This window comes from Chiloscyllium plagiosum, unplaced genomic scaffold (genome assembly GCF_037043375.1).
Source record: "Chiloscyllium plagiosum isolate Xiang-an unplaced genomic scaffold, Cpla_swu_hap1 HiC_scaffold_40, whole genome shotgun sequence".
Taxonomy (NCBI): Eukaryota; Metazoa; Chordata; class Chondrichthyes; order Orectolobiformes; family Hemiscylliidae; genus Chiloscyllium; species Chiloscyllium plagiosum.
In genome coordinates, this window is record NW_028270178.1 from 15285275 (window position 1) to 15347006 (window position 61732).

A 61732-nucleotide genomic window follows, 5' to 3' on the forward strand; every position below is an offset into this window, starting at 1 on the left:
CCTGTAATGCAGGATTGAAATGGACATCAGTTAATGTCGTCATTCAGAGGAAGACTACTGGAATCATCTATTCCTGTAGATTTGTGCAAAGTAAGTTTCACTGCTGTGAAAAGTTTTCTGCAGTGTTTTTGCATTATTGTGACTATGCATCGACTTGTTCTTGCAATAATGTTTATTTCCTCACCGGAATTAATTAAAATTTCTGAATTAAAAACTAGCGTTCACTTTACTCAACCTATTTATTCTATTCGACTGCAAGTTTCTTTTTATTTGTGCATTTTTCTGATGGGGTATAAAATAAATGATGGATTCTTTAATGTACAGTCATGGCTTTCCTTTGCGTATACAAGCCGACAGCCCTGTCACTTCATTTCCATGCACGGGATATCAGCAAATAATGTTTGAAAATGGGCAATGAAAAGACACAAGGCCAGGAGAGAAATCTTAAAGCTGCACCGAGCGTGTGTGCTTCACAAGTAACAGTGACATGATCCACTCTTTCCAACAAGTACTAACTCTGCAAACTGTTGAAAATGCTGAGGCTTCTTCTGCCCCATGATCACGGAGAAGTCTATCTCAGTAACTGCATTAGCTTCGTCCTTCAGTAATTTAAGTAATGTCGTTTTCAAAACAGAAGTCGTAGTGTCATAGAGTCACGGGGTTGCACAGCACAGAAACAGATGCTTCAGCCCAGCCCGTCCATGTCGATCAGTCAACTTAAATTCATATAATTTCATACACTAGCATTTGGTCGACATCTCTCTCAACCCTCTATTTTCACATGCACATCCAGATGTCTTTGAAATGTTGTAATTGCACCAGCCTCTCTCACGTGGTCTGGCAACTCTTTCCTTAGACGCACCACCCGCTAAATGAAAACCTTTCCCCTTCGGTCCCTTTTATATCCTTTCCTTCTCACCTGAAAGCTATGCCCTGCAGTTTTGGACTCCACTACTCTGGGAAAAATATTTTGGAAGACAGCCATATCAATGCTCCTCGTGATTTTATTAACGTTAACCTCCAATGCTCTCGGCCACATAGCCCCAGCAAACTCAGCCTTCTCCTTCCAACTCAAACTTTCCAACCTGGCAATATTCCTGTAAATCGCATCTGAAGCTCTTCTATTAAAACAAAACTTTCCATTGATATGAAGAACAGAATTGAATGCAACATTCTAAGAGGGACTTAATCAATCTCCTGCACCAACGCAACTTGAACTCCAACGCCTATACATCATAGAGTAGCAGTTAACACACGTTTTCCGAACGGCTTCTTGACTGGCTGTCTACCTGTGACTCCACCTGCAAGGAACAATGAATCTGCACTCTACCCTCTCTTTGATCAGCCACATTCCCCACACTCCTGAGCTTATTCACCTTCCGAAAATGCAACACATTAAAATTCAGCTAATTTCATCACTGTCTGCAACTGCTCGGGACAACGGTCAATCTGCACTCAAACAAAGTAGTTTTGGAACTACATTCAAATCACTGTTTGGAAGTTTAATGCACCACGAACTATTGCACTCAGTTTAAATTTGTGAAGCAATCAGATTCTTCCTTATCTATTTTAAACCAAAGTCACAGATCGAAATGAGAAAACGTAGGTTTTTCCAGGAATGCAATATTCAGTTTATTTAGGGCTATCCATGATTCCAGTCGCTTCAGTAACTTTATATTGGGCATGTGGCATGTCACAGAACATCACTTTCAAATTACATCAAAATTCTCATCGGTGAAAATTAGTCTAGAGATGCCTTTCTCACGGAAGCATTTGGTGAATAGAGCACTCATGTTGCATTTGTATTAATGCTATGCAGACGGGTCTCAAGGTTCACAGAGATGAACTGCATTGATGACCTGACTATTTGAAGGTCAATAGGCAGACCATATGCAGGTACATCTCTGTCACGTCGAAGTCATGCAAGTTTCCTTTTCGTCAGATTTGGAAAGTCCTTATCCTTGCTCCACAAACAACGAACCGCGCATTTTCTATGTACTTTCTAAGAACTTCTCGAGTGCAATTTCCTTTTTGTTTGCAAAGTCAATATTTTCAGGAGTTGCTCCTGAAAGTAGCAACGCAGGGAGATAGAGTAATGAAGAATGTACATGCCGTGCGAGATGTGATCCATCACAGTATTGAATACAGGAGTTGGCAAATCATGTTGCAGCCTTTTAGAACTTTAATTAAATCACATTTGTCGTATTGTGTGTTTTTCTGGTCACCACAAGAGGCATTGTTTAGAATGCAAGAGAGGTTTACCAGAATGTTGCCTGTATCAGGGTGCATGAGCTATACGGAACGATTAGCCAAATTTGAGTTGTTTATCGAGCGTATTGGAGGGTACGGAAACATCGGACAGAGGATGTGTACTCTTCTAAACTCGAGTGATTAATTTCCAAACATTTTTAGTTTATTTTTCTCTTTGTCCACACATGCCAGCAAACCGGCTAAGAGTCTCCAGGATTTTCTGTGACAATGTCAGATTTCCAGCATCTGAAGTTCTTTTTTCAGCATAAACAATGTGGAGCAGGGTCGTCTATAACAATATGTTGTGGGAGTGATGCAAATGTTGAAAGCTACATGTGGAAGATATCAGAGGACAATATTATGTGAATGGGTGATGATTATTTCAAAATATGCATTGTGTCTAAAACGCAACTCTTGATGAAGTGATCATACTACCAAAAAGGAGCAACTGTCAAACTAAAACATAGAATCACATTGCTTACTTCATGATTTCGAGCAGGGTACTTACCATTTAGAACATTGATTTAGCATTATGAGTGTTTTATCTTCAACAGTATTGTTTAAAGGTTGAACTTAAACGCACAGGATCAGGATGATGCATTCAGAGCTCACAGTAACATTCAGTCTGACCATGAAATGTCCCCTTTCTCATTGCCAGTATTTTCCATGATACATAAGATTTTATCTGAGATAGGAAAGGTGATCCTCAGCAGAAACTTTTGATTTCTGTGCATATGTAAATACGGGATTGGTCTTTCTTCTCCCAAAGTATTTTTCTTTTCAATGTTAGAATAGCAGCATATTTCAGCTCGCCTCTGTCACCATTGTGGCCTTCCAGTGTTAGAACTTGAAATTTTGCGTGCATAACTGTCATACTGCTGTGAGATCTGGAACTACGTGGAAGCATTTACTTCGCTGAGATCCAACACAACTTAGTTCTCCTTTGAATATGACTTACTTTGAACGAGACAGACAAAGGAATGCAATTGTGGGTACAGCAGACAACTCTGCAATCACAGCTCATATCTGAAGACTGGTGAGGTTCTCGTCTGCCTTCTGAGTCATGGGACAAGTTATGGAAACGATGACATTTACACTGATGGTCGTTTGTAAGTGGAAGGATATTTTCAACTTGTTGGATTCTCAAGAGCTAGCTCTTAGGGTCAGTTCATGCAAGACAGAGTTGAGAATGCTAATTTTCTTCACAGAGTTAATTAGTCTATTATACTCTCTTGCTGGAAAGACACTAAAAGGAGAGGAATTCAGTCTTTTAGAGGTACAGTTAGATTGATTCTGCTTTCTAACTGAGTGAAAGACGATCAGGGCTAGAACAGATTGTGGAATAGTTCGACCCGCCATGGACATAACTTAGGGTCAAATGGCTGGACCTCCTACTCCTCCTTCCAATTTCGTGAGCTCATACAATCATTCACACCGGTAATGGATGGAGACACATGATTGACAAAATAAAACAGACCTCTTACTTTGAAAGAACGGCAGAAACATTCCATTCAGAGAAAGCATCTGATTCCGAGTAGTGTAAGAAATATAGAGAAGTGTGACGCATGACTGGGAGCTAATGCTAGGATAAGTGTTTTTCAGTTTCTGATCAAGGGGAGAAAGCTTAATTCCCTGAGGAGTCCGTGAAGAACTTCAGTATAAATGTGAACAAATTCCATCAGGATCACACTGATTAAGAGGTTCTGAATCTCGGAAAATTCAAATCATGACTCGAGTATAATGCCTGCACTCTCCCCACTCTCAGTCAGGCACTGATCCAGACAAGGCTCATGTATTTGAGGAATCAACACCTCTCCACTATCTGAAAACATTAGTTGGCGGGAAGAAAATTGAGTACACTTCATATAGGTCAGGATGGTCAACGTTGGAAATGTTCATTCTAGCGCAAGTGTGATTTTCACCTTTTCAGACGAGGTCTATATAATTTTGTTATTTATAAATGGATAAGAAGAGATAAAAGTTAGAGATTCTTCAGGAGTGAGTGGATTGCAAATAATTTTAAGTTCATTTGTAATAACAACTTCCCCTGCCTCTGCAATACTTTCTTTCAATCATAGATAAGATGTAGAGCTGGGTTGAGAGGTGGCAAATGGAGTTTAATGAGGACAAGTGTGAGGTGATTCACTTTGGTCGGAGTAACCGGAATGCAAAGTACTGGGCTAATGGTAAGATTCTTGGTAGTGTAGATGAGCAGAGAGATCTCGGTGTCCGGTACACAGATCCTTGAAATTTGCCACCCAGGTTGACAGGGCTGTTAAGAAGGCATACAGTTTTTTTAGCTTTTATTAATAAAGGGATCGAGTTCCGGAACCCTGAGGTTATGCTACACTTGTACAAAACCCTAGTGCGGCCGCACTTGGAGTATTGTGTACAGTTCTGGTCACGGGATTATAAGAAAGATGTGGAAGCTTTGGAAATGGTGCAGAGGAGATTTACTAGGATATTGCCTGGTGTGGAGGGAAGGTATTACGAGGAAAGGCTAAGGGACTTGAGGTTATTTTCGTTAAAGAGAAGAAGGTTGAGAGGTGACTTAATAGAGACATATAAGATAACCAGAGGGTTAGATAGGTTGGACAGGGAGAGACTTTTTCCAAGAATGGCGATGGCGAGCACGAGGGGGCATAGCTTAAAATTGAGGGGTGATAGATACAGGACAGATGTCAGAGGTAGTTTCTTTTACTCAGAGAATAGTAAGGGTATGGAATGCTTTGCCTGCAATGGTATTAGATGCGCCAACTTTAAGTGCATTTAAGTCGTCATTGTACAGGCATATGGACGTACATGGAATAGTGTAGGTGGGATGGGCTTCAGATTGGTATGACAGGTCGGCGCAACATCGAGGGCCGAAGGGCCTGTACTGCGCTGTGATGTTCTTTGTTCTGTGTAATCCGATGTCCTTGAACATTTTTACAATCCTATGCCTGAAGTGATGCAAGCCAGCCATCATCCAATACAACGTTCTATCACCAACAAATCACACATGTAGTACTCTGTTGAGATCCTTCATTTCCGTCTCCAGCTCTGCCTGTACATCATCCAGCTCTGGTGTAACAATTGTACAGAAAGCAGTCTTTCACATTCTTCACAACCTGATCCCCCTGTTCTTACACTCTGTCGATCTGTCTCCTTAAGATTGGTTCAGTCAACTACACTGCAAGAACATTGAATAGTCGGGAATATTTTAACGTACAACTAATTGCAAAATACAATTAACATTGAAAATAAATATGCACATGCAAATCGCATTTCGTACTAGTCAGAAATGGCTTTGGATTGTTTTGTTGAGTTGCTAACTTTCTCTTGCACAACATACTAACTTTCTCTTTGCTTTCAATCAAGTCATGTTTTCATCTTCACTGTTACTTATATTTCCCTCTCAGTTTACCATTGGGGCATGTTGAAGACTGTTTTCATTATTTTGTATTGTTTTTTCAATATTAAGATGATAATGTACGATTAAAAAGTACGATGGGCCAAAGGCCCTCATTCTAATCTGCAACAATTTCAATGATTCTGTGAATTAACTGCCTCGAATTATTCACAGTTTCCTCTGGCAGATTGACATCAGTGAACATGAAGATGGCCCTGTGAGAATCCATCCAAAATGACAATATAAAAATTAAAGGGTCTCATTCATAGAAGGACCTGGGGACATCGATTGGTATAATCGTTCAGTCCGTGATGCTTGAGTTGATATAGCCACAGTATCGCTTTAATGAGTTATTTTTCTTTCAACATTGATTGGATTTGTGCTACCAAGGCTGAGTACCAATTATGGATTAAATGAAATGGAAATAATGTCAAGTTAATATTCTTAAAAAAAGATAAATTTGGACAACGTGATGTTTAATATCACCAATAAAGTCTCAACAAGGTATCAATCAGTGGCTCTAGGGTTTTATTGCCACCAAAGAAAGGATTACTTGCACAATTACGGGACATGTTATTAATATAGGAAGGATAGTTGGTATGGATGAATGCTGTAATTGTACTGCATGATCCTTGCTACATCTTGGCTGCTTTGCAAATCAATGTAAACATTTCAGATCTTTAATTTTTAAAACCTTCTCTGACGGTGTTACATGATCACTTCAGGCGCTCACTCGTTTGTTGAAATGTTCTTTTTTTTGTGAACCTTTGCTCCTCCTCTTAGATGATAATATACTGCTATGTGTTGTTCACGGACTTTCTGACAGTGACTTACCGCCGTGAGTGCAATGCCCTGTAGTGCTGAAATGGACAACAACTTGTGTAGAAATATTGAGGGGGTTAATTCTGGAAATGTCTCTTCATGTAGATCTGTAGAGCCCGTATCACAACTTGGAGCAGAAGTGTTTATTACAGTGTGCTTGTACTTTGTGAACATCCGACAGGGTTCAATCGTCCTGAGTGCAACTTATTAACTGTCATGAAATAAATGGTACTATTGAGAAATTGCGTTTTTTTTTCTGGTGTGCACCTCTGCATCTTTGACTTTATTTTTGTGAAGTAGAAACATCAGGGGATTCACATGTGTACGTGTGTGTATGCATATGTGTGTGTGTGCGTGCGCATGTATACATGTGTTCAGCATTCAACAAACTACAAGCAACTATACGATCAGAGTTCCTTTCAGAATGCCGGTGAGGTGACACTTACCGAGCTAATGGAGATGGAGTCAGATCCATTGCACATTGAAGTTACACACACACACACACACACACACACACACACACACACACACACACACACACACACACACACACACACACACACACACACACACACACACACACACACACACACACACACACACACACACACACACACACACCTGACCTGATTCTGGTTTCAGAGTCCTGGAATAACAAGGAATAACGACCTTCGAACTGAATGCAGTTTGTAAAAGGAAGGTGTTTCTCATCTTCTGTGAGGTTCAAGAGCTCCTGGTTTCTGTGTCGATTTAAGGGGAACACATGGAAGACAGAGCTGTGAATAACTATTTTCCTCCCTAAGTTCATGAGTCTGTTACAATCTGTTTCTGCAAAGTCAAAAAAAAACACAGATTTGTGACTTTTTAAGACAGAGTTGGAGGGGTTCTGCTTTATAAACAGGTGAAAGCTGGGAAGGGATGGAACGGAACGTGGGATCATTAGTATCATCACAGATTACGAAAGGAACAGAAGAAAGTGACATTGAGACAGATGATAGGTCGTGATATCATGGAATGGGAATTTGCCTCCACTTGCACTGAGAAGAACAGGCTCAAATTTAAGAAATCCTGCAAAAGAGGAAAAGGCACCACTGGAGAACAAAACGTCTTTGTGATGCATTGAGTAATTGTGTACTGGAATACGGTGCCTTGAAGTGTGATGGGAAGAGGATTCAGTTGTTGCAGCGATGCAAATTGCAGGTTTTATTTGAGCAGCAGAGGGCACCTGTGGCTCAGCCTGGAGGCCGTCAGCCTCTCATTGATCTCCATTCTCCAGCTCCATCTTACGGCTACTGTAGGGGTTGCAGCTTCCCTCCTTACTGTAACTCCTTGCATTTCTAACTTGTATTTTACGATTTAAGTAAACTCTGTCACAAGTTGCATCAAGGTTTCCAAATGCGCTTAGTGGGAGTCTTTGCACAATGAATATTTCACGCCCGGGTTCACAACGTGACGAAAAACAGGGCAAAGAAAAAACGAGAAGAAAATGTTTTCTCGTTCTGATAAAACTCGAACTCAGCAAATTCGCAGACCTCATGGGCTCATTGCAGTTTCATTCGCGTGTGCAACTATCTGGTGTTAAACAGTGGAATAAATCTGTGTACATTTGGGCAAAAAATGTTGGAAGAATTTGTACAATAACGTGTGCTACTTTGTGCAAACATCTTGTGTTAAGTTTCTGGAGAACATTACTGGGAATTTGTGTTGAGAGTCTGTGTCTGGCCTGCTTAGGGTTTGTACCTGCAGGTTTGTGCGTGTGCATGCATGTGTGTGTGCTTATGATTGTGTGCGTGTTTGTGTGCGTGTGTAAATGAACGACGAGGAGACTAGACATTTTCTGATCATTTTCTCTATCTTTCTTTCTCTCTATCTATCTCTCTGTCTCTCTCTCTCCCGCTACCTCTCTCTCTCTCTCTGTCTGGTTCCAGTTCTTCTCTGACGATTCCTCATGGGAGAAATTATTTAATTCTCTCTGTCTCTGCACAGGCCCGAGATTCAGCTCCAAGAACCGATCTCCTCCTCCGGGCATGTTTGGTGGGGGAGCAGACTGAGAAATTTAAAAAATAAATTTGAAATAAAATACAACAGTGGCGCCAAAAGCACAGCAAAATCCCACCGCTGTCTGCCTTCACAATCTCCTACTTTATCCTGTGAAACTGGTTCAGTTTAATTATTGCATGGCTAATGAATTGCTGAACATCACAGCAACATCAAAATGCAGAGATATCACCGTAGAACAGTTGACCAGAGGCGAGAAACATTAATAAGCAGCAGCCTCCATGGCACAGCAAGATCCCACAAGGGAGCAGTCTAACCACAGACACATCACACGTGTCCTTAAAGTGAGATGCTGGAGAAATCCCCATGTACAAGAAAGGTAGCAAGGATATTCCGGGTAACTACAGACCAGTGAGCCTGAAGTCAATGGTGGGAACGTTGCTAGAGAAGGTACTGAGAGATAGGATCTACTTATATTTAGAAAAGAACGGGCTTATCAATGATAGGCAACATGGTTTTGTGCGGGGGAGATCGTGCCTTATCAACAAGTTCATTGAGGAAGTGCCCTGTCAAAATCGGACAAGTCTAGCAAATGCCTTCTTCACTAACCTGTCTACCCGTGTCTCTAGCTTCAAGGAACTGTGAACCTGTATCCCAAGCTCTTTGATTGGCAAGATTCCCCAGCACTTTACTCTGATTTGCCTTATTAAAATGCAACACCTCCCATTTATTGCAATTAAACTCCATCTGCCTCCTTCTTCAGAGCTTCAGCCAAACTGTACTCAAACGGAAAGAAGTTGTCAATGACAATAAACCATTTTCACTGATTTTCTGATGTTATTACAGCTACAGTGAAATCCTGGGAGAAGTGTGCGAAGTAAAATCGATAAGCTGAGAGTAAATAGTATTAGAATCAAGTAGAACATGACAGGCAATAATAAATCTGAGTTCAATGAAAACGAATGCGAGCAGGTTCACTTGATGCAGAAATCAAATCCAAAGGAATGCATTCTCTCTTGTTCTACATAAATGGTAAGAATCCTGGCACCTCCTGAACGCATTCAGGATAAAAGCTTCCAGGCAAATATCTTTAGTTGCTTCATCATTGGAGCACCCCTGTTTATATCTTCAAAAGGGGAACTTGCAATTGTGGCTGTGAATTTTCTGCTCAATTTGAAATTATTGATATCGTGAAAGATTCAGTTCTATATGCAACAAGACACATTTAACAATCGTAACTGTGTGATATTTCGAAAGTACGATCAAAAACCCCAGTGGCAGGCAATGAGCCTTTGAAGCAAGAAAAAAATCTAATCATAACTTCATAATGATTGCCAAATTTGAGATCACCACATTAGCCTCGGTCAACCATCTGAGATCACCATCGTCCCAAAGCTGTGTTCGACGAGTCACAGGAATGCTAAGATTTCAAAGCTGTCGTAAAATTATTTCAGCTATCAATTAGCGCTCAAGGGTAAAAAATCATCTTTTTTTATAAATGTGTCCGCATTTAAAAAGAATTTCCTAGAAAGAAATCTTTACGCAGAACACCTGTGCTGATCACTCTGAGATTGTACATTAAATAAAAACCCACACTTCCAACAAACTGCTGAACCACTTCTTTCTGATTCAGCAAAAACTGTGAGATCACCCTTTGTGCAGAGTTTGCACATTCAGTTTCCTGATTCTTTCCACGAAGGTCTAGGACACTTCCCTGTAACCCAATGTTTTTAAAAATGTATTGATCCAAAAAGGGTTAGAAAAAGATTTTAAAAAAAACATACTGCAGACGTTGTGGACCCGAAACAGGTACAAGAAATGCTGGAGAAACTCCACGGATGTGGCAACAAATGAGAAGAACGAAGCTGTTCAATAAATAACCCTTACTCTTCTTCAGAACTGCTCCATTAACAGAACAATATCATGATCGATATTTTCTATTCTTAGTCAACGCTCTTTGCAGAGACTGACAACCTGTTGTTGGATGAAAAATTGAAACTTCGGAGCTTCGATTTTCCATAAGACATTGGCTGGCCGAAAGACGACAGTGAGTGGAATTGGATGCTGACCTGTGGTGTACCATGGGAATCTATTCCTGTGCCTCTGCTCTCTGTAACTTTTTATTAATGACTTGAATGAAGAAGTGGAAGGGTTGCTTCGTAAGTTCGGGATGACACAAAGGTCCGTGGTACGATAGATATTGCTGAGGACTGTTGCAGACTGCAACAAAACACTTAAAGAATGCAGAAATAGGTTAAGAAGTGGCAGATGGAGTTCAACCTGCATAAATGTGAAGTGATTCATTTTGGAAGGTCGAATTTGAATGCTGAATGCAGGGTGAAAGACAGGATTCTTGGCAGTATGGAGGTACAACGGGAAGTTGGTGTCTATGTACATGGATCCCTCGAAGTTGCCTCCAATACACCCTATCCATGCTGGTTTGTTACCCACACCCAAACACTTCATCTCCAAACTCCACTGTGACATAGGCCACCTCAACCTCTCCATCCCTCTCACCCACTCCAACCTCTCACACTCACAATGTGCAGCCCTCCGTTCCCTCCACTCCAACTGTAACGTCACCATCAACTCAGCGGAAAAGGCTGGGGGCACAGTGGTAGTTTGGCGCCCCAGGCCCTACATTACTAAAACCAGGCGCGAACGAAGACGCCTTCTCCTTCTGCCCCCTCGACCACACTTCACCTCCATCACCAAACCAACATCTCCCAGACTATCCACAACATCAACACTTCAGGGGATCTCCCACCGACAGATTCTAAACTCATCTTGCGTGAATCAACACTGCCCGGTTTTACTTCCTAAATATAGTCACATACCTGACTGCCCTGGTCAACCCATCTTGTCAGCCTGCTCCTGCCCTACTGAACTTATCTCTGCATACCTTGACACCACCCTGTCCGCCTTTGTCCAGTATATCCCCACATACATTCAGGACACTGCTGGCAACCTCCACCTCCTCCGTGACTTCCGTTTCCCCACATCATCTTCTCCATGGGCATCCTGCCTCGTACACACCCATCGACCAAGACAAAGGCCTCTATGCCCTTCATTTCTTCCTCTCCAGACGACCCAACCAGAACCCTTCTAGTGACACATACATTCGATTGGCTGAACTGACTCAACAATTTCTCCTTCGAATCCTCCCACCAAAAGTGGGTGAAAAGCACATGCTATAAAAGTCGCTTCTCCTGCTCCTTGGATGCTGCCTAAGCAGCTGTACTTTTCAAACACCACACGTTTCGACTCTGACGTCCAGCACCTGCAGTCCCCACATTCTCCTATGGCTTTATTCTGACAGAAACATTCTTCTCAACATTTAATGTCAATCCCCGTAAGAATCCTTTGTGCTTCAACAAGGTCACTTCCCATTCTTCTAAACTGAGGTGAGGCATTTCCCAACTCTGTCCATAAGTCAATTCCCCCACTTCAAGCAGTTTTCTTGGTCCTTGCCTTAACTGCACCCAATGAAGTGAATCATTTTTCAAATAATTTAACCAAAACTATTCACAACACTCTAGATGTGGCCTCACCCCAAAGAACAATTAATTTTCTCTGACGTGGCAGGGGTGGTGGTGGTTGGGTGTGGGGAGCGTCAGAATCAGAAGGCACAGTTTCAAGGTGAGAGGAGAAAGAATTAAAAGAGACCAAACGGGGATATCTTCATGCACAGGGTAGTGTTATTTGAATTGACACACCTACAGTGACAACACCTGAAAGACATCTAGATGCGTTCTATAAGCAGAGGTGTTTGGAGGGATATGGTCCAAGTGCTAGCAAATTGGACTAGTTTAATCTGGGATGTGTGATTGGTACGGACGAGTTGGACTGAAGGCTCTGTTTCCGTGTTGTACATCTCTATGTCTCTATATGAAAATTATGACGTTTACACGGAGGGTTGACTGTAAATGGAAGGAATTTTCTTCTTGTAGAATGTTCAAGGATTATGTGCGTGTGTTTTGTGCGGATATAAAACGCAGCATATGTGAAACCCAGTTGATATGGAAACGGCATCGGCAGTTCATCATATTTGCTGCCCTCATGAATTTCTAAAATCAGGCAATGCCATCCCGTGAGCTTCTATGTTCCAGTGTGACAAGTCCCAGTCTGTCCAGCATTTTCTCATAAATCAGAGCCACTATTCCTGGCAGCATCTTGTTAAACGTTTTCTGAACCCTCTCTTGCCAAATAATATACTTTGTGCAGCATGGCGAGCAATATTAGACATGGCTGGACAGAAGAGTCTCACCAACACTCTGGGGAAACACAACATGTGGTCTCAAGTCCTCTACTCAAAGATCTGTGCAATGAAGGGAAGTGTACTAAGGGTCCACTTCACCATCCTATCTGAATGAGACACAGAATTATGAACTTCCAACGCTAGGTTTTCTGTCTCTCCACACTACTGAAGGCCCTACCTTTAATTGCATAATTCACGTCCCTGTTTGCTTGACCAAAATGCAACATCTCACATTTATTCAAAATAAACTCCATCTGCAACTGCTCAAGACATTGAAACAATTGATCAAGGTTAAATCTTTTCATTGGAAAATCCAATGCGTGACTAAACAATGAGCCTATACATTTCCCAATCTCAGTCAGGTACCGGTCCAGGGAACAATCATGCATACTGTCCACTACAAACCTGGTAAGCCTGAATTTATTTTAAATACAATGTTAGAATTTTCAAATTCTACTGGAAATAAACCCTCTAATTGCCTCCAGCTTCTCATATCGGTGCTCCACTCCGCTACCCTGATTCCATCAGGTGCACAGCATGTTTTTCAGTAAATTTCAGCGTCTTCTGCTTTCTTTTTCACGCAGTTAATTTGCTGGAAATTATAATTATCTCTTGTGGACATTGTGGTATTTCAAAGTGCACGACGCTTTACCTGCTGGCTATGACAATGGCAGATCTTCTCGTCATAATTCTGAAGGTAATATTAAGAATGGTTGTTTATTATTATCAATCCCCACCGTTCTTCCTGAACATCACTCCAGTGTGTAGTGTTCATTATGCCATGTGTTATTGCAGCTATGGACAGCTCTGTCTGGTTCACAATCGCATTCTCTTTTGACCAATTTGTAGCTGTTTGTTGCCATAAACTGAGAGCATGATTGTGCACAGTGAAAATTGCAGTTTTCGTGCTTTCAACAGCCTGCATTCTGCTTTGCTTGAAAAACGTTCCCACCTACTTTACTTACGAACGTCGGATGATAATTGAAAATATACTATGGTTTTGCAACGTAAAACCGAACTTTTATACTGATCCTGGATGAGTGGGTTATAATAGCTTTCGTCAGGCTTTAATCCCACTGCTGCCATTCTCTCTAATTTTGCTGATCAACGCTTCGACTGTAAGACAAATTTTAACATCCAACCGAATATGTAAGGAACTGAAAACCCGCAGCAATGAGAGAAGCAGAGCGATCCAGAGATGGAGAGCAGGAGGAAGTCTGTCATTTTACTTTTCGCAATATCTGGTAGTTTTAAGACCATAAGATATAGGAGTTGAAGTAAGGCCATTCGGCCCATCGAGTCAACTCCGCCATTCAATCATGGATGATGGGCATTTCAACTCCACTTACCCGCATTCTCCCCGTAGCCCTTAATTCCTTGTGACATCAAGAATTTATCAATCTCTGCCTTGAAGATATTTAGCGTCCCGACCTCCACTGCATTCTGTGGTGATGAATTCCACAGGCCCACCACTCTCTGGATGAAGTTTCTATACTTCTCTGGCTGATGTTTGTCACAAATTTCTTTCGTTATACCATTGGAGGAAGAGATTGCAGCCAGTCTGAAGTGATATTTCAAGATTTTGGTTCCATGTTGCAGCATTTAAATTGTTGCACAAACAGATTTATTATTGCAGCGACTCAGCCCAAGTTCAGACAGAAAAGCAAGAACTCTTTTCAAGCTTTGGTCACTTAAGTTATGTAGTAAATCAATAACCTATAGACCTGAGAGTGCAGCTGACTGAGTTGTAGTGTTTTCAGGCCATGAATTCCGATTTGCCCTTGACCAACTTATGAGGTGCACTGAACTGTGTTGAAAATTGCGATGGCATTGCCAATAAATATTGCCGAGGTGATCATTTCGGGCTTTCATTTGTTTCTACAGATGCCTTGTTTTGTCACTAAAATATTGTTCCACCTCTTAGTTAACAATAAATTTATGTTTATCAAAATTCTGACTAAAGCTGCCAACCTTTATATTCCCAAGTAAATATCATAAGCTTTTAATCGGTCATCACGAAATTCATCGGATTTTATCATCACGAAACTCAAATATGATGAATTCATTGTACAACGATGAGACATGGTATTAACACAGTAATGACGCTTTATATCGAGGAACTCCACAAACTGCATCTTTTTTTTAGATATTACTTTTGGCAAGAGAGAAATGTTTTCAGAAGAGGTATGCTTCACTGGAGCCCTGACTCATGAAATAGTATCGTGGGGTTGCATTTCAACTTGTAAAGCAAGAGTCTGAGTTGTCTAATTGGCCACAAAATAGTGAGGGCAAATGAGCGGAGTTGGGAAGAGGGATAAGATATAAAGCATGGTTTAATTGTTGGCTGTGACCAAATGAATGGTTCCCTTCCAATTGGCAAGGAAGGGATGAGAGCAGCGTTAAATAGTATAGATGCAGATGCACAGCATATAGCGAATGAAACTTGATGTATGGAAACAGAAATTGCTCCAGGAGGATATATTGAAGCATTGACATAAATATGTTCTTGTCTTTGGGAATCCTCTTTATAATAAGCACCAATAGTTCAGTATTGGTGTGAACAAAAATCTCATCGAAAAGGCAAAACATGAGCTACAGCAGATGGATGGAATCATTCATATGCTAATAAATCTCTAGCATTGCCTCTTGCTTTGCATTCTCACGCAGCTATGGATGAGTTCCTTGCTTGAAAAATGTTCCCAGGAATCAGTTGACATTGCAGACTGACATGCCCAATAAGTTGAATTCATTCTTTCTCAAGTAAAATTCTTATCATCACCGCAAAAAAATTTAACAGAAGTATGAAATTGTACAAATATTATACAGAGATAATGGTTAAGTGTTAGTGGTAAGCATATTGTTCTGTGATCTATTCAGGCAAATAATACCATACATAAATACATTCGAGCAATAAAGCAAAATGCAGAATATAGTGTTGCAGTTACACACACGTTGGAGAGAGAAGTAAACTCGAAAATATGAAAAGACAATTCAAATGCCCATCCATAGTTTGGGAGAAGATACTCCTGTATCTGTTGGTATGTGTTACACCCCTTTGTATCTTCTGCCCGACAGAAAGGGCGGGAAGTAGAGTGGAAGTGGTCTTTGGTTAGTTTGGTTGTTTTTCCAAGGCACTGTGAGAACCCAATGCTCTACTAAACTGGGGAATTTTATTGTTGCTGCATAAGGCCATGTTACAGCACAGAAAGAGGCCATTCCACCCATTATGTCCGCAATCGCTAACAAAACAGCTCCCCAACGAGTCCGACTCTCGGATCCTATCTCAAACTTCAGTGCTGTCTAATATATATCCAGCTCTCTTGCGAAACCTCGAACAGATTCCGCCTCCACCAGTCTCTCAGATAGCACTTGCCAAATTCAATTAACTTACTGATTAAAGAAGTGGCTCTTCATCTCACTCTCCGCTTTCTTTCTGACAGTCTTGAAGTTGTGATCCCTCTACCAGCTAGTGGAACCAGAATATTCTTCTTTATCCATTCAAAATTACTCGCAATTTTGAATGCCTCAGTAAGATTATCTTTTAAACCTCTCTGCTCCAAAGATAATAAGCCCAATTTACCTCATATTTCCTTATGTCTAAAATCCCTCATCCCTGGCATTTTTCTGGTAAATTTCCTTAGAACTCTCTCCAGGACTAACATTCTACCTTAAATAAGATAAACATAATTGCAAAACATACTCCGCATGTGATCTGAGCAATCGTTTTTAAAAGTGTAGCATCACCTCCTTGCTTTTACAATTTATTTTAAAAAGAAGGAGCATCAAGTGAGCACAATCAACCCGTGAGGAAGTCATCTCAGGATCTACAGGGTAATTATAATTTGTTACCAAGGAGTACAGTCAGTAATAGTGTCAGATTCATATAGGCAGTCATTCCTAGAAACTTTGTTCACTTACACTGGAGGCAGAAGAAAAATAGTCACTAGCAAAGGTTGGTTAACACTAACAAGGTATGATAGATCTGCTTCGAGAAGGACATAACTCCAGTGCAAGGAATCATTCAGTTAACGGCAAAGACAATAATAGAATTTAGTGTAAAGTCATTTCAGTGGACAATAGGACAGACTTTGTCAGATTCTCGTTGAGCACTTTCGAGGAAGGTCAATAGGTTTTGCAGTGCAAGGTAATGAAGAATGCTTTAAAGGTCCTGAAGGACTTTGTCGCGGTTTCTGCTGGCCGTCAGCTTCGTAACAGAGACACTTCAGACATGGCGATAGCACATGATATACCCAACATAGGGCAATCTTTGCACCCTACATTGGGAAAGATAAGTGTATCACGTTGTGTGAGTGTGTGTACGCGCGCTTGTCAGCGTGGAAGTGAAATCATTTCAATCAAACTTGGTTTCGCATCAAGCTGCAGCCAGATGTGGTGAAACATTCCTGATTGCTATTGACTGATCCCTGCTAGCTAAACAATTCACTCCCGATTTACAAGATGGTAGAGAAGTGCGAAACAGTCAAACTCCCTTCGACAGAACCTTCCAAATTTCCACCAGCTCAAGGGACAAAGATAGCAAATACATTCAAACATCATCAAATTTCCCCTGCAAGCCACTCATCAGCCTGGCTTTTGTTTTCATTCATGGAATAAGTAATAACTCTTAATCAATTAATCATGGGTCAATAATTATTTCCCGTCAGTAGTCCCCCCCATAAAGTTGGTGGTGAGCTGATTCTTATTCCACTGCAGTCCATGTAATGTAGGTGGACTCCCATTGTTCTTAGGGAGGGAATTGCAGGAGTTTGATCAAGCGACACTGAAGGAACAATGATATATTTCCAAGTCAGGTTTGTGAGCGGTTGACCTGGGAACATGAAAGCGACACGTTCCCATGTACTTGGAGTTCCTGCCCTTCCAGAAGGAGGTGAATCTTGGTTTGGAAGGCTGTACATTCCAAATCCTAACAACTCTCTGAGTGAAGAAGATTCTTCTCATCTCAACACCAGCTCTCTTGCTGACATTCTTGAAATTGTGTTCCCTACTAACTAACATGCCAACTGTTGGAAACAGATTATACTTCTTTACTTTGTCAAAATTGCTCGTAATTTTGAACAACTCAGGAAGGTCTCTTCATAACCTTCTCTGCTCCAAGGAGAATAAGTCCAATCTCAGTAATCACTCCACGTATCTGAAATCTCTCATTCCTGACTTAAATCTATTGGATTTCATTTGAATTATCTTCAGTGCTTTAACGTGCGTCCTTAAATAAGCCTCCCAGAACTGAACACAACACTCTAAACGTGGTGTGGCCAATTATTTGTCGAAGTGTAGCATCACTTCCTTGCTTTTTAATCGCTATGCCTTTATTTATAAATTCAGCGAACGTAGAAGCAATTTTAATATGTTTTTTTTCCCTTTGTGAAATTGACCGAGCTTGGTCAGTGTCGCAGAATCATATATGTGAGCCCGAATTTCACTCTGCTCCTCAACTTTTTGCCATTCAATCTGCATTGTCTCTTCGAGTTACTTTTTCTAAGTATAATTCCTCCCATTTCTCTGCACTGAAATTCAAGTGTTAAGTTTTTGCCCATTTGACTAAATTGTTAGTGTCCCTCTGAAGTCGATCAGCATCATCCTCACAAATTACCATTTTCCCCAGCTTAGTGTTATATGCAAATTTCGAGATTTTACCCTCAATACTCATTTCCAAATAATTTACCAAAATCAGAAAAAAATGTCACAACACGGATTACTGGGGAACACCGCTTTTAACTCGTCTCCAGTCTGAGAAATCCCCATGTATATCAACGCTCTGTTGCCTATCCCCAGCCAACTTTTAATCCATGTGGGCTAAAAATCAAGAAGGATTTTTGTTTCACTTCATGTCTCTGCCATATTCTTCGCTGAATTGAGTACCTTATTATGCATGTTCATTATGTACTTCTCGCTCCCCTCATTAATATTTTGCTTTAAATTGTAAATATATTGTCATAATTGAACGCGGAGAAGTCATCATTTCCTGATGGATTTTACCCTCATGTTCAGTGATGTATTTGGGAGGACAGTGACAATGAGTATAAGGTCAGTGCGGTATCTGAATGAACAGTGACCATATGATGGAGGTCAGCGATGTGTCACAATGGAGAATGACAAAAGGAGTGAGTTCATTGTTTTTCCCAATGATGGATAACAGTAAGAGTGATATCAGGGATGTATGTGGATGGAAAATGGCAATAAGAGTGAGATCAGTGACGTCTCTGAATGAGGAGTGACAAGATGAGTGTGATTTGGAGATGCCGGTGTTGACTGGGTTGTACAAAGTTAAAAATCGCACAACACCAGGTTATAGTCCAACAGGTTTTATTAGAAGCCGGTGTGCTTTCAATTAAACCTGTTGGACTATAACCTGGTGTTGTGTGATTTTTAAAGATGAGTGTGCTCAGTGATTTTTCAGTTGCAATCATTTGCGATTTTGGCTTGTGGTCCTAGTGTGAGTTGACAGCGTTATTGCTAGCAGTTTACCGATTTTGTTTCTATGATGTCCCCACACACCCCCCCTCCCCACCTCCTCTCTCTCTCTCTCTCTCTCTCTCTCTCTCTCTCTCTCTCTCTCTCTCTCACTCACTTTTCGCACTTGCACTCACCCTGTCTCCTTTGAACCTTCATTCTCTCGCCCTTTTACTCTGTTCCGTGTGCTGAATTTTGTATGCAATGGTGACATAGGCAATGTTTCCACCGGGGTTTTGCCTGAATAGCACGACTTGTTAATTGAGTAATTAAGGACTAAATAATGCAAACTCGATTCCCGTTCCTCGTCCACTGAGCTACAAAAGAGAAGCCCTTGTGCATTTCCAATCCACTCACATTGAATAGACACAACGAGGGATAACGTGATTATTCTTCTAAAGAATTATGCGGTTGATAATTTTACAGGGAAGTTATATCTTCTACCCAATGCTCACACTCTTTGGTGTGCCAGGTATGCTTTGAAGAAAGATCACTGGAATAGAAACTTTAATTGTGTTTCTCCATTTCCTCACAGATATGGTCAGACCTACCGAGTTTCTCCAGCTATTTGTGTTTCCGTTTGTTTCATATCTTCAGCCTCCACAAACCTTCATTTTCTTTGATTAGTATATTCATTTGTCTAATGGTTGCAGTAGAACGCACTGTTAAATATTGCATAACAGCAAGCATAGGAACCCCCAACAAGAGGTTATTCAGGCCGCGAGCCTGTTCAACCGTTCAGTGATATCATGGCTGATCTGTGAATTAAGTCTATCTAATTGTCTCCGGCATATATCTCTGCATGCCCTTGTTTCATAAAATTTTGTATTTCTGATTTAAACTGAACAACCAATCGAGTAATACCTACACTTTGGGATGAGCAATGCAAATGTATCCCACACGTTGTGTGGCTACGTGCTTCCGAATGCCTGTTTGTCCTTTTTTAAAATATTGGATCTCCCTCTTTGAGATAGAGATTAGTGCTTTCTTTTCGGTCTCTCTCTGAGGGTAATATCCATTTGGATTTCACTTCCTCAGAAGGTGGTGGAAGCAGAATCCTTAGACATTTTCCAGAACAATGTTGAAAGTTTTTTGTTCAACCAGGGAATCGTGGGTTATTTGGAGTCGATAGGAATTTGCAATTCAAAATGCAAACAAAACATGATGTTCTTATTGAATGGCACAACAAGCTCAAGGGGCGAACGCACTGTTTGTGTTTCTCTTCTGTGAGATCATGCACATCAGCAAGATGTGTATTCGGCTGTGGAGCCTGTTTATTGATTCAGTGCGGGAAAATGATTGCCCAAGACAAGACTAGCTTTTCAGATAATATTTATCATTTCAATTTTTTTCCTTCTGGCTTCATGGGACGCGAGTCTTACTCTGGTGTTGAGAAGGTGGTTGTGAGTCAGTTTCTTGAACCATTGTCGTCATTCAAAGTAAGAGCACAAAAAATGAGTACCTTCTTAAGAATTACATTTGTTTTTTGTATATAGAAATAGATAGCCCCATGTTTGGTACACGTGACAATACATACATCAAATCAAACAAGCTACAACAATTTTCAATGCACGCAGGGCAGCATGTATATGCTGGCATGCAATAAATCAGATAAAATATTTATTTCTACGTTGAATGTCGGTATCGCTGGATGCAAATTGCACTCAGGACACAAACAGCGAATGTATGTTTTATAAGTTGGAGTTGATCATGATCAAGTGGATGTCAGTGCCTTTTCCTTTGGTCGTCAGTAACTGGACGACTGCAGACTGATCAAAATCATCTGGTGTGTGCGTCTTTCCCAAAAGACAGGCAGGGATGAAATGGTAAATCTGAAAGAGTGCAAATGCTGTAAATCAGAAAGAAAACCAAAAATTGATGGAAAATCTCAGCATGACAATGAAGAGAAATTCGAGTTAACGTTTCGGGTCCCATGATGTTTCCTCAGAACTGATCTTGGGACGGATTTCAGGAAGTGGTCAGTTAGTTTCAGTATGAGTTGGAATAAGTATGATCACAAGGAAATGATCTTAGATCGGAATCTACAGAATCATCGGGGTGGAAATAAGCGATTGCATGGGGACTGGGATACTGATGCAAGTGGCACAAAATAAGTCAGTAGAGAACTAGAGTGAGTGCAAAAAGCATGGTAGCTCAGTGGTTAGTCCTGCTGCCTCAGAATGCAAGGGATTTGCGTTCGATTGCAGCCTCAGGGGACTGTCTGTGTGAAGTACACACTTTCTCCCCATGTCTGCGTGGGTTTCATCAGGTTTTGTCTGTTTCCTCCAACACTCCAAAGATGCGCAGGTAATGTCATGTTAAATCAGTGCGCAGCAATGTGCAGGTAGGTGGATGGTCCAAGATGAGTGTGGGTTCCTGGGAACAGATTAGAGGGGATGGTTCCGATCAGAAGGCTCTGCCAAGGGTTTGTGCTGACTTGATTGGCCACATAGCCTCTTTCAGCAATGTAGTGTTTCTGTGAATGATTGTTGGATAGATTCGTCAGTATAATACCTCCAAGATATTTACAGGAAAAATGATAGGGTGCATAAAGATAAACTATGTCCACTGTTCGGCTATTCTACAATTAAGGGAGATATAGCCTGAGAATTCGTGCCAGTCTATTCAGGAGAGATATTGGGAAGCACTTCTGCACTCAAATGGTGCTGGAGATTACAAGCTATCTTCCTCAAATGGTAGTGGATGTCGCATCAGTTGCTAGTTTGAAAGCTAATAAAGATATATTTCTGCAAAACAAATATATTTGGGATGTGAGATAAAAGCAACTGTTTGTCTCTATAGGCTGAATGGCTTCCCTGTCTCCCTATCTTGGAAGCAATCTCTTGATATGTATATTTAATTCGATAGCAAACCTGGTTCGAATATTACGCTTCCATTTTTCCACTTTAGAGCAGTCACTGTTTATGCCTTGGTACAAACCAGACGAGGTGCTGTCTAAGGCTCTGTATGTCATAACAGAGACAAAATTAACAAGAGTCCCCAATGTGACATGAGAAATTTTGTTTTGGAAGTCAATATAAACTCTCGACAAGTTATGCATTTTTTCTTATGTTTATAGTGTTCTGACATGTAGGTGAAACCCACTGTTACTTTAAACTGAACATCCAGAAAAAGTAGTCTTGCCACGTAATGTGTTAAAATATGTCTGACAGAGAACACACAAATCCCTTTATTTAAACGAAAAAAGCTCAATTTAAATTTAACTCTCAAAGTGAACACGAAACAACAAGTATTCACAACTCACAGCACCCCCTTTCTCTTAAGTGCTTACCGTCTGCATCTATCTCCATGGCAATATTTCAATATTCTGTTCCATTAAGACACTTATTAAAATGTCATCAACTTAATTTCAAAACTACAGAGCGGATATTTTCTTCTGTCTACCCACTTCCGGCTGAGGATCTCCCTGTGTTTCTTTTTGCTATGAATATGCTTCATATGAAAAGGTAACTTTGGTGGAGACTGCTTCCTAATTTTATTTGGAGAGCAAGATGCCAGCACTCCATGCGTTTCTGTTTTCAATGGTAGTGGCTCTCTTACAGGTACAATACATGCCTTCAACTGCACAACATCGTCCCCTGAAGAAAAGGAATATGAATAACGCAAAGCTGGCTTTTGTTGTTAATTCTTAATCCTATTACGATTAAATACATTGATCATTAATCTAATTATACTTCCCAGGTTAATTTCTGCACACATAAATGTCATTGGAATCTGTCCAATCTTATGTTATGGACCAGGACAAACCCCTCAAAACATTTGAAGTAAATGGCCCAGACCGTAACTTTGCGAGTCATTTTAAGCAATGTAAAACGGATTTTCCAGGAGTTATGCAGCTGGCCAACCCAGTTAGTTTTAGCGAAACATAATTTATTAGCAAGATTACTGAATGAAACACAAACAAACGAGAATAGAATAGAGAATCACTTAACTTTTCCAAAAACCCAACATTATTCAACATTAATGATGCTGTTACAAATACTTGCAACAACCCCTAAATGCACTCCTTGACACAAAAGATAAAATGGAAAACACGCTCTTACAATAGACAATAGACTATAGATGCAGGAGTAGGCCATTCTGCCCTTCGAGTCTGCACCACCATTCATTATGATCATGGCTGATCAACCTCAATCAGTATCCTGTTCCTGCCTTATCTCCATAACCTTTGATTCCACCATCCTTGAGAGCTCTATCCAACTCTTTCTTAAACGAATCCAGAGACTGGGCCTCCACTGCCTTCTGGGGCAGAGCATTTCACACACCCACCACTCTCTGGATGAAGACGTTTCTCCTCATCTCTGTCCTAAATGGCCTACCCCTTATATTTAAGCTGTGTCCTCTGGTTCGGGACTCACCCATCAGCGGAAACATGTTTCTTGCTTCCAGAGTGTCCAATCCTTTAATAATCTTACACGTCTCAATCAGATCCCCTCTCAGTCTTCTAAACTCAAGGGTATACAAGCCCAGTCGCTCCAATCTTTCACCATAAGATAGTTCCACCATCTTGACCTCGAATTGACCTCGTGAACCTCCGCTGCACTCCAACAATAGCCAGACTGTCTGTCCTCACATTTGGAGACCAGAATTGCCCACAATATTCCAGGCACGGTCTCACCAGGGCCCTGTACAGCTGCAGAAGAGCCTCTTTGCTTCTATACTCAATCCCTCTTATTATGAAGGCCAGCATGCTATTAGCTTTCTTCACTACCTGCTGTACCTGCATATTCGCCTTCATTGACTGATGTACAAGAACACCGAGATCTCTTTGTACTGCCCCTTTACCTAACTTGACTCAATTTAGGTAGTAATCTGCCTTCCTGTTCTTGCCACCAAAGTGGTTAACCATACAATTATCCACATTAAACTGCATCAGCCATGCATTTATCCACTCACCTAACATGTCCAGGTCACCCTGTAATCTCCTAACATCCTCCTCACATTTCACCCTGCCACCCAGCTTTGTATCATCAGCAAATTTGCTAATTTTATTATTAATACCATATTCTATATCATTAATATTTATTGTAAAAAGCTGCAGGCCCAGTACTGATCCCTGCGGTACCCCACTTGTCACCACCTGCCATTCCGAAAGGGAACCGTTTATCACTACTCTTTGCTTCCTGTCAGGCAACAAATTTTCAATCCACGTCAGTACTTTGCCCCCAATACCATGCACCCTAATTTTGCTCACTAACCTCCTATTTAGGACTTTATCAAAGGCTTTCTGAAAGTCCTGGTATACGACATCCACTGGATCTCCCTTATCCATCTTCAGAGTTACATCCTCAAACATTTCCAGAAGATTAGTCAAGAATGATTTCCCCTTCATAAATCCATGCTGACTCAGACCTATCCTGTTACTGCTATCCAGATGTGTCGTAATTCCATCCTTTATAATTGACTCCAGCATCTTTCCCACCACTGAGGTAACACTAACGGGTCTATAATTTCCTGCTTTCTCTCTCGTTCCTTTCTTAAAAAGTGGTACAACATTAGCCACCCTCCAATCCGCAGGAATTGATCCTGGATCTATCGAACTCTGGAAAATAATCATCAATGCATCCACGATTTCTAGAGCCAGCTTCTTCAGTACACTGGGATGTAGACCATCAGGCACCGAGGACTTATCAACCTTCAGACCTAACAGTCTCTCCAACACCAATGCCTGGCAAATATAAATTCGCTTCAGTTCCGATCCTTCAGCCACTGTTAACCTCTGGGAGATTGCTTGTGTCTTCCCCAGTGAACACAGATCTGAAGTACCAATTCAACTTTTCTGTCATTTCTTTGTTCCCCGTAATATATTCCCCTGTTTCTGTCTTCAAGGGCTCAATTTTAGTCTTAACCATTTTTTTCCCTTTCACATACCTAAAATAGCTTTTACTATGTTCCTTGATATTTTTGGCCAGTTTACCCTCATACCTCATTTTTTTCTCTGTGTATTTCCTACTTAGTAATCCTCTGTTGTTCTTTAAAAGCTTCTCAGTCCTCCGTTTTCCCACTCATCTTTACTATGTTATATTTTTTCTCTTTTGACTTTATATGTTTCTTCACATCCCTCGTCAGCCATGGCCACCCCTGCCTCCTCATAGGATCTTTCTTACTTTTTGGAATGAACTGATCCTGCATCTCCTGCATTATACCCAGAGATATCTGCCATTGTTCCTCCACTGTCATTCCTGCCAACAAGGTTATGTTATTCTTGTTTTGTTTCCGGAGAGATCATAAACTTGAACTTTGTCCAGCTCCTCCCTCATAGATCCATAGTTCCCTTTATTTGACTGAAATATTGTCACTACCGATTGCACCCTCTCCCTTTCAAATTGCAGATTGAAGCTTATTGTATTATGGTCACTACCTCCTAATGGCTCCTTCACTTCGAGGTCCCTGATCAATTCTGGTTCGTTGCACAATACCAGATCCAGAATTGGTTTCTCCCTTGTACGCTCCAGCACCAGCTGTTCTAAGAATTCATCTCGGAGGCACTCCACAAAGACTCTTTGTTGAGCTCCAATACCATCCTGATTCTCCCAGTCTACCTGCATCTTGAAATTCCCCATAACAACTGTAGTAACATCTTTGCCACAGGCCAATTTCAGTTCCTTATTCAAGTTACACACTACATCCATACTTTGTTTGGGGGCCTGTAGATAACTCCCAGGAGGGTCTTTCTCCCCTTAGAATTTCTCAGCTCTATCCATACTGACTCTACATCCCCTGATTCCAGGTCACCCGCGCAAGGGACCGAATATCATCCCTTAACAAAAGGGCCACCCCACCCCATCTGCCCGTCAGTCTGTCCTTACGATAGCATGTATAGCATTGAATATTCATTTCCCAGGCCCTGTCCACTTGAAGCCACGTCTCAATTATCCCCACAATATCATAGCTGCCAATTTCCACAAGAGCCTCAAGCTCATCCATCTTATTTCTAATACTTCGTGCATTCATATATAGTATTTTTAATTTGTTACTGCCCTCACCTTTCCTATCAACCCCTATTTCACTCAACCGTACGGCATGATCCATTTTTTGAATGTTCTGCTTCATTGTTACCGTTGTCTTTCTTGACTTCCCTTGTTCTAATTTTCCCTTCAATTTCCTTCTTAAACATCCAGTTTGTCCCCTCCCCCCCCCCTTTCCCCCCCTCCCCCCCCCCCCCACCCCGATATTTAGTTTAAACGCAGCTGTGTTGCAGTAGCTAACCTGCCTGCCAGAATGCTGGTCCCCAACCTATTACACCCACTCAAATAACAATCACTCACCTTCCCAACCGGCTCTGCGCTCCGACTTCACTTCCGCCCAGCTCCCGCCGCTCTCTGCTGCAAAAAGAGATGTCAGAAAGAGTACCAGCATGGATCTGCTTCTTTGTGTCCAGCAGCGTCAAAACTGTATGATTGACGTCAGGGAATAACTGGACAGTCAAAACCAAATCATACCTAAGTGAAGCTCACCTGGGAGGACTGGCCATACCTCTTTCATTGTACATGTTTTCTAAGACGTAAAATCCTTTTGCCTGAGGCAGTATACGTCAGCTATAATTAACATTGCCCGAAAAGCTTTCAAACCCAGTCCTTTTGGCGTCTGTGTCTTTTATGATCTCTCCGGAAACAAAACAAGAATAAAATAACCTTGTTAAAGAAGCTGCATTATTACACTTATCCATACACTTTCCTTTAAATCCGTGATAATGCATCTGCTATCACATTTTTTCAACGTGAAACATGTAACATTTATACCTTAAAATCTGTAATACAAGATTCCACTGAAACTGTCTCATATTTTTGTCTTTAAATTTTTCCAAGAATGTAAGAGGATTTGACTCCGTGTATACAATCATCTCAACACATTGTTTGGCACATAAACAATGATCAGTACCAAAACTCAATTATGGGTTTTGAGTTCCTTTCAAAAGTAGTCCATTGACCATTCAATTCAATCATCATCTTTCTGTAGCAGTACATCTCTAACTTCGATATCACTAGCATATATTGAAACTTTGAAGTGTTTCGAACAGTTTTGGTACAGCTAAAACTGGTGTAGTGGTTAGTATTGCTTTTAAATTCTCAGGTGCCTCCTGGCATTGTTCACTCCATCTAAATGTTGTGTTCTTCTTTAGAATGTCTGTTAGCGATGTCGCTATGGTGCTGACACTTGGAACAAACTTCCAGTAGAATACGCTTATTCCCAAAACTCGAAGCATTTTTTTTTGAGTTGGTGGTGAAAATTCCTCGATGGACTTCGTCTTCGCTTTATGTGGAGTCAACTAAGAACATCATCTTTGCCTTCCCGAATTCATACACCTGTTTCAGGCTCAAGCCTCACCTCCCTCCGATACCGAGAGGCTCCTATACCACACTCCAGATTTGAATCAGAGGCTGCGTTTGGGAGCAGGACCTGACTCATGGGATTAGGATAAAAGGGGTAGCCATGGGCACACGTATGGGCCCCAGATATGCCTGTATCTTTGTTGGCTTCGTAGAACAGTTGATTACACCGGCACCACTCCCCACCTCTTCCTCCGCTACATTGATGTCTGCATTGGCGACTCGTGTTCCCGCGAGGAGGTTGAGCAATTCATCAACTTACCAACACATTCCACCCTGACCTTAAATTAACCTCGACCATCTCTGCCACCTCCCTCCCCTTCCTAGACCTCTCCATCTCCATTAAGGACGACCGACTTGACACTGACATTTTTTACAAACACACCGATTCCCACAGCTACCTGGATTACGCTTCTTCCCACCCTACCTCTTACAAAAATGCCATTCCATATTCCCAATTCTTCCGACTCTGCCGTATCTGCTCCCAGGAGGACCAGTTCTACCACAGAACACATCAGATGGCCTCCTTCTTTAGAGACAGCAATTTCCCTTCCCACGTGGTTAAAGTTGCCCTCCAACGCATCTCGTCCACATCCCGCATCTCCGCCCTCAGACCCCACCCCTCCAACCGTAACAAGGACAGAACGCCCCTGGTGCTCACCTTCCACCCTACCAACCTTCGCATACACCAAATCATCCTCCGACATTTCCACCACCTCCAAAAAGACCCCACCACCAGGGATGTATTCCCCTCCCCACCCCTTTCCACCTTCCGCAAAGACCGTTCCCTCCGTGACTACGTGGTCAGGTCCACGCCCCCCTACAACCCACTCTCCCATCCTGGCACCTTCCCCTGCCACCGCAGGAACTGTAAAGCTTGCGCGCACACCTCCTCCCTCACCTCTATCCAAGGCCCTAAAGGAGCCTTCCACATCCATCAAAGTTTTTCTTGCACATCCACTAATATCATTTATTATATCCGTTGCTCCCGATGCGGTCTCCTCTACATTGGGGAGACTGGGCGTCTCCTAGCAGAGCGCTTTAGGGAACATTTCCGGGACACCCGCACCAATCAACCATACCGCCCCGTGGCCCAACATTTCAACTGCCCCTCCCACTCTGCCGAGGACATGGAGGTCCTGGGCCTCCTTCACCGCCGCTCCCTCACCACCAGACGCCTGGAGGAAGAACACCTCATCTTCCGCCTCGGAACACTTCAACCCCAAGGCATCAATGTGGACTTTAACAGTTTCCTCATTTCCCCTTCCACACCTCACCCTACCTCCAAACTTCCAGCTCAGCACCGTCCCCATGACTTGTCCAGACCTGTCCTACCTGCCTATCTCCTTTTCCACCTGTCCACTCCACCCTCTCCTCCCTGACCTATCACTTTCATCCCCTCCCCCACTCACCTATTGTACTCTATGCTACTTTCTCTCCACCCCCACCCTCCTCTAGCTTAAATCTCCACGGTTCAGGCGCTCTGCCTTTATTCCTGATGAAGGGCTTTTGTCCAAAACGTCGATTTAGCTGCTCCTTGGATGCTGCCTGAACTGCTGTGCTCTTCCAGCACCACTAATCCAGAATCTGGTTTCCAGCATCTGCAGTTTTTACCGACATTTGGTCATGAACGACTTTATGGTGCATGATTTCGAAAATAAATCTGCTGCCGTCACAATTTTCTTTAAATTATGTCTTTGCTTTTGGAATTTTCACTTCCATGTGTCAGGATAAATTTCGCTACAACTTCATTTTGATTGTGGCTGCAAGAACTGAAGCAGTTTGATAGTGCAGTTGTTGAGGTTGACCCTCAGTTGAAAAATCTGCAGTAAATCTGACGATTCTGTTCAGAAGTGTGAAATTAGCAGCCAGTGTCAAACTCGATGAAGAGAAGAGAACAAAGAAAATTCCAGCACAGAATCAGGCCTTTCAGCCCTCCAAGCCTGCACCAATCCAGATCTTTTAACTAAACCTGTCACCAATTTTCTAAGGAACTGCATCCCTCTGCTCCTTGCCCATTCATATATCTGTCTAAATACACTTTAAATGAGACTATCGTGCCCGCCTTTACCACCTACACTGGTAACACTAGGCACCAGCACCCTCTGCGTAAAGAAATTTCCATGTATATCTTAAACTTTTCCTCTCTCACATTAAACTTGTGACCCCTCCTAATTGAATACCCACTCTGAAGAGAAAACACTTCTTGCTATCCACCCTGTTTATACCTCTCATAATTTTGTAAACCTCGGACTGGTCCCCCTTAATTACAGTCTATTTAATTAAAATGCTTCAAATCAACTCAGCCTCTCTCCATATCCTCTATACCAGGCAACATCCTAGTGAACCTCCTCTGCACTCACTCCAGAGCATCCACATCCCTTTGTTAATGTGGCGACTAGAACTGTACGCAGTATCACAAATGTGGTTGAACCAACTGTAACATGGCCTGCCAATGCTTGCACTCAATACCCCGTACGATGGAGGAAAGCGTCCCATATGCCTTATTGACTGCTCCATCAATCTGCGTTGCGACCGTCAGAGTACAATGGACCTGAACACACAGATTTTCCATTTCCCAGGGCTTTTCCAATTACCGTAGCATTCACTGATGAATTGCATCTTCCAAAATGCATCACTTCACATTTGCCCTGATTGAACTCCATCTACCATTTCTCTGTCCAACTCTCCAATCTATTTATATTCTGCTGCATTCTCTGACAGTCCCCTTCACTGTCTGCTACTCCACCGATGTTAGTGGCATCTGCAACCTTATTCAGCAGACCACCTTTACCTTCATCCAGATCATTATGTGTATCACTAACAGCAGTGGTCCCAGCATGGATCCTAGTGGAACATCATTCCATTTTAAGGTCACAGTTCTCCATTTTAAGGAACTCCCTTCCGCTACAACTCTCTGTCTCCCGCTGCCCAGCCAGTTCTCTATCCATCTAGCTCGTAAACCCTGGACCCCATGCGAATTCACTTTCTCCATCGGCCAACCACAGGGAGCATTATCAAACATCTTACTAAGATTCATGTATATGACATCTACTGCCCTTCCTTCATCAATCAACTTTGTCACTTCCGAATAGAATTCTAATAAGTTGGTAAGACATGATGTTCCTTGCTCAAAACCATGTTGTCTATCACTGATCACCCCGTTTTCTTCCATAATAAATCCTATCACTCAGTGTCTCCTCCAGCACCTTTCCTACCACTGACGTCAGATTCTCCAGCATATAATTACCTGCATTATTCCTGTTACCCTTCTTAAACAAAGAAGCAAGATTAGTGACTCTCCACTCCTCTGGGACCTCACCCGTGCTCAAGGGTGCAAAGATATCTGTCATTGTCACAGATATTTTCTCCATTGCTTCCCTCAGTAAACTGGGGTAGATCCCACCCGGACCTAGGGACATGTCCGCCATGATGTCTTTTAGAATACATAACACTTACTGCCACCTTATGAAGACTTGAGTAAGAGTCATCAAACGTTTAGCCCTAACTTTAGCATCTGCCATTTCCCTCTCCTCGGTGAATAACACCGCAATGTACTCATTAAGAATCTCACCCATTTTCTCTGAGTCGAAGCATAAATTTCCTCCTTTGTCCTTGAGTTGGCAAATGCTTTTTTATGTCACCCTCTTTCCATTTGTGTACAAATAGAGGGATTGGGATTTTCCTTAACCCTCTTTGCTGAAGGTAATTCATGACCCCTTTTATATATCATAATTTATCGTTTCAAATTAGTCCTCCTTTCCTGATATTCTTCCAAAGCTTCATCTCATCTCAATCGCCTAGACCTTATGCGTGTTTCCTTTTCCCTCTCAGCTAGTCTCACAATTTCACCTGTCATCTCTGATTCTCGAATCTTGCCATTTCTATCCCTCATTTTCAGAGGGACATATCTGTCCTGCACACAAATCAATTTCACTTTAAAAGCCTCCCACATATCAACTGTGAATTTACCTTCAAACAGCTATTCTCAATGCACATTTCCCAGCTCCTGCTGAATTTTGCGACAGTTGACCTTCCCCAATTTATCACTCTTCTTTCAGGACTACTCTCGTGTTTGTCCACGAGTATTCTAAAACTTATGTAATGGTGATCACTATTCCCAAAGTAATCCACTACTGAAACTTCAATGGCGTGGACGGGCTCTTTCCCCTACACCAGGTCGAGTGTGGCCTCGTCCTGAGAAAGACTATTTACATACTGCTTTATAAAACCCTCCTGCAGGCTCCTTACAAATTCTGCTCCATCGAGACCTGTAACACGAAATGAATCTGAGTCAATGTTGGGGTTATTAAAATCTTCTATTACCACCACACTGCTGCTCTTACATCTTTCCATAATCGGTTTACATACGTGTACCTCTATCACACGTTCACTATTGGGAGTATTGTAGCATCGCTGCAATATTGTTACAGCACGTTTCTATTTCTGAGATCTGCCCATATTGCCTCACTGCTCGAGTCCTCCATACTGTCCTGCTTCAGCTCAGCTGTGATATCCTCTCCGATCAGTAATGCAACTCCTCCACCACTTTTATCTCCCTCTCATCCCGCTTGAAACCTCTATATCCTGAGATTTTTAGTTGATGATCACGCCCTTCTCTCAACCAAATCCTAGTATTAGCAATAACATCATACTCCCAGGTACTAATCTTTGAAGAGAAAATGAGGTCTGCAGATGCTGGAGATCAGAGATGGAAATGTGTTGCTGGAGAAGCGCAGCAGGTAGGCAGCATCTAGGGAACAGGAGAATCGACGTTTCGGGCATTAGCCCTTCTTCAGAAGGGCTAATGCCCGAAACGTCGATTCTCTTGTTCCCTAGATGCTGCCTGACCTGCTGCGCTTCTCCAGCAACACATTTCCATCCCAGGTACTAATCTAAGCCATAGGTTCATCTGCCTTACCAACGACACTTCTCACATAAAAAACAAATACACCTCAGACCACCTGTCCCTTTGCTTTTATCATCTGCTCCCTGCCTACTCTTTACCTTAGTTACGCTGACTTCATTGCCGAGTTCCTTACACGCTTGACTTATTGCCTTCTTACTGTCTACTAACCTCCTCATTTGGTTCCCTAACCCTTGCCACATTAGATTAAACCGTTTATAATAGCGTTAGCAAAAACACCCCCTCAGCCATTGGTTCCAATCCGCACCTAGGTGCAGACCATCCAATTTATATTGGTCCTACCTCCGCCAGGACCGTTCCCAATATCCCAAAAGTCTGAACCCATCCCTCCTGCACCATCTCTCAAGCCACGCATTCATCCTGCCTATTCTTTAATTCCTAATCTGACTAGCACACGGCAGTGGTAGCAATCCTGAAATTACTACCTCTTAGATCCTACTTTTTATCATGGCTCCTAACTCCCTAAATTCTGCTTATCGGAACATACTCAGTTTTTAAACTGTATAATTGGTGCCTATTTGCACCACTACAGCTGGCTGTTCGCCCCCAACTTCAGAATGTTCTGCTGCCAATCTTAGACAACCCTGACCCGTGTACGTGGGAAAAACCATACCATTCATAAGGGTTGTTCTCTACCACAGGGCCGCCTATTTACTGCACTTACAATTAGAACCCCAATGACTGCAGCCATTCTACTTTTCTTCCCTCCCTTCTGCATTGCAGATTCAGCCACGGTGCCATGAACCAAGATACTGCTGCCTTCACCTGGTGAGCTACCTCCCCAACAGTATCCAAATCGGTGTTCCTGTTTTGGCGGGGGATGATCACAGTGGACATCTGCACTGCTTTCTTGCTCTTTCTTTACCTTTTGGTCACCCATTCCCTTTCTCTCTCAGCAATCCTAATCTGCAGTGTGTCCAGTTCGCTAAATGTGCTAACCACGAACTCCTCGGCATTGTGGAATATCCAAAGTTAGTCCATAGCCATCATGTAGTCTAACAAGAGCTACAGTTGGATACACTTGCTGCACGTGAAGGAGTCAGGAACATCAGTCGTGTCCCTGAGCTCCCACATTGAGTAAGAGGAGCATAACATGGATCTGAGATCAGCTCCAATTTTTGTCCTTTAGCTTATCTTAGTCTAACTATAATATCAAATAATAGGTAAACAACAAAAAGTGAAAAAAGAAAATAATTTAACAATTACATGATACAAAAACAGAATATCCTTAACTTATCAACACTCCATAGTTCATATAACTCTCATGATACATCAGATACATTGTTATTGTATTGTACAATACCAACTAATAATTCCCACAGATATCAGGCATCATTTCTGACTCTATAATAATGTCTGCCCTCAAGGAAAATTATGCAAAATTGAGGCAATGTTGACTGAGGTGTCTGCTCAAACTGATGTCGTTAATCAATTTCAAGCCTGAAATAATACATAACTTTAACATTAGAGGAGACAATCTGAGAGGAGATGAATTTTCTCTCTCTCTTTCTATTTACAATATTCATTGTTTTGTTTTAAATTTTCTATTAACTATGCCGTATGCAGTTTTAATGTGATTAATTGTTCATTCATAAGAAGACGTCCCTGAACACAAACAAATTGCTGTTGTGAATGAGACTTTAAATAACTGTAAGTTTATACTTTATTCAGGATCATGAAGAAAGCTTTTGATCCTGATCCTCATTGTTTATTGTCTTTCAGCTTTGAATTTGTTGGTGTTCGTGATCTTGTCCCAGGGCAATTTTAGCTCTAATGCTACAGTTAACGCCACCTATTGTCCCTTGGTACATCAACTCGAACTGTGATTTTGACTGATACATATATACATGGTATCAATAACATGTAATTTTAAATAGCTTCTTGTTTCAAATCCCCGTTAGGGTTAGGCTAATCTTGCAGAAATTTCAATGCAGCGTACAGCCAATATTACAGACTAGTAAATAAGCTTAAAAATGAGGCCATGAAAAATACATTTGGTGTAATTTGACTTTCATATGTGTAAAATGTTTCCCATAAAACTTCATCCTTGCATAGTCAATGTAGATAAGTTAGTCAAACTGAACGAAAACGTTGGGGTCATGAGAGAGAAGTAGATTTCTGAGAAGAACAGTCAAGCATCTGATTCTAACAAACTGTACTTCAACATGAACCAGAACCGGTAAAAAATTGGATGTGGATGCCAAAAAGCAATGTGGTCATTGACTATGCAGAGACGAAGTTTTGTGGGAAAGATTTTACACATATGAAAGTCAAATTACACCAAATGTATTTTTCATGGCCTCATTTTTAAGCTTATTTACTAGTCTGTAATATTGGCTGTACGCTGCATTGACCATTCCCGTTCTGACTGACCTCAGTCACGGTTTGGCTGTGCTTAGTCCCTCTCTGACTTCCCTCTGACCCACTATGACTGACTATATCTGGTAGCTATATCAGAGTTCACTGTCATGGTCATTCTCTTCTGCGGTCCAGCTGCCTCTTCGAGTTTTATCCTGTCAACAACCGCTCTTTTTTTAAAAAAAGAAAATTGTATCTGTCTCCTTTCAGCACCTGCACTTCATCCTTAATTCGCAACCAATATAAGTCAGGCAGTCTTGTGTTGTAGTTTTTCATAATTCAGTCTTCAGTTTTGGTGAATCTGCATTGCTTTAACCTCTTATTCCAGGATGCAAGCCCCAGAAACACTGCAGATTTTAACAATGTATACATGATTCAATTAGCACGATACTTTCCTGATATTAGAAAACGGTTGGGTTCAGACAGTGTTTTGATGTAACTACTTAAATGCATTTCTGACAGCAGAGAAGGTCAGCTTGAAAAAGCAATACGTTCCAATTTTCCCTGAAATAACACAAGTTCACGGCAGCATATGATTTCTTCACGTTGGAGTTGTGAAATGCAGAACCTGAATCAAAACAGACCAGCGAAGACTCTGAATGCTGAGATTCATGACCTGCTGATATAGAATGGAGGTCTCACGACTTTGGAATCATCCTTTTTCCCAGTGGGTTGCCCAGACCACTTTCAAATGTAACACCATTTTGCTTTCTGTGTTTCTGCTCGCTTTCCCTTCTTTTTATTTGAACCTCCACACATCATCGATGGTAGTTATTTCATATCATTAAGGTTTAATCTTCCTCCATTTCCAAACGCCTTTTAATCACTGATAATACAACTGGAAACTCAGATTGCAATGCAGAAACTCTAAGATCAGTTTCCCTGGGGTTTGATCATGGGTGTTAGTTGGGTGAATAGAAATCATCAGAAGTTGAGGATACTCAGTACTTCAAAGTAATTTCTGTTTCTCTTTGTTTCAGATCTCCAGCATCTGCAGTGCTGTTTCTTTTTGCCAGAAGTGTTATAGACGGATACAATTACAGCATTTACAAGACATTTGGTTAGGTATAAGAATCAGAAGTGTTTAGAGTGATATGGGTCAAGCTCAGACAATTGAGACTGTTAGCCACTAAGAATCCTCATTAATAGCTATTCATTGCATTAGCTGCATCATTATCCACTCCTTTGTCTGTTCAAATGTTCTTCTCTCTCTCTTCGGGCTCTATCTCCAACTATCATTTTCTCCTTTTCCCATTCCACACCTTATCTTCTGCATAAAATCCATTCTTTCCTCGCTATAATCTGTTTCCAGACAGGTTCCCTGGATCAAAACATTAACATTAATTTCTTTCCACAGATGCTGCCAGAGTTGCTCAGCTTTTCCAAATATTTGTTTTTGTTTCAGCTTAGAAAACCTGGACATCGAGTTGGACTGAAGTGTCCGTTTCCAAGCTGTATAACACTATGCCTGCTCTACAATAAAATGGCATGACTGCCCTATCAATTGACACGAAGATATATTCAATTCTCAAACACACATTAGGAAAGCCTAAGTGTTATTCATTGTCTGTCCTATGTTATGAGATGTTCGTTACACTGCAGGACTCGATGTCTTTCTTGTTTGCAGTGCAAAAATTGTCAGTGTCTAATGAAGCGCAATGTTCAGAGATTCCTTCCTTGGCCCTTTTCACTCTGAAAGAGCTATTTGAGGTGTCCACTGATACTCGGATTCCCTGGCACCCTTTCGCTATCAGTTGGATTATGACCCAGCTATTTTCCTCGTTCACTCCAAGATTGGGCTCATCTGTGACTTCAAACACCTCAAAGGGCGGGATGAGGACTTCATATTCAGAGCGAGTCACTGCAAATCGACTGATTGGAACACCCAGCTTGGTGTCTATCTCAAGCAACGTGTTTCTGTGTGAGTCCCTGGCCATGAATCCCATTGCGACTGACCGATCCAAAGACGTGGAGGTGAATTGCCCCAGCCGGATGGAATCCCCCTTCGATGCTTCCAGCTCTATGTGAACACCTCGGAATGTTTTGTGTGGCTTCCTCTTTAACTTGTCCAATGCGACGGACAGGAGGTAATGGAAACATTTGAAATGGAACTTCTGCTGATAGATGGTATCATTTGTGCCATACTGCCTGGTTGCTGCATTAAACTCCTTGTACAATGCTGACTCTTGGGTATAAGCGTAAATTGCCATGATGTGTTCCTTTCGCAGTCCGAGTGGAACTTTAGAGTGCTGCTCCACGCGCATATCTGCCTGATCCCAAATTTCGAGGAGGTCTGTTCTGTGAGCCCATTCCTGTCTGATGTAGTCAGACGCTGCTTGATCTGCTTCAGGGTTTTGTGTGAATATATAAGCCGCAGAGTCGTGGGCCATGTTCAGTTGGACGACATTGTCAACAGGATCAACAGCTAGAATGTTTCGAACTGGGAAGCCAGTGAAATGTTTTGATTAATTTATGTATCGCCATAACTTTTCACAAAATTGCACTATGCCAATCTTTATGAAATCATAATGGGAACAGATGAAGTTTTTAGACAAGATCTTTTCCCCAGCGTAGGGGAGTCCAAAGCGAGAGGGCATAGGTTTAAGGAGAGAGGGGCAAGATTTTAAATGGTGTAAAGGGGAAAGCTTTTCATACAGAGAATTGCGTTTATGTGCAATGAACTGTCAAAGAAAGTGGTAGAGGCGGGTATCTTTACGATATCTAACAGACATTTAGACAGGTAAATGCATAAGAGAGATTTAGAGGGATGTGGCCAAAAGGGTTTGTTTTGTGTTGCCTACCTCTATGTCTCTATAATTTAATTCTGCCATGAAAATATTCTAAAGCTGCGTTTTTTCCCAACGATGTGAAAATGATATGCAAAGATTATACTAGATAAGAGTAGTTCTCCTTTCTGTTAAAGTGAGCATCTTCTTAATTGGACATGGTGTTGTTAGTTTAACACACAAAAGAAAATGACACTGTTGCTCGTGCCCAATTGGAAATATCCTTCTTAACCTTTTTGATATGATAAAAAAAAAATCAGGAGATACAAGCCAAGTTTATTTCTCATCAGACAAGCTGCCTCTAACAGGCATTGGTCTGGAAAATGTTCCCAAGAATTAGGAAAGCTTTCCCTGGTAATTTTGGGCTAGTGAGCCTTACTTCTGCTGTGGGTAAGATGTTGAAAAAGATTAGAAGAGATAGGATTTCTAATGATATGAAAAGGAATAATTTGATTAGGGAAAGGAAACACGGTTTTGTGAAGGGTAGGTCGTGCCTCACTGAACTTATTTAGTTCTTAGAAAAGGTGACAAAACAGGTGGATAAAGGTAAAGCGGTTGATGTGGTGTGTATGGATTTCATTAAGGCATTTGATAAGTTTCCACACAGTTGGCTATTGTACAAAACAGAGAAATTCGGGATTGAAGGAGATTTATTGGTTTGGCTCAGAAAGTGGCTAGCTGAAAGAAGACACTGGGTGGTGGTTGATGGGAAATGTTCATCCTGGAGCTCAGTTACCAGTGGTGTGCCGCAAGGATCTATTTTGGGGACACTGCTGTTTGTCATTTTTATAAATGATCTGGAGGTGGGCATAGAAGGATGGGTTAGTAAATTTGCGGATGACACTAAGGTAAGCAGAGTTTTGATTGGTGACGAAGCATGTTGCAGATTGACAAAGGAACATAGATAAGATGCAGAGCTGGACTGAGAAGTGGCAAATGGAATTATATGCAGAAAAGTGTGAGATATTTCACTTTGGAAGAAGTAACAGGAATGCAGAGTACTGGGATAATGGTAAAATTCTTGGCATTGTAGATGAACAGAGAGATGTCGATGCCCAGGTGCATAAATCCCTGAAAGTTGCCACCCAGGTTCATAGGGTTGTGAAGAAGTCATATGGTATGTTCGCGTTTACTGATGGGGGATTGAGCTTCGGAGCCACGAGGTCATGATTCAGCTATACAACACAATGGGAAGGCCGCACCAGGAATATTGTGTGCAGTTCTGGCCACCACATTATAGGAAAGATGGGGAAGCTTTGGAAAGGGTTCAGAGAAGATTACTACGTCGTTGTCTGGTTTGAAAGGAAGGTCGTAGAAGGACAAGACGAGGGAATTGCGGCTATTTTCATTGGACAGAAGAAGATTGAGACATGACTTAATCGAGACTTTGAAGATGATCAGAGGGTTAGATATGGTGGACAGTGAGAGCCTTTTCCCTCGGATGGTGAAGGCTAACAAGAGGGCATATAGCTTTAAATTGATGCATGATAGATTTAGGACAGTTATCAGCGGTAGTTTCTTTAGTCAGAGAGTATTAGAGGCGTGGAATAGCCTGACTGCAATAGTAGAATCGCCGACATTAAATGTGTGTGGGACAGACATATTAAAAATAATGGAACACTGTAGGTTAGATGGGCATCAGATTAATTTTACAGGTCGACGCAACATCAGGGGCTGAAGGGGCAGTACTGTGCTGTAACATCTATTTTCTATGTAATTCTCCCAACATAGTTATATCCTCCCATCATAGCAACACCAATTTTCCAGATGAAGTCAGACACCTGATGTTTGTAACTTAAGTCTAGTTTCCCTACTTATGTATTAAAATTCCATAGCAATACCATAACATTCGATTAGTTTTTTCAATTGTTTGACTTACCTGCATACTAACATTTTGTGCTTGTGAAACAGGATGCATGGATCCCTCTGCAGTTCAGAGTCTCTAGTCTTTGAGAGAACATGTTCCATTGTTCATCTTCCTGTTAAAATTTCCATCTTCACCTTTTCCAACATTATACTCAATTTCCCAACCACAACTGTACAATTATACTCTACACGATTACATGTTGACCACAAAACGCGTAGGCCTAAGTTATATGGAGACGTTGAATAGGATAAAACTTTGTTCATTGCAAAGTAGGAGAATGAGGAGTGATCTTCTTGGAGTGTATGAAATCAGAAGGGGCATAGATATGATGTATGCATATAACCTTTTTTTCAGTGGTGACGGATTGAACGACTAGACGTCATTGGTTTAAGATGAGAAGAGAAATGTTTAACAACAACTGAGGGGCAACGTCTTCTCTTAGAGTGTGATGCCTATATGGAAGGAGTTACCAGAGAATGTGGTTGAGGCAAGTACAACGCCAGAAGAAATTGAGGGCCGCAGATGCCCAAGCTCAGAGTCGAGATTGTAGTGCTGGAAAAGCACAGCAGATGAGGCAGCACCCGAAGGTTAGGAGCATCGACGTTTCGGGCAAAAGCCCTGATGAAGGCTTATGCTGGAAAGGTCGATTCTCCTGCTCCTCAGATTCTGGCTAACGTGCCGTGCATTTCCAGCCTCACACCCTCGACGCAAGTACAACACCAAATTTCAAAAAATAATTGGATAGGTACATGAATCGGTATGGTTTAGAAGAATGTGGATTAAATGTGGACAATTGGAACTTGCTGACTGGACACATACTCAGCATGGACCAATTTGGACCGAAAGGCAGATTTCCATGTCGTGTTAATGTATGACTCTATTCTATGACTCTCACCCCATGAGAAAGTAAACTTTGTTCGGATGAATTGTTTTGAAATAGAATCAATGAATGACTGAATGGCTTAGCTTCATGCTCTACAGCATATGTTTTGAGAATTTAAATAGCCTCTTTCTTACGCCGCCCTGTCATACTAATCTGAAGTCAATCCCACCTACACTATTCCATGTACGTCCATATGCCTGTCCAATGACGACTTAAATGAACTTAAACTTGGCGCATCTACTACCGTTGCAGGCAAAGCATTCCATACCCTTACTACTCTCTGAGTAATGAAACTACCTCTGACATCTGACTTATACCTACCTCCCCTCACTTTAAAGTTGTGTCCCCTCGTGCTTGCCGTCCCCATACTTGGAAAAAGGCTCTCCCTGACCACCCTATCTAACTCTCTGATTATCGTGTATGTCTCTTTTAAGTCATCTCTCAACCTTCTTCTTTCTAACGAGAACAACCTCAAGGCCCTCAGCCTTTCCTCGTAGGACATTCCTTCCATACCAGGCAACATCCTAGTAAATCCCCTCTGCACCCTCTCCAAAGCTTCAACATTCTTCTGATAATGCGGAACTTTACACAATACTTCAAGTGTGGGCGTACCAGACCTTTGTGCAGCTGCAGCATAACCTCCTGGTTCCGGAACTCAATCCCTCTATTAATAAAGGCCAAAACATTGTAAGCCTTCTTAAGAACCCTGTCAATCTGGGTGGCAACTTTCAAGGATCTGTGTACATGGACACCGAGATCTCTCTGCTCATCTGCACTCCCAAGAATCTTACCGTTAGCCCAGTACTTTGCATTCCGATTACTCCATCCATAGTGCATCACCTCACACTTGTCCACATTAAACTCCATTTGCCACCTCTCAGCCCAGCTCTGCATCCTATCTAAATCTCTCTGCAACCTACTATCTCCTTCATCACTATCCACAACTCCACCGACCTTAGTGTCGTTCGCAAATTTACTAACCCACCCTTCTAAGCCCTCATCCAGGTCATTTAAAAAAATGACAAACAGCAGTTGACCCAACACTGACCCTTGTGGTACGTCGCTAGTAACCGGACACCAAGATGAACATGTTCCATCAACTACAACACTCTGTTTTCTTTCAGCAAGCAAATTACTGATCCAAATTGCTATGTCCCCCACAATCCCATTCCTCCACATTTTGTATAATAGCCTACTGTGGGGAACCTTAACGAACGCCTTGCTGGAATCCATATACACCACATCAACCTGTTTACTCTCATCTACCCGTTTGGTCACTTTGTCAAAAACTCGATAAGTTTCGTTAGGCATGACCTACCCTTCACAAAACCGTGCTGACTGTCCCTGATCCGATTATTCTTTTCGAGATGGTTATAAATCCTATCTCTTATAACCTTTTCCAACACATTACCAACAACTGAAGTGAGACTCACTGGTCTGTAATTACCAGGGTTGTCTCTACTACCTTTTTGAACAAGAGCACCACATTTGCTATCCTCCAGCCCTCAGGCACTATTCCTGTAGACAATGATGATTTGAAGATCAATGCCAAAGGCTCGGCAGTCTCTTCCCTTGCTTCCTAGAGGTTCCTAGAATAGATCTCATCCGGCCCAGGGGACTTGTCTATTTTCACACTCTGCAGTATTTCTAATACCTCTTCCTTGTGAACCTCAATCTCTTCTAGTCAAGGTGCAAGTATCTCTGTATCCTCCTCGCCAACATTTTCATTTTCTATATTGAACACTGTCGAAAAATATTTATTTAGTGCTTCCCCATCTCCTCTGATTCCACACACAACTTCCCAGTGTTATCCTTGGTTGGACCTAATGTAACTTTCGTCATTCTTTTATTCTTGACATACCTATGGAAAGCCTTAGGTTTAACCCTGATCCTATCCGCCAACAACTACTCATGTCTCCTCCTGGCTCTTCTGAGCTCTCTTTTTAGGTCTTTCCTGACTTCCTTGTAACCCTCAAACGCCCTAACTGAGTTTTCACATTTTGTCCTAACATAAGCCTTCTTCTTCTTCTTGACCAAGGATTCCATTTCCTCAGTAAACCAGGGCTCACGCGTTCCATATCTTCCTCCCTGCCTGACAGGTACATACTTCTCTAGGACACACAGGAGCTTTTCCTTGAATAAGCTCCACATTTTTAATGTGCTCATCCCCTGCAGTTTCCTTCCCCATTCTACGCTTCCTAAATCTTTCCTAATTGCATCGTAATTTCCCTTCCCCCAGTTCTAATTCTTGCTCGGTGGAGTACACCTATCCCTTTCCATCACTAAAGTAATTCACTCCCTGAATTTCTGCCTCAAGTCCCCATCTCTCTTCCGACCTATGTCGTTGGTGCCAATGTGGACCACGACTTGGGGCTGCTCTCCCTCCACCCGAAGGATCCCAAAAACACGATCAGAGACATCACGGACCCTGGCACGCAGGAGGCAACACACCAACTGTGAGTCTGTCTCGTCCCCACAGAACCTCCTATCTGTCCCGCTAACTATCGAGTCCCCAATGACCACTTCTCTGCTCCTCTTCCCCCTTCACTTCTGAGCAGTAGGTGCCCCACTGCTTTCCCCTAGTAAGTCATTCCCCAACAGTATCCAAAACGGTATACTTATTGTTGAGGGGAATGGCCACAGGAGATCCCTGCACTGCCTGCCAGTTCCCTAAATGTCCCCTAAATGTCACCCATCTGTCTTTTTCTTTTATTTGGGGAGTGACTACCTCTCTGTAAGTCCTGTCAATAACCCCCTCTACCTTCCGAATGATCCGAAGTTCATCCAACTCCAGCTCCAGTTCCATAACGCGGTTTTCGGGGAGCTAGTGTTGGGTGCACTTCCCACAGATGTAGTCAGCAGGGACACTAGTGGTGACCCTTACTTCCCACATAATGGAGGAGGAATATTCCACTGCCGTAAACTCCATTCCCACTATTCTAACTCCCGAAGTGACTACTAAAAAAAAAGGATTAGGAAAGAAACTAGTTACCTTACCTTGTCAATCTGGCTCCCACAACTTACCTTTTAGGATAGAGGAGGATGTTGGGTGGGAGACATTACCCGAGTAGTGTCTCGGGTAACGCAACCACGCAAATATAAACTGTTGTACTTACCCTTCCTAGAAGTCCTTCCTAGAGATTCTTCAGGCACACAGTAACGAATCTATTGAACTCATTGCTACAGAAGACTGTGGAGGCCAATGTTTTCAACGTGTTTAAGTGTGATGAGTTATACATGAAACGTCGACTTCTCCACCTTCTGATGCTGCCTGGACTGCTGTGTTATTCTAGCCTCCTGGTTATCTATTTTGAACGTATTTATGACAGGGAAAGATAGGTTTTTGATTAGTGACGGGATCAAGGGTTATGGGTGACGGCAACAGAATGGGGTTGAGAAACATATTAGGAGAAAGTGAGGACTGAAGCTGCTGGAGATCAAAATCGAAAAGTGTGGTGCTGGAAAAACACAGCAGGTCAACCAGCATCCTTGAGCAGGAGAATGGACGTCTCCGTTATAAACTCTTCATCAGAATCATATTAGCCTTGGTGGAGCATACTTGAATGGTGGATTGGCTTAATTATTTTCCGATATCTTATGAGCAATGCACATAATGATTTCATACACTCCTCGGGCAATAATTGCTGGAAACTGAATGAGCTCCTCTATTCCAAACTTTACACAATACACAAATCACAAAAAACATGAGTGCTTTGCTTAAAATATCATCACCAAATGAATGACTTTTGGAAACTCACTTCAATGAGTTTTGTTCTGACACAGTGAAAACACTTACTTTTAAAATGAGAAAGGAACAGCACTATGTAAACCAACAGTTGCATTTCTCCAGAAGTGACGTCCCTTGCCGTGAGCTCTTCGAACAGTTGGATTCTTTTAAGGTTTTGGTTCTACTGTTTTAAACTTTGCCTTGTCTCTCCGTGTGTGGAAATTATCAGTTGAGTCAACACAGAAGCACAGCGCTGACTGATCCTGAAACCAAGATGAGTAAGAACATGCAAATTGATCAAGACCTCGAATAAACTGGTGGAATGACATAACATTCAGAATTAATGCAGTGCGGCGTAAGGTTTTCCTGCCCATTGAATCCACACCAAACCTTCAAAGAGATCCAAACTAAATCTCGACTACTTTGTCCATGCATTGCCGAATCCGAAGACACTAAGGGCAATTTAGCATGGCCAATCCGTCTACCTTGCAATTTTTTGACTGTGGTTGGAAGAGCGAGAATGTGAAGTGTCCATACAGACAGCCACCTGCTCTTGCAAATGAATCCGGATGAGTGCTACTATGAGGTGGCAGTGCTAACTACTGAGACACAGTACTGCTCACGTGCCTGATTTCCCACCATGAATTTGCAAATCTGCTCTCTCCTATTTTGTTTTCATCAACTTGGCTGTACATCCAAATGTCGGCACACGTGTGACGGGAGATCTATTATAGAATCACAATGGAAATAAGCAATCCTTTAGCCCATCAGGTTTGCCCCTCCAAAGAGAAATATCTACCAGTTATATTGATCAATGAAATGCTTACCACTCTGCTGCAGGCAAAATAAAAATACTGTGAATGCTGGAAAGCTGAAATAAGAACTGAACATGATCGAGAACATTACATTTTGGTTCAGCTAGATTCTTGTTCAGAAATGCCAGATATATTGAAGTGAAAACCAAGAAGAATCGCTGTTGGACACGAGATATTCACTCTATTTTTCTCACACCATAAATGCTGCTAGACCTGCTGGGTTTCTCCAGCACTTACTGTACCGAGGTACCATTCATTTGTCACCTATTCTATCCAAGATCAATGCATTGACACTATTTTGTGTGAAACTCCATTTGATCGTTTGATCTGCACTGAAAGCTGCTGCTAACCATTTTACATGTCATCTACATATTTACGCCAGATATTTTCAACCATTTTGTGACCAGAGACTATTTAAAGAACACATTTGCACATTAAAAGACTTTTTCATGCAGATAAAGAATTGGACAGTTTTAACGATGGAAATACAAAAATAAAAATCCATCGTCATGCACAGCATCACTAAGGAACTGCTGTAAATCTTACATGCAAATTGTCTTCATTTTCTGCCAAATTTGAAATCCTGGAATTCTGTTTTGTCTCATAGCTTCTGTAGTATGAAACAAAGGTGTAAGAAATGATGGGTGGCCGATGGGAGTGCATGGAGAAATGCGTCATAAATTGGAATAGAACACAATTTTGGAAAAGGAAATGATAATCCACAATTACATTTATTGTCGTTGTCATCAAACTGTTCCCCTAGGTTATAGCTCATACAGAAACTGCAGGTCATCAAATGAAATTTCAGGAGAATTGGCTTACATCATGAGATATAACCAAGTGACTTATTACGTTGTGCTGATAAGTGAATGATCATCAGAAACTAGAGCATTTCAGTGTTCAGAAAAGGAAAGCAAGGGGACAACTGATTACAATGTATAGAGATAAACAGAACTTGCTGGAGATCTGTAAGTAACAGAAGCAGACATTGCTATTAATTAGGAACAATCAAAAGCAGAAATTTCTGGAGAAACATAGCTGGCCTTGCGGGATCCATGGAGAGAGAAACGAAGTTAATGTTTGGAGTTCAATGATCCTTCTTCAGGACCTAATCACACTTCACGAATCAATGCAGTGGAAACGTTAACTAATTTTCTCTCTCCACAGATGCTGACAAACCTGTTGAGTTTCTCAGCATTCTGTGTTTTTGTTTGTTTCAGAAATCCAAGTTCCTTTGTCTTCGTTTTGGTTTCCAATACAGGAACATATAAACATTTTAGAAATTGTAACAGTTTCTGCAGATATGCGAATAGGAAGATATTGGCAATATAACATAGGCTGCTGAATATATAATGAGAAATATGAAAATACAGAATTAACAAAACATGATTGTATCTGGCGATAGAATTTCAGCAAAACTTGCTGGCAGAGAAACAATCGACAGAAAAGAGTGAGAACCTTCAAAGCGAAAAGTCACAAAGATTTTCTGAGGAAGAGGAAGGTTATCATTGACTTCTCCTCACAAATGCTGCCAGACCTGCTGATCTTATTCAACAGTTTCTATCTTTGTTTCTGACAAGGATATTTGATTGCCTTCGACTGAAACATTGAATGCAATAGATCCAATGTTGCTGACCATACGAAACCATGTGGGAAAATATGTATTAAGAAGGAACCATTGTTGCTGCAATTGGATATAATGGACAGATTTCTTTGTATGGTTAGAGTAAGCCAAATGTACGCTCGTGTGAAGATATTAACTCTGTGGGAATTAAAAATAAAACATCAAAGCAGAGCGTAGTTTAATGTGAGACAATACTCAATGTACTGACGCAGAGCACATGAACTGCAATGGGTCTGGAAGACAAAGAACAAATAACAAAGAAAATATACAACCCAGGAACAAGCCATTCAGCGCTCCAAGCCTGTGACGATCCAAACCTACTGTCTAAACCTGTCGCCCAATTCCTAAGCATCTGTATCCCTCTGCTCCCCACCTACTCATGCAACTGTCCAGAAGCATCTTAAATGAATCTACCGTGCCGGCTTCTACACCTCTGCTGGCAACACATTCCACTACCATCTGTATGAAGTAATTGCCGTGTGTATCCCCCTTAAACTTTCCACCTCTCACCTTGAAAGCGTGACCTCTCGTTATTGAATACTTAACCCTGGGAAAAAGCGTGTATCTATCCACCCTATCTGTACCCTTTGTGATTTTGTAAACCTCAATCAGGATTCCCCTCAATCTCCTTTTTCATAATGAAAACAACCCTAACCTACTCAGCCTCTCGTCATAGCTAACACTTTCCATACCAGACAATATCCTCGCAAACTTTCTTTGCACTCTCTCCAAAGCGTCCACATCCTATTGGTAATGTGGCGACCAGAACTGTACGCAGTATTCTAAATGTGGATGAACCACGTGTTATACAATTTGAACATGACTTGCCAGCTCTTTTATTCAATATCCTGTCCAATGAAGGCAAGCATACTATATGCTTTTTGACAATTCAATCCACCTGTGTAGCAACCTTCAGGGAACAATGGACCTACACTCCCAGCTCTCTCTGCCCATCAACTTTTCCCAAGGCTCTTCCATTCATTGTATAATTCGCTCTAGAAATGGTCTTGCATAAATGCATCACCTCACATTTGTTTGGACTGAAATCCATCTGCCACTTTTCCGCCCAACTCTCCAGTCTATCTATATCCTACTGTATTCTTTGAAAGTACCTTATGCTTTCTGCTACTCCACAAATCTACGTGTCATCTGAGACAACTCACCTGTAATCTGTCAAGGGGCATTTGGGTATGAACAATTAATAGTGGTCCAGCCAGTGACACGCGAAATGACCCAATTTCCTGGTAAACATGTATTTACTTTATTATGCAGCAGTTCCCGTTGATGAATCATACTCTGTGCTCGTTGTCTCCCCCATCTTGTGAGCGCTGTGTGTGCAGCTCCTATCTGCAGTGTTTTAATTAACACATCATTTGTATATTGACAGTCTGTCTCTCTGCAATAAATGCTAGCCTAGCCAGTAACAAATATTCTCAAAGAAGAAAATGGATCATAAAAAGCCAATTGCTGAAGGAATGGTCGCTATTCACTTTGAGGGTTCTCACTCTATTTTCTGTCGATTGTTTCCCTGTCGGCAAGTTTTACTAAAATTTTATATCCAGGTACAAATTGCTTTCATTAATTCCATATTTTCATGTTTGGACATGTTTCAAGCCTCACAAAATGTTAAACGTTGGACATTAGGAAAAGCAGCTCAGATATTAATGTACCCTGTATTTATCATGTAAGATAGATTTGAGGCGATATGCCAGTTTTAAAAATTAAGAAGACTGAGGAAATTGTAAGAAAATGGAGGAGTGAACCACGTTGCAGTGAGTCGCGTGGCTTATATACGCCAGACCATGTAAGGACGGCAGTTTCTTTCATTAAAAGGTATTAATGAACATTAAAAGTTTTTGTTTTAATTTGACGGTTGTGACATCAGATTCTAAATTCCAGACTTTCTCTTTTTTCTAATAGAAACAATTTAATTCAAACATCAACTTGAAATTTAAGCCCAGGTCGCCGTCTCGATGTATAGATGTAGATTTAATAGCACGAGGCCATCAACTTGAGTTGGCTGAGCTTCAGAGATGAAACATCAGAGCCACTTAACACTCCATTTCCCCTCTCAACATCGCCTCCTCAAGGTCATAGTGATGCACACTATATGGCGATTATCATACAAGTCTTAACCACTCCCCGTCATCTGGTGCAACCATTTGTCATTACATTGAAGCTGCACTTCCTGAAGGGCAGCAGAAAATAAGAGCAGCTTTCACTTGTTGTGTTGGTGGCACCATCTTTCGGGCAATGTCACCGAATAAGGCTATGGTGTCCTGTGCATGGATTGATTGTCAACAGTCAAAAACGATAAAGAAAGGATTTATTTCAAAAGAATGATTTGCCTGAAAACCATTTGGAGAACTTTAGGTTGCACGTTATCTATGCAAGTGCAAACTGTTTCTTGCTTTTAAGAAACATCTGCTATTTTTAACAGCAATAGAGCTGTGGTTCAGATCTGAAAATAAGAAACCAGTCGACTGAAAAGGTCTTAGTGACAATCTTTCGACAGTCTTTGCCCAGTATCATCAGGTTGAGTTGAATAATCAGAATCACTTTTTTTTTTAACTGTGTGTTGAAATCAGTTTCTTTAAAAAAAACTTCCCTTCTGTTCCTGTCAAGATCCTGGTGTCCAGTTTAAAATAGCCTATCGTTTGAACAATCATTTCTCCTGCGTGCTTTGCCAGATAAGGATTACACCAGTGCAAGCTTTGTTGTTAACTGGTGCTGAATGTGGTCAATGTGTGAAGCTCAGAATAACAGAAAGAAGGTGGTTCTTCGCCTATTGCGTTAAAAAAAAGACGTTCACAGGATGTGTATACTCAACCTGAAACTCTGTAAAGAGTTCTGCTTCTTTTTTTCTGAAATGGAGAAAATATGTGAAATAATGTTTTTCATGATCCATTATTGTCGAAGTGTCAAAAATATCCACAGCATTTTAATTGGCACGGAATTTTGGGTTAGTTCACGTTTTAACACCCTGTTCTGAATCAGACCCCTCTCAAGCACACATGTCCATGATCCTCAATTTTGTTAGGCCCAATCGACTCACCTTTCAAAATTTGATCTGCAGTGGAAGCCAAAAAGTGCACGGTATCGTATTCACTCTTCAAAATGAAACATACTGGAACACTGCATCAGACGTTCACTTTAGTTTAATTCAAGTTAAGGACAATTTGATTACTTCTCATTGCTCAACTCTCTGTCGCCTTCTCTCTTTATCTTGCACTTCCTTTGCAGAGGTCACACACTATTTCCTTCCTGAAAAACCTTGCCTGTATTTTTCTCTCTCTCTTTCTCTCTCGGTTGGTATAGTCTTCTCTCTCCTCCTGTCTCTCATCCAAACATTTTCCCATTCCCCATTTTAGTTTTCTCCATCATTTCTTTACCTGGTATATTTTAATTTCCTCCACTCTCTTCAGCTTCTTCCCGTTATGCTGTTTTCCCCATTCCTCCCCTTTCTCACTGTGTGTTAAATGCTTTCTCATTTCCATGGGATTCATAAATTATTGTGCACAGCTTTGATCACTCACTCGAGAAAGTCTAAGATTATATCAGCTGCCGTTCAGAGAAGATTTACTGAATTAATCACTGGGAAGAATAGATTGACTTAAGAGGAAAGGTGGCTAAAAATGGTCTGAATCCATGAGAGTTTAGAGGTGATTCTTTTCAAACATGAAGCAATCTGATTGGGAGTTGACAGGGTTAATTCCGTGAAATTGATTCCCCAGCAAGTAAGAAACTGTAGCTTGGATCTCCCAATTCAGAAGATAGGAGGGGAACTTATTTTCTGTCAGTGGGGCATCAGTGGTATATATATCTTTCGTGGTGAACAATGGAGTTATTAAACATCTTTGAGACAGTTGCGAGAGATTCCTGCACTGCTTGCTTGAGCGTCATTAATTTTCAATCTCTCAATCTGTGTCTCTGGTTTTCCTGTACTACTTTTGTCATTTGAGATTCATTTTCTTGCTTTCTTTTATTTTATTCTGACCTGCCCTTTTGAATTGCAGATCGTGTCGATTTGGCTAAATCCTCATCGAAATTTCAAAAACACTAAAACCCCATTTTACTCACCACCTTATCTCCAGCTCCGCCTCAGCTGTCAACATTGCCCAAATTCTGAACTCACCAGCACGTGGAACTGCGAGTAATCTCAGGTCTGTCCTATAATTTTGCGGCGAGCTCCCCAAATTGACGAGAATGTCAATCCTATTCTGATCTGTATTTTTGGTTAAAATGAATACCCCGGATTACCGCACTATGAATGTGAGGATGCAAGGTTCAAGAACTGTCCACAGATGCTTCAAAAGCAGCATATGGCCAAGTGTTATTGCCACTTAGCTATTAATCTAGAGATCCAACTCCTGTACTGTGGATGCGGGTTCAAATACGCCATGACTGATGGGGAATATTTATTCAATCAAAACTTGCACGTAAATGTCTAGTGGTGACCATTGATGAGAACATAGAACATAGAACATAGAAGAATACAGCGCAGTACAGGCCCTTTGGCCCTCGATGTTGCGCCGATCCAAGCCCACCTGACCTATACTAACCCACTATCCTCCATATACCTATCCAATGCCCGCTTAAATGCCCATAAAGAGGGAGAGTCCACCACTGCTACTGGCAGGGCATTCCATGAACTTACGACTCGCTGAGTGAAGAACCTACCCCTAACTTCAGTCCTATATCTACCCCCCCTTAATTTAAAGCTATGCCCCCTTGTAATACCCGACTCCATACGCGGGAAAAGGTTCACACTGTCAACCCTATCTAACCCCCTAATCATCTTGTACACCTCAATCAAGTCACCCCTAAACCTTCTTTTCTCTAATGAAAACAGCCCCAAGTGTCTCAGTCTTTCCTCATACGATCTTCCTTCCATACCAGGCAACATCCTGGTAAACCTCCTCTGCACCCGTTCCAGTGCCTCCACACCCTTCCTATAGTATGGCGACCAAAACTGCACACAATATTCCAGATGCGGCCGCACCAGAGTCTTATACAACTGCATCATGACCTCAGGACTCCGGAACTCAATTCCTCTACCAATAAAAGCCAGAATTCTTCGTGATCTTTTGGGAAGGGGACTTCCATCCTTCCCTGGTCAGGCCTACATGTGACCCCCAACAAAATGGCCGATTCTCAGGTGCCTTCTTGGTAATTAGCAATGGACAATGAATTCTGGACCAGTGGTGCTGGAAGAGCACAGCAATTCAGGCAGCATCCAACGAGCAGCGAATTCTGGACACCAAATCCGGTCAATCAATTAAAGAATGTGGGTTGCAGCATCTAAATTCGTGTTGTAGGATGGAAAGATTCGACAAAGTGCTGGTTCAGTGATAGTAAAGATGACGTCATAAAGTCTCATGGCCGACAGACAGGCGTGTAAGTCTCCTTATGCAGGTCGTAGACGTTTAAATTCAAGTAGGTGAAAATCTCATCGTAAGTCGCTGCTGGCATGTCAATGGAAAATAAACAAATGGCTCTCTTATTCTATTTGCAGATTGAAAGCTGTCATCCTGACTTGGTCTGACCTTCATGAGAATCCAAACTTGGTTCAATGTGATAAAGTCTGAACTGCACTCTGGATAAGAAATGCTGGCCTAGAAAATAACACCCACCTCACATGATTGAAGTGATAATCTTGAATTTCAAACACAGAAGACATCAAGAAGGTTCTTCAGTTTTACAATATACAACAGGAGCTTAGGCCCCATTGCTCCATGCCAGTCAACAAGCCGATCTGCACAATTCCAATTGCAGCAATTGGTCTATAGCCTTCTTTACTATAGCACTTCAACTAATCATCAAAATACTTCATGAATTCTGTGATAGTTCCCGTCACCATTATCTGTTCAAGCAGTGCGCTCAGGATACCTCTCACCTTCGGGGCGGAAAAAGAACCTGCGAAGTCTCCTTAACCACTTTGCATTTACCTTGAATCCAAGTCCCCTGATTATTGATCTCTCAGTGGAATGAAATGAATCTTTTTTAATCTGTACATGCTGCTTATAACACTCAATCTGGTGCCCCTAACTCCCTAGCTCTTCCTGCTCAAAGGTAAACGACCCCAGTTATATAGAGCTTTTGCAGCGTAGACAGTCTGTGTCCACAGCTGAAAGGTTTCATTCCAGGAAATGTCGTAGTGAATATATTCTGCAACCTATCCAGTGGTTTCACATGCTCCACATAGTGAGTCGAAGAGAATTGCACCCAATACTAGGATTTGGGATGTCACATTGTGTCTGTACAGGACATTGATGTGATCACGTTTAGAATAACCGTGTACAATACTGATCGCCCTTTGACAGGAAAGATATTGTTAACATTGAGATAGTACACAAATGATTTACAATAATGTTGCCAGGTATGGAGGGTTCGAATTAGAGGGAGGCTGAATAGTTTCCCCTGGAGTGCAGGAGACTGAGGGGTGACTTTATAGATTTTGGTAAGATTAAGTGGGCCATGGATAGCGTACATAGCCAAAGTGTTTTTCCTCAGGTGAGTGAGTCCAAAGTAGAGGGCAAAGGTAAACGTTGAGAGAGCAAACATTTGCAAACGACCTGAGGGGTAACCTTTTTACATAGAGGTTAGTGGGTACGTGTAATGATCTGCCAGACATACTGATGGAGGCGGGTACAATTAGAACAATTCAAAGGCATCTGCATGGGTTCGGAGGGATATGGGCAAACTGATAGCAAAAGAGTGGAGATGAATTGAAGTTATCTGACTGGTATGGATGGATTTAGAATTAATGTAGAAACAGACCCATCGGCCCAACAAATCCACACCGACCCTCTGAAGACTATCCCATCCAAACACATTACTCTGCTTTTACCCCAGACTAATGCCACTTGCCTACACATCCCTGAACATTATGAGCAACTTAGCATGGCCAATTCACCTAACCTGGACATCTTGGAGTGTGGAAGGAAACCGGATCACCCAGACAAAACCCACGCAGACACAGGGCGAATGTGCAAACTCCACGCAGACAGTCGGTCGAGGCTGGAATCAAACTCGGGTCCCTGGTGCTGTGAAGCAGCAGTACTAAGCATTTAGCCACAATGCCATTTTACTTCTGAGGCTGCGATATTCTACGTGAATTTTCATTTTTAGCATGTTCTCCGTTGTCTCTTCTATCCTTTGCGCTCTCTGGAAACCAGAACTGTGCAGAATAACCTTTAGGTTACACAGAATCGGAACAGACAATGGTAACTCTCCGTGCAAAATGTGGATGGGAACCTCATGTCATAGTGTGAAATAGAGACTGGACCTTTACACAGGAGCTCCCAGGGAAACCTTGACAAGTTCACTGTAACTTCCTTGATTATTGTTCCACTCCTCTAGAAATGAACTCCAGAGTTTCCATTTTTGTAACATCCATCTTAGCCCACATTACAATCATTAGCAATCCGCATCTCGCTAACACACAAGGACAAGTCCTTCAATCTTTATCCCCAATTCTATTCAAACTGACTACCCAAACAGGATGCGTCTTCAACGGTCTCACAGCCCCACCAAAACGTACTCCTGCCTGGCCAACTCCGACTCCAAGACTCCTCCTACATTTCCAAACGCATTCCCCAGTGGAAGACCATTTCAGACAGGTAGTCAAACCAATAGCTGGCTCACTTGTTGAGCTGTACTAATTGCGGCCTAGCAGAACCTTGATACTGCTGCAGGAAGCAGTGACTCAGACCCAGGAAACCCCCGGCAATTCTGACCCTGCATTGAGCGATGTTGGCAGAAACAACAGGCCACTCTCCCCACTCCTCACCGCTCTCTCCTTTTCCACAATTGGACCAAAGATGCAGTTTCCATGTGACATGATTTTATGACTCTACTCCAGTTGTGGCCCAGTTAATTTCTTTGAAAAAAACCTCTCTTGTTGTAAATAATGTCTTAACTCGTAATGACAAGTATCTTCTAGGCCTTGCTAATCCTCTTTTTCACTTCCTTTTTGCGAACAAGTACATGTGAAGTGCCCAGCCAGTTCACTCTGACCGTCTGGACTTCATAGAGTCTTAATTATTCATCAAGTACTGTGCCCCCTTGTCCATCCTCCCAATTGCACCAGGTGACAATTTTCACGATTGCCAATATGCTGTCAGTTGAAGTCATTCGAACTTGTTATTTCTTATGAAAACAGTTTCAAGTGTTCTGTCAGCTTACTCACCAAACTTCCTCCACTTATTAATATACACTGCAAACACCATCCATGGTGATGTCTGTTTCCATGCAATCCTCTATGTGTTTCTTGACGCCTGGTCTCCTTCAATTTCACACTCCATCATATCTACGCTTCACCTGCTAAGCTCAAATTGGTCTTTATGTCACACTTAGTTTGAAATAACCAATGCCATGGGCGATAGTTTGGGTTGAATTTTTTTTTTCAATTCATTCATAGGCTGTTGGCGCCATTGGCCAGTCAATCATTTTTTGGCCATTGCTGTGGGTCTACAGTTAAAGAATCCAGGACTTGAGGTGAATTTATTTACTATCTGGAGTCAAGTCTCTGAGCTGGCTGGAGACTAGGTTGTGGTGTGGACTGGATTGGAAATGTTATTGGTTTGAACATTCTATTTCTCTATTTTCTACTTTACTCATGTGATCTATAATGTTGTACATTTCATATAGTTATTTTTGTTCTTTTTCTAACAACTTGCAGTGCAGAAACTATACCTTGTACCTAAGATGAGATCGCAAGTGGTGACTTGTAAGTATTTCATTGTAATTATATATGTACAATTGACAACAAGCCTAATGCTAATTCGAGAAGTGATATCGTTCAGAGGGAGGCAATTCGGCCCATGTGCACTGTACCAACACCTCAAAGAGCACTCACCTAATCCCTGTAATCTTGCATTTCCCATTACTAAACTACCACGTCTGCACATCCCAGTACCTCCGGCAATTTAACATAGCCAATCGGCATAATTTGCTCATCTTTGGATGCTGAGTAGAAACCAGAGCACGCAGTGCAAAACGACACAGACACAGGGAAAATGTGCAAACTCCACATGGACCGAGGCGGGAATCAAACCTGGATCCCTGACGCTGAGAGGCTGCAGTGATAATTACTGAGCCACCCTTGTCACAGAGTTGCATGATCCAGTAAGGATGGCAGATTTTCTTCCCTAAAGAGGCAGATATTATCTCACTTAACAATGAATTCATGATCAGCATTAGACACATAATTCTAAAGTTCCTTGAATTCAAATTGAAATTCCTGAAATGGTGGAATTCGAGCTCAGACCCCGAGAACATTATTGAGTTTTCTGGATAAACAGTCCAGCAATAATACTACTTAACAATTGTGCCGCCTCAAGTACTGGGAGATAGTGAAGATTGCTAATGCTGGAGATCGAAGGTGTTGGGAAAGCACAGCTGGTCAGGCAGCATCCGAGGAGCTGGAGAATCGATATTTTGAGCATAAGCTCTTTATTTGGAATGAGGCTTGTGGGCCAAGAGTGCAGTGAGCTGGCGGGGTTGGGGGGGGGGGGGGGGGGGGGCGGGGGGGGGGGGAATATAGTTGAGCATGCGATTTGTAGATGGATGTCGGAAAAACGTGATAGATCAGAGAGGAAGGTGGAGTGGATATTTCGGAAGGAAAATGGACGGGTAGGACAAGTAAAGAAGGCAGTGCCGAGTTCGCAAAGTGGAAGATGAGGCGTTCTTCCACCAGGTATTGGGTGGCAAGACTTTGGTGATGGAGGAGGCCCAGGACCTGGGGGAGTGGGAGGGGGAGTTAAAGAGGGGCATACGCTCTGTGCCCTAACACTTTTTCTCTTCCTCCCACTCTACCAAGGGCACGCAGGTTTTGGGCCTCCTCCAGCGCCAAGCCCTTTCCACCTGACGCCTGGAGGAAGAACGCCTCACATTCTGCCGTAATGCCCTACAACCACATGGGACCACTGTGTATTTCACTACTTTTCTCATTTCCTCTCCACTCACCTTACCCTAGATCCAATTTTCCAAATTGACTCCGCCTCTTGACCTGTTCTACGTCTCTATCTGCCCTCCCACATCTCCGAAATATCTCCTTCACCCACACTCCTATCCACCTATCTCATTCTCAAATACCTTTCCCCCAGCCCCACCCCCCTCCCATTTATCTTTCAACCAGCTTGGCTCATTGTTGATGGAAACCTTAGGCTTGAAATGTCAATTCTCCTGCTCCTCGATGCTGGCTGACACGCTGTGTTTTTCCAGCACCACACTCTCGATTCACCTCAAATACTAATTGGGGAAGCAGATACTCTCATGGGAGCCCAGGATCCGATGGCACCTTGTGCTCTTATAGCCACTGTATATATGCAGTGAGTCCAGTTGAGTTTCTATTCATTAATAGACAAAAAAGAAATTTCTTGAAATGGTCAGCAGGTGTGGCAGCCTCGGAGGAGAGAAATCAGAGGTAACGTTTCAGGTTGATTTACACTTCCTCAGAACCTTTTTCGGGTCGCTCTTCATGTTTTGCCTCGTTCACTCTGGCTCTCTCACCTGCTCACTCTTTCTCTTTTCTTATGTCTCTCTATCTTTCTATCTCTCACTTTCTCTCTCTCTCTCTTGCTCTTTCAGTTGGTATTTCGCTCTCTCGTGTTTTCTCCTCTTCACTTGCTCTCTAGGCTGGATTTGCTTTCTCTCGCTTTCCCAATCATTCTATCTCTCTTACTCTCCTGCACTGTCTCCCATTTTTTCTACTCACTCACCCTATAACTTACTGCCACCGTATCTCTCTCTCTCTTTCTGTCTCACTGTTTTGCGTTCTCGCTTGCTCTATTGTTCATTCACTCTATTTTTGCACTCTTGCTTTCTCTTACCATCTTGGTCTTCTTCTGTTCTGCTCCCTCATGTTCAATCTCTCATTCTCTTTCATTCTCCACTTGCTTGCTCTCTCTCACTCTCTATGCAGTTCCTCTCTCTTCCCCTCACTACTTACTTGTTCACTCACTCACTGTCTCATGCCCTCTCTCTCTTGCTCTCTTTCTGTCTTGTGCTTGCACTTTCTCTCTCTCTGTTTCATGCTTTACCTCTTTGCTCGCTTTCATTCACTGCCTCACACTCCGTCACTCTTTCATGCTCTCTCTCTATTGTTCCCTCTCCACACGCTTTCACACTGGCTATCGAACTCTGTCTAGCTCTCTGCCTGCTTGCTTGCTCCCATACTCTCCCTCTGCGTTGCCTGCTCTCTCACCTGCTCACTCACAACGAAACATTAATTTGCTATTTCACACACATTCTCTCAGATGCACTCCCACTCATTCACTCTCGTTTACTCTCTCACTCTGATTCAGATTTGCTCTGTTGCGCTGCCTCTCAATCATGCTTTCTATCTCTCACTCTGTCTCTCGAGTTCTCTCCTACTCATTCTCTCTCTCAAGCACTCTCTTGGAATCTCTTCAGTGTCTCTCAATATCTCAGCATTCTCTCTCAGTAACTCTCTCTCAACTGCGCTTTCTTTCTCTTGCTCTCCCCATTTCTTGCCATCTTGCACGGTCTCTGTTTCAGTCTGTTTCACTCTTTCACATTACCACTTACACTCCCGCTTTCTCTCTTTTTCACGGTTTCTCTCACTTGCAGTCTCTCTCTCTCTCTCGCTCGCACTCTTGCTCATTCTCTCGTCCACTCACAAACTTGAGAGTTCTCTCTCTGCCTAGCTCACCTTGGTGCCCACTCTCTCTCCAGTCACTGACTCTCATTGGATCACTATCACTGTCACATGATCTCTCTTTTGCTCGCTCTGTCTCTTATTTTGTCTCCCTCTCGCTCGTTCCCTCTCACACACGCTTACTGTCTCCATTATGCACTCTCCTTAATTCTGTCTGTCTCAGTCTCTGTCTGTCTCTCTCTCTCTCTCTCTCTCTCTGTCTCTTACTCTCTCACACACTCTCTCTCTCACTCTGTGTCCCTTCATTTCTCTATCTCGGCCTTGTCACTCTTCCTCTCTCTTGCTCACTTACTCTGGCCCATTTATCATCTCACTTGTTCTCTCCCTGCATTGACCTCACTTGTTCTGTTTCTCGCTGTCTCTCTCTCGTTAGTTTGTTCTCGCTCTCCAGCTCATTGACTGTCTGTTTGATCTCTATCTCTCATCCTCTCTCTCCTACACTTGTCTCTCAGTAACTCTCTCTCCACTCTCTCTCTCGCACTTTATCTTTCTCGTGCTCTCCCTCTTGCTCTCTCTCAACCTCACTCCTTCTCCACTTTCTCTCTCTTGCGCGCTCTGGCATTCTCAGAGGATGTTTTCAGAATATTCTTTCTGAATGGGAAGTAGATGCACTGACTTCCGGTACTTGCAAATCAGACGTATTTAAATTGTCCATAAGCAAGGAGGGGAAAAGTTATCCAGCATCGGCATAGACTTTGAAATGATGAGCTCAGCCATGAACGTACTGAACAGGGGAGGAGTCTGTGGCAGCTGAGTGGACAACTTCTTTTGTTAATTCAATGCTCTTATGGTCATTGGTCCTTACATTTACGAGAATATGCATCCACAAAATAGTAGCATATCACATTTAAAACGCAAGGACATGGCTGAGATGCAGTTAGGAATAAATATGACATTCATATTATTGTCGGTAAATCACTATAAGCTGCATTTAAGTTGACTACTTATTACGACATCCACAGATATTAAAATGCTGAAGCAATGATTTAAACATTATTGCATAAAGCAACCAAAACAATTCCTCTTGTGTAACCAAATTAAGCCTCACAATTCAAATTGGCTATTAAACAATGAATGGTGAAATTTAGCCACGATTCCAGTCAGCAGCATTTGCCTCTGTGTGCCTCCAGTGTGCGATCTTCTACAGCAATGTTCTTTGAAGTTCTGCTGCTGAAGAAGTTGAATTCATCTTGCATTTTCTCTTTTTAAACTCATGGTGTGACATTATTTGTGACACTTCTGAGGCCACTAAGTGTGTCGTTGCCTTTCTTGCCAAAAGTGAAATTTAGCTTCTCACCACCTCGCTCCTGTTTCTTGTCACAGAAAGTGTTCGCTGTTTCTCTGAACTACAACTATTCCTGCGATTACCTCGTTAAAGTCTTCTGCAGAGCAATCTTTTATTGTTCTGGCCAGTTTCCAAGTAGTTTACTTACGCAGGTTGAAATCCTTCTCTTCCCAGAGATAGATAATATTTTTAATTCATTGTCCCATTATCTCCAGAAAGAACATATTCCACAAACAGTTGTTGTTGACATTTTCAATGGAGTAATTACTAAAGTTCTGAAGTCTACATTGTCACAATTACCAATGTTATAATTTACAGAGATTCTTATCCCTACATTGCAGGAAGAGGTCATTCAGACCGTCAAATCTGCTCTATCCCTCCGAAAATATTCCTAATCAAATACATTTTTACATCCTATATTCCCAATCATCTAGTTAGCATGGTTAACCCACGTGCTTAGCAAGTCCCTGGATACTATGGGCACTTTAAGATGGTCAGTCCCCCTAGTCTGCACATTTTGGGGCAATGGGCGGAAACGGAACAACCTGATGTAAACCCATGCAGATGTGAGGAGAACGGACAAACTCCACACAGGCAGAAACCTATGTACGTATCGTAATGTCAATAGTTCTTTTTTAATAGAATCTCGACAGTGTGGCTGCAGGCTTTTTAACCTAACAAGTGCACACTGCTCTTTGAAGAGTATCCCAAATAGATACACTCTCCTACCCTTGAAGCAACATGACACTAGACGATCTCTGATTGAGTTCTTTAGCCACATTGATTGGTAATGAGAATTGTTTGAAGGTAGGTTGTTTGACATTTGAAAATTTGAGTGCTGCTGAAAAGAAATACGTTTAATCAAATTTCCAATATTGAGTGCATCAGGGCTTACAGGGCTACACAAAAAAAAAACAAAAATGACAGCACATGCATTGTTCCTATTACAGTTGAACAAATATTATCTGGTTCATTTTTCAGTGCAATGCTGGAGTAATCACAGTCAACTTGCCAGTATAAAAGTTGAATTAAGCTTGGCAGCTAACTGTCTGTCATTTCTTTTAAAATGTCTATTATCCATGGCAACCATGGCTAATGTCAGCCAGAGCCTGTTTGCCAAACTATCTGAACTCCCTTTACATGTGGCATGCAACAGTAAATTCCAAGTACATTGATATTTATTCAGAACAGATTGACTGCTTGGGACAAGTGTGTGGGTGATTGTTTTCCAGCGTTCTTCAACTAATATCAATTAGCCAGCTGCCAGCAGCAATGTGCTGAATCATGATTGCTGGGTGTTCAGTATTCTGGGAACAGAAGGCTTGCATAAGCAAATTTCTTTAAAACTGGTCATAGCGATAAATCGCAGTAATTTTCAAAATTAGGAGTGCACTATTATTTTTGTACCATGTACTGTCTATTATCAAGAACTTCTAATCAAGCACTTAATATAAAACATGAAGAATGCACCATCACTTCTATACTACATATTATCCATGATCAAGCATTGATAATCAAGTTATGTCATATAAAACATGAGTCGTGTAGTACCAGTTATTTTTCATGCACTATTATCAAACACGAATAATGCACCTTTAATTATATACCATGCTGTATCTAGATTAGATTATATTGCTAACAGTGTGGAAACAGGCCCTTCGACCCAACAAGTCGACATCGGCCCTCAGAAGAGCAATCCACCCAGACCCATTTCCCTACATTTACCCTTTCACCTGACACTATAGGGCAATTTAGCATGGCCAATTCACCTAACATGCACATTTTTGCACTTTTGCAGGAAACCGGAACAAACCCACGGTGACACAGGGAGAATGTGCAAACTCCACACAGACAGTTGCCTGAGGCGGGAATTGAACCTGGGTCTCTGGCACTGTGAGACAGCTAACCACTGTGCCACCGTGTCACCCACAGTTATCAAGCATCGATAATCAAGTATGCTATATAACACATGTACCATTTTCTGTTAATTATGTACCACATACTACCAATTAGCCAGAATTGATAACCAGGCATAAAGGATAAAGCATAACGTATGCAGTAGCATATATAACCATGCACATTTTATGAGCAAGCATTGGTAATCAAGTACACTATATAAAACATGATGCATGCAAGGCCAGTTGTATATCATGCACGATTATCAAGCACTGATATTCAATTATGTTATGCAGAATATGAATGGTGCTCTATCAGTTGTATGCCACGTAGTGTGGAT

The 61732-nt window shown here is 41.9% G+C and overlaps 1 protein-coding gene across 12 annotated transcripts; it reads right to left on the bottom strand.

Moving 5' to 3' along the window:
- Window positions 1–20220: 20220 nt before the first annotated feature.
- LOC122544068 (ecto-ADP-ribosyltransferase 5-like) lies at window positions 20221–49734 on the bottom strand. 12 transcript variants are annotated; one of them, XR_006310255.2, is made up of 5 exons: window positions 49584–49734; window positions 44159–44352; window positions 26688–26816; window positions 26480–26536; window positions 20221–22153 (listed from the first exon to the last, which is right to left on the bottom strand). XR_006310255.2 is itself a non-coding variant. In XM_087981510.1 (3 exons), exons 1-3 carry the CDS (start codon window positions 26701–26703, stop codon window positions 22539–22541), a joined length of 324 nt encoding a protein of 107 aa, XP_087837636.1. In that variant the 5' UTR covers window positions 26704–28107; the 3' UTR covers window positions 20221–22538. The 12 variants fall into 12 exon arrangements, 2 of the variants coding, with proteins under 2 accessions (XP_087837636.1, XP_043539005.2); XR_006310254.2 differs by having other exon boundaries at window positions 26654–26816; XR_015753880.1 differs by having other exon boundaries at window positions 20221–22789; window positions 26654–26816.
- Window positions 49735–61732: the final 11998 nt, after the last annotated feature.

Excerpts from the sequence above, each read along its gene's own strand:
- LOC122544068 (XM_043683070.2), bottom strand. The coding sequence starts at position 44,204 with ATGCAACTGTTGGTTTACATAGTGCTGTTCCTTTCTCATTTTAAAA. Across the intron at positions 37,267-44,158 it reads GTTCCTTTCTCATTTTAAAA|TTCGAAACATTCTAGCTGTT; the intron begins GTAAGTGTTTTC and ends CTGGCTTCCCAG.